Source organism: Neolamprologus multifasciatus, chromosome 17 (genome assembly GCF_963576455.1).
Source record: "Neolamprologus multifasciatus chromosome 17, fNeoMul1.2, whole genome shotgun sequence".
Taxonomy (NCBI): domain Eukaryota; kingdom Metazoa; phylum Chordata; class Actinopteri; order Cichliformes; family Cichlidae; genus Neolamprologus; species Neolamprologus multifasciatus.
In genome coordinates, this window is record NC_140455.1 from 31,542,159 (window position 1) to 31,614,247 (window position 72,089).

Here is a 72,089-nt window from a genome sequence, read left to right on the forward strand (position 1 = left end):
ACTTGTGCTTACTTTGATTGTATTTTAAAAACATGCCATGCTAAAATAATCTAAACACTAGACAAGGAACTAAGTGAAATTTCAACTGTGGTATAAAGAAATGGTACATTTTGAAGTCAGAATAAAAGAAATCTACTGGGAGGAGACCTTGGGGCAGACTGTCATGATTCACTGAGTTTAATGGATTCAAACCAGACCGAGAGGCGAGCAAAGGTTAAGGATGTTTATTGCAAACAAGTTGAGATAAAAAACAAAACAAAAAAACTTTTCTTGGTGATACTACTCAGAATGAATGTGAGAGTGTGTGGGTGTGCAGTGGAGAGTGAGCCGGCAGGTAAGTATCTGTGGGAGCCAGTCTCTGTCTCTTAGAAGGAAATCCAAAAACAGAATCCAAAATTCAAAGCACAAGTCCTATCCAAAGCATTAGAAGAGATGAGAAATCAAGGTAAGTACCCAATCAAGCACAAAGTAATAGTTCATTTCCTAAATCCAAGCCTGACAACAACGTAGCTCTATCATCTGGCAGTGAATGAGTGGAATAATCAGTCCATAAATTCACACAGCACTTGACAAGAAGCAAGGAAACAGGTGTGCAGCTGAAGGCTCAGCCCAAGGCTGATCAGGGGAACGACCTCCAGGGATTCATCTGGCTGAGAAAAATAAAAGAGAGCCAGAGTCAGAAAAAGGGTTAGGAAAAAGGAAGAAAAAAAAGGTGTAGCGGGGAAGATACTACCAGGACCATGATACTGACCTGTGACATGCTGAAGAGATGTCTTTCAACTGGCTTGGGGACACCTCAGCCTCCCCTGGAAGAGCTGGAGAAGCTGTCTGGGTAGAGAGAGGACTGGGCGTTTGTATTCAGACAGCAATTTAGGGCCAGATGTATGTGCAATCCCCAGATAGCACTCATAGATGTGATTAGTTTTACAACTAAGTTACAAAGGTTGCGCTGTGTTTTCTTAACACAGGGCATTTGGTTCATTTTAATGTCAAGCGCAAAATATAAGATATGCTTTTTGTGCTTTGTGTGTCACAAATGTTAATAAATCTGTTTGCATGGGCTGTCGCTAAAGCGCTTGCTTATTCTGGGTAATCTAATTGTTGGGTTTTTCTGTGTTTATTATTTTAGGGACTTTACCTCACGTTCTAAAGCACATTGAGGCAACTGTTGTGGATGGATGGATGGAAAAACAGAAAACTGAATATTATCAGTGATGGACTGACTTTCCCAGGACCTTGTCACGGTACTGGGTCGTGTGACCCAGTGTTTGAGTTTTATGTATTCTTTGTATTCATTTTCAATCTAGTTAAATTCTAGGTTGCTGTTCAGACCTTATTTCTTAGTTATTTCTGTCATCTCTGCCTGTACTCAGTCTCCCTGGCAGTGTTGGTCAAGTTACTTGAAAAAAGTAATCAGTAACTAATTACTGATTACTTCCCCCAAAAAGTAATCCCGTTACTTTACTGATTACTTATTTTCAAAAGTAATTAATTACTTAGTTACTTAGTTACTTTTTTAAAACACGCTTTACACCCTGAATAGATGATAAAGTGATAGATCTTTCAGCCAAATTCTACTTTTTCTACATAATCATCATACAAAATGTAATCAAATGGAAAAGTCTCTTTTTAAAACTTGTTTTGTTAGTTTTAATCTTTTAACTTTATGCATGAAGCAAAAATTTAATTATATGCAACATTCTCTGACTGGAAGAAATTTGTTTAACATTTAAACTTATTTTCTGCACATTCCAGCACATAAAATAAAATATTTTTTTTGTGTTTACACTCACTCTTTCAAATAGATGCAAGTAAAACACAGCAGAAAATAAATAAAGTCAAAGACTAGCGGTCCTGTTGCTCTATTTTCACCTGTAAAGCAGAGGTCAGGCAGGCGGAGGGTTACCCTGGTGCAGGTGTGCCGCAGCGGTCAGTGGAAGGATACGGCAGCTTCTCTGTGAATTTCCCATTACGTCATAGCTACTCGGTGCTTGCTTGGAAGTTTAGGGGGTTTTTTCGCTTTAAAACGAAGTTTTCTTCCCACGCATAGCGGACACTAATGTTTTTGTCACTTTTTATGGAATCAAACTCGAAGTAAGGTCAGTACTTCCACACTTTAAACGCTGCACGCTCATACACTCTCCCGCACTCGATATATGATCCATTGTTGATCTGCACACAGCTGTTGTCACGAACGTCGCACTCGCTTACGTCACTGTCATGAGACATTCTCGCAAAAAATCACGGTTTTAGTAACGCAGTAACGCAGCGTTCCTACGGGAAAGTAACGGTAATCTAATTACCGTTTTTGCAATAGTAATCCCTTACTTTACTCGTTACATGAAAAAAGTAATCAGATTACAGTAACGTGTTACAAGTAACGCGTTACTGCCCATCTCTGCTCCCTGGTTCCTGCGTCTACGTTTCATGTCTATGCAGTTAAGTTCATGTCATGTTTCATGTCTATGTGGTTAAGTTCATGTCATGTTTTATCTCCATGTCTATGTCTCCGTGTTTCCTGTTTTATTTTGTAAGAGTCTGGTGTTCTTTGTTCATTGTAGTTGGTGTTACTCTCCCCTGTATTGTCATTATGTTTCATTCGAGTCAGCTGTGTTCTCATGTGTCTCCACTTCCCCAGATCACCTCATGTGTGTATTTAAGTCCTCAGTCTTCCTTTGTTCGTTGTCGCGTCGTCTGTGTACTTCCCCTCTGGTCAAGTTAAGTGTTTTTCAGGATTCTGTGCAGTTCATGTTTGCCATTTGGTTTATGTTGTTTTTCATGCAGCCGCACGATGAGGTTCCGTGCAGGTCATGTTCATGTCTGTTTCGTCACGCCACTTGGTTCACAGTTTCCATGCATCTGCACAGCATTCTGTTCACAGTGATCATAGTTATTCCTTTCAGTCAGGTTAGTGTTTTTCCAGTTTAGGTTTTTGGTTAGTTGCAGTCTCTGTCCCTGTTATGTTTTGTCTACTCCCTTCTGAATCAGCCCAAATAAAGGCTCGCTTTCAGTTTAAGTTCACTCCCGTCTCCTCGCCTGTGTTCGCGCCTGGGTCCACCACACACACTCTCCACATGGTCTGCCCCCGCTGGCCGTGACAGACCTAGAGCTAAGTGTTATTGAAGCAGTCTGGCATCACCTTCACAAACAAACAAAATGCAGTAACTTTGAAAGAGCTTTGAAATGTTTTTCTAGAAACCTGGAGACCTACTCTGAAGTTTATTTAGAAATGATAAATTACATTAAAGCTTAAAGAAGAGAGTTCAAGTTTTATTGATGAATCAGCCACAGCAGTCACTCACCATTTCTTTCCTATATACCTGCGGTGCTGTGAAAAATATTTGTTCCCTTCCTCATTTCTTTCTTTTTTTTCAGATTTGTCATACATGTTTCACATCATCAAACAAATATATTAGTAGAAAAAGAGAACCTGACGCAATAAAAAAATGCAAAAAAGCAGCCCCAGACCATCACACTGCCACCACTATGTTTGACTCTTGGTATGATCTTCCTTTTATGAAATGATCTGACAAAAAAAATAGAGGCAATTACTTTTTCACACAGAGCCAGACAAATTTAAAAACTGCATTTTGCAGTTATTTGGGATATCTTTGTTTAATATTGGTCCAACTGTGACACATTTACATATATGAGAAGAGGCAGATTGCTTTTAAAAGCATTTTACGTTACTTTTCCCTGGTTGAGGGCATTGCTTTGTTCCCTTCTTCATTCAGAGCTTGTTTTTCACCTAATACTTTACTTTCATTCGCTTAACAGTGACAGATTCAAGTTAAATACGATCCAAATACAACAGAATTTCTTACAACATTTTTCTTTTTGAGTTTTTAATGTGCTTTTGGCAGTTTTCCAATATCACTCGAGAAGGAAAATAACTGCGTATTACGTGATAGCATTACTCTAAAGATGTCTTAATATTCCCTGAGATGAATTATCTCCAGCTAGTTTGGAGTAAGTGCTAAAACAAAGCAACAATGCTAGGATGAATTGATTATCCTTTCAAGCATTATACAACTGTCAGCGTAACACTGAGATGCGTGATTGCCAAACATCCACCCTCAGACTCCCTCTCAGCCTCCAATATGAATAGATAATTACACTGCGTCATTCTTCTTTTTGCAGGTCTGCGATGTGTTTCAGCTCATCCCACGTCCCTAGCAGTGCATGAGTCATTTTGGTTCAACACTATGTTATGCAGAACCAAGCTGCCCTTTCTTTCTTTTTTGGGTGTTGATTCAAGCCCTCTTACACATTTCAACATGTCGAACACTACCACAAAAGACACAGGAAAATCCATTTGTCATGTCCCTCACAGTACAACTCATTATGGATGGTGCACTGAACCACTTCAGAAGCTTTAAAGGGTCAGCTTTTCAGTGTTTTCTGAGAAAACCCATTTCAGAACATAATTAATCATCAGGGCGAGATGTTTTTGTGCTGTTTGGTAAAGGTGGAACTCCGTCTTCATTGTTGTGGAAAGTAATTGAGAATGGATGACGCTTTGCTAAACCCAAGGACTCTAAAAGCTGTCCTTTTCAGCACAGCGGTCAGAGTAAAAGCACAAGACATAACTGAGGTGATCAGTTAAACTGGAACATGACAAAGAAGAAATACTGACAGAGCGAAAATTATTGATTAAATAATGTTGAAAGAAAACATAAATATGCAACATTACAGATTTATTACAGATGTTAATGAAAGGCCGTATAAAGATTTAAAATATGTCATATGTGACCGTTTGACCTCTCCTTCGAGATTAATGGATTGATTTTAAGATATAAAGAATTTAAAACTATGTTTCTTACTGCCATTGGCAACATATAATCATTTGGAATGATACAATGAATATTTGGATTTTACTTTACTTATTACTTTTGACCTCTTTTTCAAATAAGGTCAAATAAGGTCAAACTTTCATAAAATGTCTTTTATCATCTTTTAACTATGATCAAAATTCAACTGCCTTCGCTTTTATTGGCAACATTTAGGAAATGATGCTGGTATTTAAGGATTATAATATCTATTATTCGTTACCTTCTCATACGTATTATCGAATTCCTACTGCTTTTTTTAAAGGGCACACTGCACACCATGCTGGAATATCAATTCAATTTTATTTATATAGCGCCAAATCACAACAACAGTCACCTCAAGGCGCTTTATATTGCACAGTAGATCGTACAATAATACATACAGAGAAAAAGCCAACAATCATATGACCCCTATGAGCAAGCACTTTGGCGACAGTGGGAAGGAAAAACTCCCTTTTAACAGGAAGAAACCTCCGGCAGAACCAGGCTCAGGGAAGGGCGGGGTCATCTGCTGCAACCGGTTGGGGTGAGAGAGGGAAGACAGGATGAAAGACATGCTGTGGAAGAGAGACAGAGATTAATAACAGGTATGATTCAATGCAGAGAGGTCTATTAACACATAGTGAGTGAGAAAGGTGACTAAAAAGGAAAAACTCAATGCATCATGGGAATCCCCGGCAGCCTACGTCTATTGCAGCATAACTAAGGGAGGATTCAGGGTCACCTGGTCCAGCCCTAACTATATGCTTTAGCAAAAAGGAAAGTTTTAAGCCTAATCTTGAAAGTAGAGATAGCGTCTGTCTCCCGAATCCAAATTGGAAGCTGGTTCCACAGAAGAGGGGCCTGAAAACTGAAGGCTCTCCCTCCCATTCTACTTTTAAATACTCTAGGAATATGCATGAGGGTTTTTTTTTTTTTTTTTTTTTTTTTTTTTAGCTAATAGCTCCTTGGAAATCACCTTGTAGGTGCAAAAATATAATTTTATGCCTTTTGAACTGTGCTAGCTTTGGCATTTTTAGTAGATTTGACTAAAGAAATTGGAATAAACTGTGCTTTTGTGAAAGGTTGCTAATAACAAAGTCTGTAAAGATACACACAAGCTTAGCTTGTAAAAGCAGCACTGAGCAAGAGCTGCTTATATATCAATTTTTGAAAAATTCAAACAAAATTCTAGAGGGACTAATTTCTAATATTTGTAACCTGTGTTAACTAGCTTTTCTCTCCTAAGAATAAGCTCGTGGTCAAGCAGGCATAAACTGCTTGTTGTGATTATTGTCGTGATTATGTCCACGACATTAAATATTGCTGTTTTGTCAGAGATAATTGAACTGCTGCTGTGCTGGGCTCACCTAAAACCATGGCCTTGTTTTCTTTCCTAAACGAGAACACTTGATCCAGTTTCCACTAATGCATCTAGAGTCCCGTGTCCTGCTGTCCTACAAACCTTCAGTTTTGCCATCAGTTGATCTCTGACACTTTCCTGCCTTTTTTTTCTTGCACCAGGAGTTTATATTATTTATTATTATTGTTCACATCCATCATATTTTTGAGGGTTGTCGTTTCTAAATCCTTGAACTTTCAGATAGTTTACAAGTTTCAATGAAAATAAGACAATAAAGCCTGAACACTATAAACTACAGTGAGCCTGATTTCTTGTGTTATAGCAGACGTGTCCTCAGAGCTAGAATGTCTCGCCATAAACAAAACAGACAAAGGGGTTATAAATAAGTAGCCTAAATGTTATAAATATAAAATATCAAAGTGTATTAGAAAATAAAAATTAATCAATCAATTAATGAATTGATAAAAATCAATTCTCTTCAGCTTTTTAAGCAGCATAAGCTGTTGTGACAATCCTTACTTTAAGGCTACATCCAGACGTACACGGGCATTTTTGAAAACTGAGTTTTCCAGTTTTTGTTAAAAAAAAAAAATCCTGATAACATGTCAAGTTTCGAAAAAATATCTCTGTCCACATGTAAATGCAAAAAACAAAGTCAAATGCTGTCAAGAACATGCCACATCCTAACCGTGTAGAAATGTTGGCCAATCAGAAGTCTAGAAGCCTGTTTACTTCATCCTTTTCAAATGTTAATAACGAAAGACCGTATTTTGGATTTTGAAAGCATAAACTGGGTTTTGTACACTCACAAAACCTGAAGTACTTCTCAAAGGTTTTTTGTGTTTTTTGGGAAAGGCAGCTAATTTTGTGTTACTTTTCAAGTGCCTTCATCATTTCAAGTGTCAATAACTAAAGACAGTATTTTGGATTTTGTCTCACTGGCTCCCTTGGCCAGAGTTTATTCAATTAAAAAAAAATTAATTTTACATTAGTCTGAGTGATTCATAATCATAAGTCATAACGCTGTGATGGCTGGTGTAGACTCACAACCTAGGAATGGACAAAATGCATACTGCATGCATAAATTTAATTTGAAAAAATTACATTTATTCAAAACCGATGACAACATTCGCATCGGGATTTGGGTTGTTAGTGTCTGCGCTGAACGTAGAAGTCACATCCAAAGTTCAGTCGGAAGCCTCTTTCTTTCTAAATGGAGGGACAGTAACTGTGTGTGTATACGTGAGCGTGTAAAAACTGCAGATAGTAAGATTAACAGCACATATTTTGTCTATGTCCGCCATTGTAGAAATTCCTCTCATGCAAACAGTAACATCAGCACAGCATGACCTCAAAACAGGCACACACCTTTGACATTGCGTGACTAAATCTCCTTTACCTTGTACCTCCACCTCCACACGTAAACGCAAAAATGGAGTTTTTGAAAATCTCCGTTTATTAGTGATCCAAAAAGCCGTCTTCTGTGTGGACGAAAGGCCCAAACACATAGAAAAAGCTGCGTTTTCAAAAATATATAAGTTCAATAACTAAAGTTGCAGGATTAAAATGTGTTGCAATCAGCACCACGAAAGCTGACCAGCACTGCATTGCCCAGCCTATGTTGATACAAGACACAAAATCAACAGCATTGTTATAAAAGTTTTTTCTGACTGTATTCAAAATTCATACATTCTATAGTTATTACATGCAAAGTCCCGAGATCAGTGAAGAAAGATTTACAACACAGAAATGTCCAACTTCTGGAAATCATGTTCATCATCAGTGGAGTGTGGTATGGAGGTGATTAGCTTGTAGCACAGCAGCTTTTAGCCCGTCCACATTTTTGGGTTGAGTGTTTCTTCCTCTTTACAGCAGTTTATAGATTTCCAGTGAGATTAACATCAGACAAGTTGGCTGGCCAATCAATAAGATAAGATGATGAGGTGGTAGTGTGGGTAATGTGGGAAGAAAGCCCAGCTAGAAAAGGAAATTAACATCTCCATAAAGCGTGTCAGCCAATAGCAGTACAAAGTGCTCTGCAATCTCATACAAAGAGGAGGAACACATACAAAACATATTTGGATTCAATATTTAAATTGCAAAAAAGAGCTATTAGAATAATAAATAAAGTTGGATATACGGAGTCCACCAACCAGTTTTTTGTAGGATCATCTATGTTAAAATTCATGGACATTATATATTCTAAAACTTTAGAAATGATATATCGTGTGATTAAAAAGAATGTTCCAATTTGTATTTTAAGTATGTTTCAACTAAGAGATGGAAAATATGATTTGAGGGGGTGTTATAAGTTTGAAATGCCTAAAGTGAGAACCAATGTTAAGTATAGATGTGTGTCAGTTTTGGGAGTGAAATTATGGAATGGACTTAATGATGAACTAAAGATGTGTTTTTCTTTGTCATTCTTCAGGAAGATTTTAAAAATTAGTATTATACAAGGTTATAGAAATTTGGTTTGTTAAAAATTTTTTGTGTTGATTTAATTTCTTGATTTATCATTGATTTCTTTTCAAACTGTTATACAACTTATTTATCAATGCTATTTATTTTCTTGGTTAAGGATTTGATTATTTCTATGGGGGTAAGGGATAGGATAAGTATAAGCCATAAGGCTTCAGCCTATTCCTTTTTCGGTTACTGTTTGAGTACTTTTATGTAAAAATTATAATCTGTTGTTGTTGTTGTTGACTGAAATAAAAATTTCAATTCAAATTTTAAAAAAAATTCAATCTCCTGGTAGAAAGCTGCACGAAGTCTGGACTTGATAAACCACAGTGGACAAACCGCCACCAACACCAGCAGATGACAAGGTGACCTAAATCGGCATAGACTGCAGGAACTTCACACTGGACCTCAAAACCCTTGGATTCTGTGTCTCTCCTCTCTTCCTCCAGATTTTCAAATTGCAGTGTTTACTTTTATGTCATTTACTTTCTGATGTCGTCGCTGGTTCGGGGTGGTTTGATTAGGAATGCAACAGCTGTAGCCCCTTTCCCAAAGATGCATGTCGTCCCTACTTTGTGAAGCTCCCCCAAGTTTTTGAATCAACTTTTCTCAAGGCTGCGCCAAATCCCTGATGCGTGTGCACCTTTTCCTGCCACACTTTTCCCTTCCAGTCACATTTTCATTAATATTCTTAGGTACAACACTCTGCACAAGGCCAAACTTTTCAGCAATCACATCCTGTGGCTTACACAGGATGTGATTGCTGAAAAGTTTGGCTATCGTGATCTGGACTACTGTCAAGTCAACAGATTATAACTGATTGTGGCTGTGTGCACTAAACTAGATCGAGACATCTATCTTATCCATGCTTTTTAAATATTACAATATTTAGCACCTTTCAAGATATTGATCACAAAGTGCTGTACAAAAGAAAACAAAAAAAGACTTTAGGGGCCTCCTGTTTCTGGCCAGTGCGTTGCAATGCAAACCATACAAGGGAGATTTTGTTGTAGCTCGTTAGTTGAACACTATTCCTGGATATTTTGTAACCCTCCTAGCGATCAATTATCACTGGAATCCAGGGGAAAGAACTGCGTCTACTCAACATAGATCATATGTGTTAGAGGAATGAGCAAACAAACAGCAGATTCAGATGTGAATCTGTAACTTTTAATTGCCGTGTGGTCTGCTGAAGGCAGCGGCAGAGATCAGACAGGACTCATTTAGTTTGTATGCGTGTGTGCGAAACAAGACTGCCAAACAGACAGCAGGAGCAGGTGAGAGAGCGTGCAATGTGAAAGCAAGAAGAGTGCAGGGGAACTTGTGCCCATTCATCTCTTCACTCAGATACCAGCAGGTACAGAGGTATGGCAGCCTTACAAGGTCAATATATTACTTTGGCTCCTGTGCGCTAATTAAATTACAGGCAGAGTGCCTCGGGAGAGCACACACAGACGGTTATGGACCCTGTAACCCCCCCACCCTCCTACGGTTCTTACAAGCCAAATAATTTGTAGCATGAGCTGAGATGCTGGCTCGTTTAGTCACCGCAACACGGCCGATATGAAGCAATTTCACATGTTCAGGGAGATCGGGGGAGTAGTGAGGCAAATCAAGCAGCCAGGCTGGACTTGGAGATAAGTGTGGAATATTTTTTGAAGCCCAGAGTGAAAAAGTGAAAATGGATGAGGAAAGTTTAAATTCTCTGTATGTGATTCCAGTGGGATTGTTTTGTTTTTCCCATGATCAGCATGCATGGATATCCAATGTGCTTGTGTCTTGTCTTCAGGAAGAATAACAAGCCTCAGATTGATCTAAGGTACTTTATTTCTGACAACCTGTTAGCCTAATCATCACTAATAAGGAGAACAATGTCGCAAATTCACTAATTACAGAATAACTATAAGAGTTTTAGAATTTGGGATCTGTTTGCCTCTCTGACAGAGAGAGGAAGAAAGAAAAAACGAGTTTTGGAATCATGTTTTTGTGCAACTGCATGAATCTCCGCGGGTATGAGGGAGTGGGGAGGGAACATCAGCCTAAGTTTAAGCAGCTCTGCAATTGGCTGAGCGCACCAGGAAGTCCGGCCGCTCCGAATCTGTCATCTGACTTTGACGCAGGCACTCCAGCTTCCGGAAAGTCAACTGCAACCGCGGAAAAAGCGAAACATGGCTCCCAAACTTGAACTTCCAAGCGCCGCGTTGATGGTCGGGCTATTGTTTTTCTCCCTGATCCCCCCGGCAGAGGCTTACGATGCCGGGGACGGTCTGGCCCTGCTGCTGTGCACCATCCTCACGGTGGTGGGTTTCTGTGCCTGCCTCGGCTGGTACGCGCGGAGGCGGAACGGACAGCTGTGACGCTGACGAGACGGGATTCTCCAGCTGCTACCTGCTACCAACCACCACATTATAATACGAATTTTGCGTGATCACCCGTGGACTTTTGTGGCACAGGCTTTGTGTCTTAAAGACTGATAAGAAACGTGCCTTACTGGGATTAATGCGGCAAGTTCAACGAGGACCACGCGGAGTTGAAGAAGGTGGAGCGTAACATCCAGGAAGCAAACAGGAACTGTTGCTCGTTGCACTGCTGACATGATTATTATTAATGACCAAAAACACTGTTGCCTTCACCATGAACAGACTTCTGCAGCTGTAGCAGGCTCCCTAAGATGCCCACACTATGTACATTTTCGCACACATTTCCCATCTGTCGAGGCGAGTTCCTGACGCGTTGCGCTTATAGTGACTGTCACTGTTGGAAGCGCAGTGTCACATGATTGGAGTGTGTTTTGCAGTTTTGTCACTGTTGCTAATTAAACATGTAGAATAAACGCGACACTTAACAACTTATGTTCGTGTGTGGAGACGGTGCTTCATTGCATTCAGGTTGAACAGATCCTCCACTAAATGAACCGGGTTTAGCAGATCGGAGAGTAAACATTGCAATCTGTCGTCTGCAGCCTGTATTGCTGCTCTGGCGTGCCTGTCATTCCATGCTGTAACATGTATTTGAAGTGTGTTGAAAGTTTAGTGCAGGGATGTCAAATACAAGGCCCAGGGGAGCAGAGTTGGCCCAGCAAAGGCTTCAGTCTTCATAGATTTTGGACTTATAGTTGTATTTTTAGACGTTTTACAGCTTTTCCTACTTGTAGAAAACTCACAAATGACCTTCCACGTGACACCAAGTAATTAAGAAATATATTAAATGTACTATAGAAATTTCAGTGGGTCAACAGTAACAATGGAAGTCCGAAGAGTCGTGCTGACAGATTTCTTTATCATGAAGAAAAACTGTGGCATGCTGTTGAAACTGCCCCTTAATTTTCATATATTAAGATATGTACACTATAAGTAAAATGAGGCTGATTGTTTATGTAGTATGTCACACCTTCAGAAACTTCCATCAGTCCATTTTCTACCCAGGACCTTCTTGTTGTGACAGTGCTAACCACCATGACACCTCTTATAATAATATATAGCACTTTATATATATATATATATAAATTCATTTTGGAATAAACTAGTGATGTAAACTAGCTTTACCACCCTATACAGCCAACAGTTTACATTATTAGGTTATTAAATTAGTTTATTATGCAGTGAAATAGGACCTTATAAAATGAATGCCCTTTAACAAATGTCATTAATTTCCTTTAAAGGCAAGAAGTCAACTTTGCCTGTAGCTTAATGTAAATATGTCCATGTAGTAATGGTGGATAAGTTACCACACGTGTGATGTGTGGTTTAAAGGAAATGTGACTGCTTCATAAAGGGTTAAAAACTCCCCCCACTCCACAGAGATCCCTATTGTACAGAGTGTATATCAGTTACCAATAGCAACATGCTTCCTTTATGTTATGGTAATTATTCATTCATGATTCCTACACTAAGGATTTTTGTATGTTTGAAGCATGCAAGTATGTAAGTCTCCAGCTGTGCACAATATTCAGTTGTAAGACTTCTCATGGCATCACAGGTCCCCATACATAGTTGAGAAATCAAATATCCTATGAATTTATCATGCTGCCTCAGTGAGGATGACGACCAGTGCAAAGCTGCACTGTGTCTGCAAACAGGATCAATCAATGCTGTGGTCTGAATCCAGAAAGGGGTCAAATTGGGTTGAAATTAAAATAATAAGAATTAAAAACAAACACATATAAAACAACCCTGGCGCATTTTAATTTTTTTACGTTAAAAACCCGTTTCATTCTAAAGAAGCTGATGTGAATCAATCCTTAAAAAAAGAATCTAGTTTAGTAGACATACTTGGCGATCCGTTACTCTGCGCGTTACCAGGGGAACCCGCCTGGCGGGGGAGGGGAGAGGAGGGGGGGGGGGTAGCTGTGGCTGTAACGCGTTACCGGCCAGCAGCAGCAGCAGGCACCGCTGAGCAGATGTTACCGTGAGAGAGAGACGCTGTTAACCGCCGCCGCCGCTGCTGCAACAAGAGACAAGACGCGTCTTGGATCACAAATAGGGGATGCAGGGCGCATGCGCAGTGGGTTCCGTTTACTGTAGGATATTCACGGTGGAGGCAGAAAAAAGGGGGCAGGCAACAAAGCAGGCTTTTTAAAAACGGCGAAAAGCACGATTTGTGCAATGTAAATAGCGAACAGGAGGGACACGAAATTGGATTGTCAACAGGTAGGGTTTTGGTTGATCTTATGGTCGACTGTCTCTCTCGTTCTCTCATCTTTTTTTTCTCTTTTTTTTTCTTTTGGCCTTGTCTTGTGTGGTGGATGCGATTCCAGCCAAACCATAGCGGAGACTTGGAAATTATTCTAGTATAATGGACATGCGGATCCGCTACACCGTTGTGCTTCATCCGGCCGACTGGGACGCAAAGGCGATTATTTAATTCTGCTCCGTGTTTAACTAAATTCTATCGGATTCAAACGCGCATTTAAAAAGAGAGAGACCACTCGACTCACGGAGGACACATTTAAATGCGTAAGTAGACACGAGCGCACTTATTAACGAAATGGAGCATCGCTATATGTTATGCAATTTTCCCCCCACCAAAAAAAATTATATATATATAGAATTGAGCTCGCCATAATAATTTTTTTTTTTACCAACGGGCTTTGTTAGTGCCATTTTTACCCATCCTTTTTTTCAACCCAGCCCTACTGATTATCGCATCAGCCCATTGCAAAAAGAATTACGCCGATGTGGCTCACAGAGCGGGTGTTACGCGTTATGTTCGCTTAACTCTTTGTAATTAGTAACATAAAGGATGATCTGGGGAAAAATGGAGGCTGGCTCCATAGACGCCCTAATGAGAACACCGCTTATTAACGTTAGACCCGTTAATCCAGTTAACCTTTAGTCAGACAAGAAAGAAAGGGGGGGGGGAGGGGGGGGGCGCGCTTTATCGCGTACTGTATGCACCCTTTACCAGTCGATTTACCACAACGCATAAAGGTTGGGGTGAGTTTATTCGAGGCATCCACCGATCCAGGGAGCCTTCCTCTGTTCTGTAGGGTGTGATCAAGAAGAGCTCATTTTTGGGCTGCATTTGTCTTAATGTTTCACAGTGCGCTGAAAATGTAAAAAAGAAAAAGAAAAAAAATCCAAGCCTAGATCTGTTTGCTTGTGTGTGTGTGTATGTTTGCCACTCGTTTATTTCCTACAGACGACAGAAAAAAAGAAGAAAACTCAGTCGTTTGTTAATGAAGCCTCAACTGTGCTTTCATGGCTTTGTGCTGCTTTTGTTCAGGAAGCGACGTGAAAGAATATTCTGTTAGTCTAACGCATTGATGCTTTAGTCGAGCTCGAGCTCGCTTACTGTCTGTGTGATTCTCAGTAGACAAAGTATTCAGGCTGAGGCTGAGTTCTGCACTGAGCCACTCAAAATGCTAAAAAGTAAATCATTAAATAATCGTCAGGGCAAAGGAAAATTATGTTCATGGGAGTATAGATGGTACAGGTGTAATTTAACTCTTGTATGGGACTGAATGTTGATGGGATGAACGTATTTTTCAGGGATTTTTTTTTTTAGGTGTGATGAGACAAAGGAACAAAGGATGCCTTAGAGGAGAGGTTGCCTATACGCCTGGAAACCTCTTCAAAGCACACCGCCAAATGGATCTAACGCCTCCCCCTGCCACCTCTAGATCATGATACTTGGCTGAAGCTATTCCGCTATCTTTATGATCCCTCCTCCATCTATGGCGAACTATAGCCATGCAGGGGACCACAACATCTTGCAGAATGTCTCTCCTCTCACCACGTTCCTCAAACTGACCTCTCTGGGTTTTATCATTGGAGTCGGTGTGGTCGGAAACCTCCTGATCTCCATCCTGCTGGTCAAAGACAAGAGCCTGCACCGAGCGCCCTACTATTTCCTGTTGGACCTGTGCGCCTCTGACATCCTGCGCTCCGCCATCTGCTTCCCCTTTGTCTTCACCTCAGTCAAGAATGGGTCTGCCTGGACCTACGGCACGTTGACCTGCAAAGTGATCGCCTTCCTGGGTGTGCTCTCCTGTTTCCACACGGCTTTCATGCTGTTCTGTGTCAGTGTCACCCGTTACCTGGCCATCGCGCACCACCGTTTCTACACCAAGAGGCTGACTTTCTGGACGTGTTTGGCTGTCATCTGCATGGTGTGGACGTTGTCTGTGGCTATGGCGTTCCCTCCGGTTCTAGATGTAGGGACGTACTCTTTTATCCGGGAGGAGGACCAGTGCACATTCCAGCACCGTTCCTTCAGGGCAAATGATTCGCTGGGCTTCATGCTTCTGCTGGCGCTCATCCTCCTGGCCACACAACTGGTTTACCTCAAGCTCATCTTTTTCGTCCACGACCGTCGAAAGATGAAGCCCGTCCAGTTCGTGCCTGCCGTCAGCCAGAACTGGACCTTCCACGGCCCAGGTGCCAGCGGGCAAGCGGCGGCTAATTGGCTGGCTGGATTTGGAAGAGGCCCCACCCCGCCTACTTTGCTGGGCATCCGGCAGAACAGCAATGCAGCGGGCCGCAGGCGTCTACTGGTATTGGATGAATTCAAAACCGAGAAGAGGATTAGTAGGATGTTCTACATCATGACGTTTTTCTTCCTGGCACTGTGGGGGCCCTACCTGGTTGCCTGCTACTGGCGGGTGTTTGCAAGGGGCCCCGTTGTCCCTGGAGGCTACCTGACAGCAGCCGTGTGGATGAGCTTTGCCCAGGCTGGGGTCAATCCTTTCATCTGCATCTTCTCTAACAGAGAGCTTCGGCGTTGCTTCAGCACCACACTCCTCTACTGCAGAAAATCCAGGTTACCAAGGGAACCCTACTGTGTTATATGAGGGTTTTACTGTGGGTTTTTTTCTCATCTATGTCTCTATTGCCCTGATTGATCTTGATCTGGGTTTGCTCCCATTGTACAGCGTACTCTCTCTTTCTATCTCCCTTCTCTTCATCCTCCAGTTTCCTCCTGTTCCTCCTTCTCCTGGCCCTTCTTTACAGAGGTTGAAGGTGGACTGCCAATCACGTGGCTGTGCTGGGGCGATTGAATCTAAATCGTATCACACACGGAGGCTGAAGGGAATGGGAATAACGCAGGGGGAATGGATCACCTCCTGTGTTTATGTTCTAGTAAACAGACATTGTGGAAGGCCATGCCAATGCAGAGATGCAAAAAGTTGAAAGAAAAAAAAAGAGGGAGAGCGATTTGACAAAACAGTGAAAACAAGACGTCTTGCTTGGGATATTTTGAAGACACGTTATTCTGTGAGATGTGAAATACGTAAGTATGAAAAGAAAAAGAAAAAAAATAATAACACAAAACAAAGAAATGATACCTCTCAAGGAATCACTGGAAATGTTTTACATTTTAAGAGTTGCACTAAAAAGAAGATGTAAAGATGCTTTTTTGGGGGGGTCGACAGTTGCATTGCAAGGACAACTGTTTTGTTGTTTTTTCCTTCTCCCCCCTGTCCCTCCAAACTAAACAATGAATGCTTTAATTTGCAACAGACTACACAACCGCTGTAAGTAGAGCAAAAACTGTTGGATTACACCATCACAAGAGGATAAAATGGTTTTAATGTAAGTGATATCTCTTTCATTTACCGGGCAGGGGGCTTAATGATGGGGGATTTACAATGTGTGGTTTTGAAGTTGCAACTTAAAATCTAGAAATGATTTCTTGTAGTTTTATCCATATGTCCCTAGTGTCTGGCATTGTTATTTTCCTAACACATTTTTACAAAAAACAAAAAAACAAACAAAAAAACAAACAGAGGGAAAAAAAAGATGAAGTGATGTTTGGAATTTAAAAAAAAAGTTGCTTTTGAAAACAACCTTGTGCTTAAAAAAGACATTGAAGAAGTAGTTAAATGTTTCATCATATCCATGTACCTAAACACTATCACATTGTTACAGTATTGCTGATGCCACTCCGGGTGTTCTTGCCTTAATGGTTATGATATTGTCATGTTTCTGGGGTTTATTTTTCAATCACTCCTGAAAAGTTTTCTTCTTCTTCTTCTTCTTTTTTTTCCCCCCTTTAGGTGCAAGGGGAGTTTTTTTTTCTTCTTCTTCCTATTTTTCACATTAGCGTGAAGTGCATGTTCATTTTTAAAAGCTGGTCCACTCCCATGTGCATCACAGGCCATACACTGAGCAGCCCATTTTTATTCTGCAATGGTTTGCTACACCCCACAGAGTGCTCAGAGCACAGGGAGAGTGTGTGATTCTGTGTGTGTTTCTGTGTGTGTGTGTATGTGGATCAGACAACAGTCACTTCAAGACCAGAGCCTTAGTATGAAATCTTGCACAATTTGTAAAAAATGTAAAAGAAAAAAAAAAGAGAGACATTTAAGGCACACCGTCTTGTTTCTACTTTCCCTACATTTGCTCTCTACTGATTGTTTTCAGTGACTTACTTTTTTCTCTTGTGGCCATTTTAATATTTATTATGTATTCTTTTTGTATATTATAGATAGATTGTGTGTAAGTATGTGAGTCTTTTCATTTTGAAGTCCCGAATGTGAGTACAGTTTCAGTTAGGATTGCATTTGCTGAAAGTTAACTGTGTAATCTGTTGCTTTTTGAAAATAAAAAGTTTCCATTTTGCAAAATTTGCATTTATCCCTGTCATTGGGTTGCGAAATGTTGACTGGTCAGATTTAGAGATTCTGAAGTAAAAAAATAAAAAAAAATAAAGAAAATGTACATTTCTTTCTCTAAAATGTAATTTCTCATCTTATACCATCAGGCGTCTGACTGGTTAGCATTTTAAAGCCACTGCTCATGTGCATATTTGTATTTAAGACATTATTTGTGGTTATTTCTACAAAGGTTTTTATATGTGTATATAGTCATGCTTTTTTATAAGCAAAACACATGAAAAAATATTTAAAGTATGCCTCTTCAAACCCAATCTTTTCTGTCATTTGAGTCCTTGGAACAGCTTGCCAAAAGAGAATATGCTGTATGCTAAACCTTGTCACTGAATATGAAGTGTCTTTGACATTTAATGGGGATAATCTCCATGGATGTAACTCTGGGCGCATACCCTTGCAGTTTTTTCTCACTCTGTGTTAAAGAGGAATACCACTGAATTTCATATGTAATATATGCAACTCCCATATGGAGTAATGGCAAACCACTCTGGGATAATGAATGCCCTTATACTGAGCCTTCCAGTCACAAATGACATAGCAGTTTGACCCTTTCTCTCAGTTTTAAGGTCACATTGATTTGCAGCAGCACTGAACATGGAGCAAATTAACATTTTCTTTTGAATTTATATGCATGTGCAAGAAATTTGCCACCTCTGAATAAGTATTCATAATCATTCAGTAAACAAAAAGATCAATTAGTATATTGATTGTGATAGATAGACTGGGTATTTTCCTAGAGTCAAGTGGAAACTATTAAAAAAAATTGAATTAACATTACAGTTTCAAAGCAAACCTAATAAAGACAACAAGGCCAATATATAGTTATTCTCAAATTGAGTGGTATTTCTCTTGAAAAGGTTATAATTTGTGCTGGCAATGTCTCCATCTACACTGATGAACTGAATAATACAATATTTGTTACTACCAATTTTGTGTGATTCAGACATCAATGTGGATATTTCTCCACCTAAAACTCATTCCGTTAAATAATGACCTTAGCCTTGATGCCTGGAAATGCAAAAAATGGTGCTGAAATGGCTTGTAAACACTCCAGGTAATTGCATCCTGGACTGCAGGTTCCGCTGATGAAAAACATCTATTTGGGGTCCATTTTCATTATGGGGCTGGCAATTACTGCTTAATTTTGGACATTGATCATTTCACTTAGGCCCCAGAGGGGCCAAGTCAGATATTGTGAAATTAAAGGGAATACTGGTCTAGTTTTTTTTTTTTTTTTTTTTTTCATTCAGCATATGCAAATCACAAATAGTGTCACTACTGAGCACTGGCCCAATTTCTGGCATGTGCATTTGAGTGCCCCAGTAATTCTGCTTCTCCCTATGTCTGAGGGAAGATGACAGACAGCTTCTCTCTGTGTCTGAGGGAAGATGACAGGCAGAGGTGGCTGGCTTGAAAGCGGTTCATTCTGGCAGACAAGCTCACACATTGAACTCTTTTCCCTCTGAGCTACCATCTCTCCCGAGAAACATCAAGAAACATATTGTTCATAATCAAAGCCGTTACCATGTGACTGGAATTGGTTCTGTGCACTTGTGTTTAGATCATGAAAGAGGGGGATGGGGAGGCAGATAATTTTTGTGAGGCAATTACAGTACTTTGCTGGAGATACTTTTCATTTAATGATCAGAAGACGTCTGCATTGGATTTTGGCTGCCAATGAATAATACAAACATTCCTAATTCCATGCCTCTCTCCTTGTATCTCAGTGGATTTCCACACACAGTTTCAGTTGTTTAATGGACTGCCAATGGGCACTAAAAGAAAAAAAAGAATCTCACAATAGACCTCTTTTGCTGTCTATGATTTTAATAAATACCATCTGTTGACTGGCAAAGACTTTTTTTGAATGAGGGGGAAAAAAGCTCAACTAATGTGAGCCTTTCTGCACTCTTAAGCATTTTCTGTTTGTATAATGCATAGCAAACCTTAATTAAAGTGCAGCAAGTGTCCATGCCGAGAAGCACTCAAATATGGAAAGCTGCCTCGAATGGAATGGAGTGGATGACTCAATCATCTGACGGGCTACTCAGGAAAAAAAAAGGAAGAATTGCTTTCTGTCTTGGCATCACCCTTCTTCTTATTATTTGTTTGATTGTGTGACCGCTTGAGAACGGAGCCGGCGATACAGTGGTTCAATACGCTTGGCATAATTTCTCAAGGGAATTCATTTTGTTTTGTGAAATGCCATTTACAGAGTATTGCGTGGGATGTTTGGTCAAATTATTATTATTTTGCTCAGCAGTGGTGGTCCTAGCCTGTTTGGCGCCCTGGGCGAACACTCCCTCTGGCACCCCCCCCCCCCACACACCCACACACACACACACACACACACACATAAAACATATTAAAGATTGTACATTAACATAAAACTGTTGTCGAAATTCACCAGAGAAACACACGCATACACGCATGAAGAGAGAAAATCATGAAATACATAATGGGCTTGGATTTACAACATTATGAACCCCTTTCCACGGGTTGTGTGGGAGACATTAAATCATCAAAATATAAAATACAAATTTTAAATTGTTATTGATCCCTCTCTATCATAATGTCTGGTGTTTTCGTGTTTGTTGTTTTGTTTTATTTTGCGAGTTGGTTATTAGATGCCGCTCCAGCCACCAGTGAATCCCCCGCCGCCCCGCCCTCTCCTCCCTGTGCCGCAAGCAGCAGGCGCACCTCGCATACGAAGGGCGCCCTTACTCCCAGGAAATGGGCGATAGAAAACCGATCGTTGCCTGTACCATTCCCAATATGCGCTGATGTCGGGGCAGCATGAGTACGAGCAATTTTTTTTTTTTTTGCCGATGCCCGTGATGCCGCCCCGGGCAACCGCTCGTGTCACCCGTATCAAAAACCGCTACTGTTGCTCAGTGTACATGTGCCTGTTTGTGAATGTGTGTGGTTAAATGACCTTGTGACACTGTGCTAGGTTTGTGGCTACAGATTTTCATGCATTTGCATTTGCCCTCACTCTCGGTTCAATCCACTATCAGTAGGTTTGAACTGCCTGTGAAGCCAAATGGATGTATTTTTTTGCTGAATACTATGTGGTTCACATTCTTCATAGTGGAGGGCTTCAGTAGTTTTTGTTGGCCTTGCAGCTTCATGGCTAATGTGCCATGGCCGATTGGTAATGGTCAAATGAATGATGACATGAGGATCACAACTGTGTCTCCATCTGTAGGTGTTAGCTAAAATGTAACTATTGTTGTCTGGTTTTTGTTTTATTCTTTTCTTTTGGCCGTCAGAATTGAATCTGGTTATGCTCTCCATCCTTTCAGAATCTACTTTTTCTCATATGAATTTCATTTCCCCTTTATGTATGATGTTGTTTGATGTTATGAAGCTAATGAAGACTAAGATGTTAGTTGAAAAATGAGAGAATGTTTACTACAACCGAACATAATGATGCATTCGATTCCTGGGGATGATAGTGAGGTTCTGTAAATGTTGCAAATGGTGCTGCATTTAATGTCTGACAAGCTATTACAGGCAGTGCTGGCATCTGAATACCAATGATTAAAAAAAGGAGGATTAAGATTTCACCTTGTAATATCTCACTCTTCATGTCTTCATTTCCAGCAGCCACCCTCTCTGCAGCCCATCATGCAAATGCCTTATATAAAGAATGTTTCTGCTTTAAATATTAACTGATTAAATTGGGGATGGAGCTTCAAAGGTTCTGTCCTGCATATTTAAACAGTATTTCTTTTTCTTCGCCAGTAATGTGAGACTTAGTGGCTGAATCATTTCATTGGAAATTTGCTAGGGGCAAATTTTTAGCAGATGAACTCCATTCCGTCTTAGCATCACACCTGTATTTAAAAGCACTACTGGAGTGTAGTTTGATTTTGTTTTTTGTTACTTTCTCTCAATGTAGTGTCATAGCTAGCAATTGATATTATCTTTTCACTCGATAGATTAATGGTAAATGGTAAATGACCTGTATTTGTATAGCGCTTTACTAGTCCCTAAGGATGAATGGAAACAGATGATAGAATTAAGTGACATTAATGCACTATAGCTGTTGTGTACATGTTTTATGAAGTGGGATTTGTGTTTTTGTATGTACTTTTATGAAAATGCTTGGTTTGAAGGAATAGTTAATCATTTTTTTAAAAAAAAGAAAAAAAAGAAAAAGATTAGTACATAAAAAAAATCACCTAGCTTTACTACTCCTCTAAAACTAGCTAATGTACTTAAAATACATTAGCTAGTTTTTTATTAACATATTACATTTTATTTGATCAATCCATGCAAGATAAAGCAATGTCTGTGTTTGAAGCGACTGTTTTATAAGTGGTTATGTTTATGTCATGGCTAGCAATGTCCTATACTACCACTAGCAAGTTACCTTTTATGCTAAGCTAGGTTTGCTCAAATTGCATATTTAGCCTACAGATGTGAGAGTGGTATAAATCTTCCTACTTTACTTCTCATCCAAAAAAAATGCACGGACATACTTCTACAGCAAGCACAGAGCTTCTGTAAGGATTACTGCTTCTTATACAATCACCACACTGTTACTGTTTTGCTATTCTACTTCAAATGCTCCCGTGCTAATGCAAAAACACATTCAAGATATTTTATGTTTATGTTATTCCTGCAAGTGCGGTTACCTAAGCCGCATTGAGATAGAACAAAAATGTCATTTTACACTTTGATAACTGCACATACTTTCTGTAAATTGCACAGAATAAACAAAATGGGACTGAGCTGTGCATTGGAATGTAAACATCTTAGCATAATGTTATGATGCTGTGAACTGATGGTTTTTGCTGTGGAAAACTGCTGTCGCAGTCTGTTTAGAGTGTTCAGGTCATTATGTAGGCTTACACATAGGTTCTGTTTCTTCACTGTTAAATCCTCTTGGTTGCGGTGGGAGTCAAGTGTAAACACGTCCCTTTCTCTGCTAAGTCTTAGGATGAGTGATGGAGCCATGGATAGATCGTGATTGGTGGGTTAGTGCTTAAGCACTTGTACACCAAAGTTGGAATATGCAAAGAGAGAGTACTGGTCGGGAGTAATCCCCCAACAAGGATTACCCATGTCTTTCATGCTAGATTAAAGGGTCCCATGATACCCTGCTGTGGCGTCTGAGTCCTGATGGGGAATCTGTTCGCTGCATGAGAAATTATCAGTATCATCTTTGCCATCTTTTGTTATTTTGTCTGCTTAATAGTGAGTCTGATTTTGGGTGTTCGTGTGCGCGGGCATTCTTCAATACTCCAGATCTGGTGAGGCTGACCAGTCACGAGTCATGTGATCTCTCTCTCACTGTCTGTGTCTCTCTGCAAGTGAGATAATCATCTTATTCATCAGGCGCTATGCACATGCACTCAGAGTCTGAAATCATGTGGATGATCTACCCACAGCAGTTCACAGAGAGGAAAAGAAACATTTGGGTCACAGAAAAATTGAGTAGTTTTGTTATTTGATTTCTGCACCAGTGCGCCCCCCTCCCGCCCCCCGCTTTTATTGTACTCAAGATATACAAAGCTTAAGGATAAAAACTGACAAACCTAGCAGGCATGGCAAACATTTTCCTAACAGACTAAAATATTCAAAATCTGCTATCTGGCTTATAGGGGCTTCAGAGTATTATGAGTTGCAGCAAGGAGGCTGAGACTACCATATTCACATTGCACTAGATTTGCATCGAGCAATCTGTCACAATGAACAGCCAACGTGTACATCACGGTGCCTTGTTACAACACGCAACCAACTGCTGACATCTGCTCACTGTGGGGCACATCTGCCCCCAGAGGAGCGGAGAAAATTAATTAATTTCGATCATTTAGGTCTTTTTTTTTTAAACTCTTCTTTTGGTTTTAATAAAATTGTGACAGCATCACCATTACTTTATCTTATTTTATTTTTTGCATCGTGGCAGTTGGGGAAAGTGTTTAGGGGTGTTTATACAGGCGATTTGTTCCCACTAATTCGGCATGTTTTGTGATGAATCCAAGGGCTTTCGGATAGAAGGGGGGGGGGGGGGAGGAGGTGGCAGTGAGGGTGGGGGTGGGAGTTAATCCACTCGTTTTCTTCTGTTCCAGCCTGTTCAGCACATTCTGCCTCTCCCTCTTTCTCTCCCTCCCTTCTTTATTTTTGGAAACATCTCATTCTCGTGAGTCAGGCCCAGCATGCTCACGAAGACTCGGTCTATCAAGCTCTCGCCTCCTACTTCTCTCTGCTGTTTATGATATTAAAACATAAGAGAGTCGTGCAGGGGGAAGCAGAACTGTCCACTGAATTGTTAATGCACTGTGTTGACATAGTTGACATCTAATGGATGGATGGGCCTGCATCCAGTGGTGCAATAATTGGCTGAGAGAAGACCTTGACAGGTGACAGGCAGCAATTTCTTACCTGAGATTGCAGATTTTAAGAGTCGCTGCATTTATGCTCCATTTGTGGAACGAAATCAGCGCGGTGATGGTGACGATGATGACGCGGCTGCGTTTTTCGAGTCCATCTTAATTTGTCAAAGAGCGTTGACGGCAGGGTTTGATTGATGTGTCACCTGCACTTCTGCCGCACAGTTTTGTCTGCTTCCTTCCCTTCTTCTTTTTCACTGCAGTGGAACCGTAAAAGGACGAGAGCTAATTAGCATGTTTGCAATGCAGTGTCACTTCTTTTTGAGAAGCGTTCTTGCAAATAAGGCAGATCACTTCCAGGGAAAATCTGCTAAATTAAAGTTGCCTTGGAAACACCGACTTATACAACAAATAGTTACATCATCCTGCTGGCACAGCCTCAGATCTGAATCCAAGATTAAACGGCTTGTTGAGATGGACATTTTTGCTTGTTTTATATTTAATATCATTTGCAGGCGAGTTCTTTCTGACTCAGTGTGTGTTTTTGTTACCTGTTAGTGCGTGTGGGGAAAAAATGTTTCATCTCTTAGAGCTAATTATAGTGATAACCTGCTGCAACAAAATCAAACATTGTCCACACTGCACGTCCATAACATTAAGGAAGAGCGTCTGTTGTGCTGGCTGAGGGTTAACATTATTTTCATGTGCTCATTATTTTGTGTTTTGGTAATATTTTGATCAAGAGAGGTAGGTTGGGTGCTCCTCCAGTCTATTTATGCACACTTTCTTTTATGTATATCTGCAGGCATCATTTTTCAGTGTTCCCTGGATCTGTTCTACATTTTTTAGGGTGAAAAATAATTAAAAAGTTGTGTTTGTATGTTTTTTTCCTCATTGTACTCAAAAACCTCTAACGTATTGTGTTGGAACAAATTGTCCCTATAGCTTTGCTGGGAAATGTTTATTTCTACTGTACAACATGGCCACTGTGGTGAAAACTAATTTTCTTCTGTCTTCTGTGTTCAAAGAATTCAATTTTCCTCTTGAGGAATTATATTTGCTACATAGATATAATAGCTTTCCACTCACGGTCTGATTACACTGTTGTTCTTTTGTGCAATCAATTTTTATGGCCACTATACTCCGCTTCGCATCTGTATAAGTCAGTGTTTTGCAGCGTATGTTATTATTTACCGTTGATGTCATACGTTGCCTAATTGTGACGGAGTTTACTTACCCACCTTACGCCGAATGGTTTGTGATGCATTTTGCATTTGTGCGTGGTGTTGGGAGAGCAGTGAGATAGACTGGAGAATAGAAAGTACAAAAAGTAAGCCTTGAGTAAAAGAGTAAAGCGCTATTGCTCATCAACCACAGTACATGGTCCCTCAAAAGTCAGTGCTGTGAATTTTTTTTTCTGAATCACTGCAGCCATTCCTCCAGACACTCTGTGAGACAAAATGGTCTCAGACACTACATATAAGTCAACAGACTCACCTGCAACCCAAATAAATCATGGTAGTTTTACCTACCGTTTGTGGATAGAAATTCATGGTAGTATCGTTCATGTATAGCTTATGCATGCATGGAACTAAATACACTGTTCTTTGTATATGACATGCATCCATATGAAATCTGCTTGGGGGTTGTTTTTGCTATTTTTTTAGTCACTTAAATCTTTAGTCGTACATTTTACGCATAAAAACACTAAATTTGACCTATTATTAACTATCAACTCGCCTCTGTCAGTGCGCCCCAGGGTGGCTGTGGCTACAATGTAGCTTGCCAATACCAGTGTGTGAATGTGTGTGTGAATGGGTGGATGACTGGTTGTGTAAAGCGCTTTGGGGTCCTTAGGGACTAGTAAAAGCGCTATACAAATACAGGCCATTTACCATAAATCTATATTTTTATTCTTCCAATCCCTTTAAGCCAGCATTCCTCTGATTGGCTGCTGCTTTTAAACAAAAGGCTTCAATGTCAGGTAGACGGGGCTTCCCCCTGCCTGAGATGACCATATTAGGAATATCCACTTTCGCTGACATTATTAACATCAGAGTGTTAGAAAACACACACACACACAAAAGGGAAATTGGAAACAAAGTTTACAAAACAGCCAGAATTATAATAAGTACAGGCCCTAAGCTCTATGTTGAAATTTTAAAGTCTCAGATGTAAGATCTCATGGCTCATCCAGTTAGCAACACGACTCTGAAGGTTTAAGCACAGAAAACTGCAATTTGCCTCCCCTGTGTTTCTTTTTTTTAATAGCAAAACAATCATCCACTTGACGTTAAATTGCTTTCTCTCTCAATCTTGAGCTTTCACTAAAAAAACACAAAAGGAGGCCATTTGCTTGTCTCTTGGTGTAGGACGAAAAACTTTATATGCTTTTATTTTTTTCCCATTAGAAATCGTTTTTTTGGTTTGTTTGTTTGAAGGCACTGAGCTATGAACTATGAACCTCCTGGGACACCACCTGAAGAAAGGACTCCTTTATTTCTCCCTCATTGCTTCTTGAGTCTAAAATTAGTTGTGAGAAGATTTTACGATTTTGCCCCAAGCTCATTAGAAAAGCGAAAACAGCAAATGTTCAACTCTAGCTAAATCCTCTGCAGCCACTAAGCCGACTCTTTCTCCACAGTCTTTCTGTGATGTTTTAGCAATAACTCCTAAAAGGGTTTTCTTGCCATGACTCCATCCTCCTGCAACATGAACAGCTTACCCCTCACAGTTTCCTGCACCTCATTTAGCTTAGCGACCACTTAGCACAGACGAAATGCATCTTTAAACAATCAGATTGCTGCTCTGTAATTATGCACACTTTAAACCATGTTGCAGATCTATGCACGCGTGGCTGAGCTGAACATAAACAAAAGCACAGTACTCTGGTACGTGACACAGCTTACTGTGACAGACTGCATCCCTGTGACATCAAATAACACATTTGAATAGAAAGCAGATGGGCGAATATAGCCCGACAGACATTTTTCTTCTTTATCTGTTACCACCAGGAGAAACAAAAACAATACATGCACTTGTTTCTGAAAGACCAGGTCACATCAGATTTCTCAACTCCTGTACTGTCTGATTTTGTTTTTCATTCAGTGACACATTGCATTGGCTTTGAATATGTAAGGCCTTGTTTTATCAAGTATTTTATTCCCTAAGAGGACATGCAAAAGCAATTTATCTGGCATGGGGCCATTCAGGATTTCTGAAAAAAAAAATCAGCTGGAAATTATAATTTTTGTTGTCTTTTACTTATGTTTATTCTAATACAATGTAACATTTCACTGTTTCCACACATCGTTGATGTATTAGTGCACAATTTTTTTAACTTTTATTTTGAAGATCACTGTGACCAGCTAGCGCAAGTTGCTATTATGGTGGACCTTGATATCATTTATCTTCCTCCCACAGAGGATCTCGTACCACTGCCGAAGGGATTCCAATTCCATCATCTTGGACGGCAGCAGTCTGATGGTGGTCCTTCTGCTTTGGACATCCCCTGCGAAAAGAAGGACCGCTCTAACCAGACCCTGCAAGGCTGGGGAGTAGAGCAAGGTCAGCCTTCACCAGCTGCAGTCCAAGATGGTGGAGTTGGCATTCAGGATGAGAGACTCAGCTCAATATTGCTCAGTTTTTTACTTGTGACAGAGGGTTTGGGATTAATATAGATTAATGCCAAGTACTGTACAAGTTCCTTAATATGACCTTTTATATACGTTTTGAACACTCAATAGCAGTGACAGCTGGAGATGCACATAAATATATTCTCTATGCAATATGTACCTTACCTGTTGTCTATAGCAAATTGTGTTTTTGACTGTGAGTGGGCTTCATTTCATTTCATCCAGGCAAGACTGCTAGCTGAGGTTGAAGTCTCGAATATGAAAACTGTCAACCTCTCAAATTATGCATTAACAACGGGATTACAATTTTTTTTTTTTTAAATTGCATTATGGATCATAAGAAAATGTTGCCACTCTCAGACAGCAGGAGCTTTCTGATGGGATCAAAGCAGGCCCATGACTACAATGTCTGGGGAAATTACTCAAATGTGTATAAATGATCCTCATCATGTTTCTTTCAGGTCTGCTTTTTCTTTGCTTTCCGTTTTTTGTGCACTGAAAATTTCAGGGGTTTTTTTGAAAACCCGGAAAGTAAATTAAACAAAATCTTCCTTTGTCATCGTTGAACTGTCACAACGCCACAGCTATGTAGAAATCAAGCTCAGTTTCATTTCCTCTCCTTTATTGGCTTTCCCTCTTGGCAGTTAACTGAGCCATCTCAGTGGCTGTAAAGCAGCATCGCAGCCTCACTGCATCTCCTGGGTCAAGAGCTCTCCCTGGCTAAATTAGATCAGAAATTCTGATCGCTCAGTCCAATTTATTTTAATTAACACTGGGTCACACCAGTGCTCGCAATGAGCAAAAAGACTATGTGACATTCATTTAAGGAACTAGGAGCACAGCGACAGCTGAGGAGCACTCAGCTTGAAAGGTGGAATTTGTCAGGATTTAGGTTGTTGTGGCATAGGTGGATTATTTATACACACAAATGTAAGCATGATTGCACGACAAAGTGCTAAAATGTTGTTATACAGATGAGTTTTTAAATGGTTCTCTTCTTTTCTTTTATCGTCTAAATTTACTCACAGGTTGTAATGAACGTAGGGGCTTTTAGGAGGCTCTAGTGAGGGTATGGACTGTTATTTTTTATTTAAAGCTGCTTTTCTGTTCTGTGTTGTGTGCATACATGCTTTCAAACTGACGTTTGTCGTTGCATGCAGCTTTTACTGAGTTCCCAAATGCTAAACAAAACAGCCAAAAATGTGCGTGTGGATCTCTGGATGCTTGTCACCCCTTGGGTGTGCAATTTATTTTCCCATGGTAAAACTGGTTTCCAAAGAGAGCACATGATTAAATGGGACTGTTAGGGAGGGCCCCACTAATAAGTGACTACAGACAAACAGTTATTAAATATACTATAGCTTGGTATTTCTGTGCATTGAGTTGCTGTCTTAAATGTAGAAGTTTTCACCAGTTTTCCTTGTTTTTAATAGGGACCATAATTTGCAAAATGAACTTTATATTTTAGTCAATTAGATTTAAAACCAAAGACCAATGATTGAGATCATAAATCTATCAGGAAACCATCAGGAAAGTGTTTTTCTGAAGCGCTAGATTAATAGATTTGTGGGGCTCAAACCTTTAACTTTTCATTTTGTTTCCATTGCAGATTTGGTTTCTACTGGATGCACGTGGGCTGAGTTGCATTGTATAGGTGGTTTCCAAGGGGCCACGTGATAAAGTGGGACTGTTGTGGAGGGCCCCATTAAAAGGTTTATATAGAGATAAAACTAGTATTAAGCAGAACTGAGTTAGGTTTATGGATGTGGCCCTCCACAACAGTCCCAGTTTCTCTTCTGACTCCTCAGGAAAATGGATTTCCCACCCGTGTTATAGCAGAAGAAGGTGACCAACCAACAATTACTAGGTGTGCCCTACTTTGGCATTTATGTGTGTCAAATTGCTATCTTACGTGTACAAGAAAGATGAGAGGTTCGATTAGATAGAGACATTTTCAAAATGTGGCTGCTAGTATGACATGACAATTATGGTCAAAAGCTACAGTCAGCAGGTTATGTTTAGGTTTTTCATCGCCATTTTTCCACTCTATTGGGGACCATAGTTTACAAAATTAACTTTATATTGTATTTAATTAGATATGAAATGAGTGATTGAGGATGTAAACCCATCAGGAAAGCATTTACTGAAGTGTGTACAGAAAGGGAACCAAAGGCCATTTTCCCAGATGTCTTTTTGACACCAGATGAGCAGCATCGGCTTCACTTTTTTGTCTCGGAGCCAAAGTTCATCTTCTAAATGCAGTCTACGCTACAACAGCTGTACCCGACACATACCAAGTTGTGTTTGTTATTGAGGAAGTACAGCTACTTGACTCTCTCCATCTGTGTTAACGACAGCAAGCGGAGGAAACAATTTGGGATGGCAAGTTAAAATTTGACAAAGACAGAAGACACTGAAACTCATAAAGTACTGTAGTGATAATATAATCAGCTCCATCAGCAGCTTGCTCGGCAGCTGAGGGCTAAGGCGTGTCACTGATCTGATTACATACTCATACAGAGCTCTGATCTCATTGTTCTCTGACATGGAGGATAATACATGCATAATGTTGCAGCAGTGTCCTGCTGATAAAGCTTTGTTGGCTGTATTGGAAAGATGTTGCATCTGAGATCATTTTTAAATGACCAAAAAGCTTTGAAATATTGGCCAAGTAGACACTGTCCTCAAAAGATGATGTTAATAAAACAGTTTATAACGAAACTGTTGCTAGTTTAAATCCCAAATGGCAATTCCCTGGCTTGACATGAAAGAGGTGTATTTAATCCCTTGACAGCTAAAAGTTTCCCGAGTTACCACATAATGACTTGCTGTCCACCAGGGGCCCTGTTTTTAAGATAACAGTTCCAGAAAGAGGAAGTGCTGGTCTTGGCTTTTGTTGTTGCTAGGCAACAATTGAAAATCCATTTGATTGCGGCATTCTTTGCCAAAATTTGAAATATATATTTTTTTATCTTCAAAGGCAGCACGCACTGTTGGGAACACACAACAGCATGTCGCTTCCATCGCAAACATCAAATAAAGGGGTCAGTGTGGTAACAACGGCGTCCTCATTTATGTGCAACCTTATTGTCCCAGCAGTGTTGCAGGGTGCCTAATAGGAAATGACTACAGCTCAACTGGGAAGCTTCCAGATATGAGTATGCATTAGCATGGCCCTATGGCATTGCTGAAATTAAGCAGATCGCCCTCAATGGTCCTTGTGTAACCCTTGTTGATCTAACAGGCTTAATTTGGCAAATCTTGTCCATTATTCCAGAAAATGAGATATGAATGCACAGATTGACTATGACCTAAATCTCTACTTTGAATCCCTGCTTTGGTAACTTTGAATCTTTTGGCTAAAAAGGAGTCCACAAGTTAAAAAAAAAAAAAAAAAGAACACCCTGCTTGTCTTACTAAGAGGTAAAAGACGCAACAACATTGACAGGCTGTTCAAAGCTAAATTAGTTTACTTTGCTATTGTCACTGAAGTGAAACCTTTTCTGGGAAAAATAACAAAAAATAACATTAAATGAGTGCTGTTGAGTAGTGAGCCATTAATAGATTTGTGGGGGAGTAACTTTTAACTGTCCGTTTTCTTTCCATCATCACTTGCAGGTTTGGTTTCTGCTGGATCCATATTGGCTGTGATGCATAGTAAAGCTGGTTTCCAGTGGTGTTTGTAAGACTTATCTAGTGATTAAGAGTATGAAAGTGAGCTTATTTGCTTCTGATTGATATCTGTCTGGAAACACTGGAGTGGTTTAATGAGGCATCAGTGCTGTCAGTAGTTCACATGCTTTCTGATTCTAACAGCCTGTCCTTACTCGAACCCATGGAGCAAACACTGAAAATAAAGCCTCATGCATAATTGAGTCATCCGGACCAAAATAACACTACCAATTCTCCAAAACATTCTCCAAGGTACTGTGAATAATGCAATCACGGAGCATGAACAAAGGGAGATGTCATGTTGGCTCAAGAAGTGATAACTCTGGCTTCCAGAACACGGTGTGGAGCAGAACTAAATTATGTTTGTGGCAGTTTGGTCACGGGACAGAGTAATCAAAGAAAAGGAGAGCGGTGTTTAAAGTAAATGTGTGATTCCTAAAAGTCTCTGGGAGGGGTTTATTAGAAGGGCAAGGTTGATCCTCAAACAGGCAGCGGCTGATAGTGCACATTGGCATATTGGGACACGTTGGTTTGAAAATGATTCTGTCAGGCTGAGGTAGTGTGCTGATCACTGGAAGCATTTCTGAATGGTCTCATCTGGTTTCTTTCAACATCTGTCTTTTTCTCTGTCACCCTGCTCAAGCCCACCACTCCTAAGGCAGACATATTCACATCTGCAGTCTCACCGCATTGTACTGTGCAATCTATAAGCTGTGGCAGGCTGAGCAGCCTGACTTTTTTCTTTTGACTCGGTCTTTCTTCATTCTTGTTTGGTGCTCTAACGCCATAGGCTCAGAGCCCTACACAGAAAGACGATGGGTGATTTGGGATGGGAAGGCTATTGTTAGAATTTTACTGATGAAAACTGATGCTGATCATCAAAGCTTACAGGTTATGGCTGTTTCTTTCTCCTCTGGTGATCATGTTAAGATTTTGGATTGAGCAGTCAATAAAGCTAGCGGGTCACTACTGGGTAATTAAATACACAGTAAAGGCACAACTTGGAAATTCAACTTAAGATTTCAAATGCACTGAAACAACAGCAAAGAAAAGGCACACAAAACATTGGATGATTCATGTAATACTCTAGATACATGTTGGCCAGTAGCCGTTTACCGTTAGCTTCTCACTTCGGCAGCTGTTCTGTCACTTTAATGTCTCCCCAGAATCACTTCCAGCGTGTTTTGTGAGGTTTTTAATTTGATTAAAAGAAATATGAGCTTTTGCTGCATTTTTTTTCTATTTCTGATGTGTTTTATTGAACTTGCATTGCGTTTTGTGTGCTTTTGCACAAGTTTTCAATTTGTAATTTTTGCAGCATGTTTGACCTCTCAGGGACTCGATATTAATAAGACTTCTTTTGACACAAAGTTCCCAGGCCTTTAGCTTTTCTTTCTTTTTCTTTTTTTTTTAAAAAAAAAAATCAGATTGGTTGTTAATATTAATGAGGCTCTACTTTCTCTTTTAAATAAGAGCTTCAGACCACATATAAGTGCTCTGAAGCATTGCCAAGTTGACTGCCAAGTGTCAAGACATGCTTTTAGAATGACTTTCCTTGAATCTACTCAAAACCACTAAAAGATCAATCTTTTCACATTAAACTTAGCAAACCTATATAATTTATTTATTTTATTTCCTTAACTAGAAAAATACAATCCACATTGGTGTTTGGAGGCTCCACTGAGACCTCCAATTTAATGGAAGGCTCTTAGCAATACGAGTCATGTTCTGCACTGTCAGATGCACTGGAGAGCACAAAATGTAATCACACATAGTCAAAATTGGCACTGGCAGTTGTGTCATTGTTAAAAGTCTGTTATGGGTTTAACAACATGTGTTTTATTAGATAATAACATGACATGAATATTGGAAGTAGCACCCATTGCCCAAACACTAATCAGTCAGTACTTGTTTCTGAAATCAGGAACAATTTAAGCCTGTTTCTCTCCTGGGTGATTTGTGCAATTTTAGCTTGTTGTGTTTTACTTTATGGTTTAGTAGTCACGTGTAAGTGGAAATATCTAAGCAGTTCTTTATTTTTTTGTCATTTGGTTGGTTTAATTTTTTTTAAAAACGCACCACTCTTCTTTTTATATTGTCTTTGAAACATTGGGTATTTTTACATAAGCATACATAGTTATTTAAGTATTAACAACTTACTTCATTCTGCTTACAGTTAAACTGGTATCCGTATCTGTGATGCCGTTAAAACCCTGGCGAGAGTATAACTGTGTTGTGGTAGACTATGCCACCACAAAACCCTTCTTGTGGCCTTTCCAAACCAGCTCTGCCTTTAAGAGAGACTTGTAAGTTTGCCTTCAGAGCTGTGTGATCCTAATCCAATCCATTGAGTGCAAAGAGGAAGCTGTTAGACTGTGGAGCTGGCTCCATCCATTCCCACCCTGACCGCAGACACGCAGGTTACGGCGTCCCTGTCTGCCTTATCTCCAGGAGCACTGGCTCGGCTTCAGACCTACGGCTCAGGCCCAGCCCCTGCTCGAGATAAAACCCGAAATAGACCGCACTCACTGACAGCAAGGCAGCACTAGATAAGACTGTTGTGTCCACAGCTTTGAGCTGGTGGCGAGGAGGAGCAAGAGAGAGAGACCGTAAGGAAAGTACAGATATGGTGAAAGCAAGGTGTTAATACCGATTGTGCCTAGTGATAGCCCTTTGGCCCTCTTATTCAGCCACAGGTAAGAGAAGTCATAGTTGTAGAGATGCACACATATCCCCACGCCCCTCACTTTTCTCACTGCTGAGCCCATTGATTGTGCCTATTGACCCATGCAGCTGCAACCCCAGCCAATTTGGTTGTCATGGCTTACAGCGATAAGAAAATTACCTTGGACTCCAACAGCTTCTACTCATACGTGTGCATGTCTATGAAGGTGTACGCACGGCCTCGTTTAGCAATGTTATGCACCCTCTGCCTGATGGCAAACTGCAAAAGTGCATCTAAGAAGGTTTTTCTCTCTTGGCATGCAGAAGCCAATCAATACCGGTGTGTCTTAGTAAATTAGATCATGTAGACAAGAGGCAGTAGTCAGCAGAGTCATCCCAAAGTAACCCCTCGCCTGGTTAGTTCATTCTCCATTAGACAATGGCCTGGAGTAATTGAATTGGCCTGTACAAGCTCAGGGCTTGGCCTTGGCTTTTTCGCCTTTGACAGCACATATTCAGGTCTGATAACTTTATTCGCCAGCCAAAAACCAATTTAGAAGTCTTTTGTATGTGTCTGGAGTTTGCAGTATTTAATATCCTTACACGTGGAACTGCATCACATCCACGTTGGTCTGCACACAAACAATTACCAGAGACAGTTACTAGAGACATCTTTAGTACTTCATGTAATCTAGTATAAACCCTTTATTCATATATGTACCACTTTTGTGTTAAATTGTTAAAGACATAAATAAAAGCCCTCAAGCGCTCCGGGCTGTCGAACTTAATAAGACATTTCTGTTTTGTCTTGTTATTTCAGGGTAAATAAGTCAGTGTGGCAATGATGAGATGTAAGCTAATTACGTGCTCCAAGCCAATCAATGACAAAGCCGAGCGTCATTATGGGGAGAGCTTTTTAGATGGAGTAAAAAAAAGGGTAAGAAAGGGAAGGAAGCTCTCTCTCCTATATAAAAAAAATGCACATCAAGAATTTTTTAAGGACTGCTGATGAAGAGTTTTGGGGATTCTCGGTTCATATAGTTATACACTAATATGAAACATTCAACGCATAAGGCTAATTAGGACACTATTAATATACCCCTGTCTGCTACCCCCTTCCAGCCTCATTATTCTATTAACTTCAGTTTCTTTTGCTGGCAGGCCAAAAATGCCATTTATCTTCTTCTTCTTTTTCTTTTTTTTAATCCATTACTGTGGTTACTCTACTGAAGTACTTACATTTACATAATTACAGATATACATTACCAGCACAAGCTTGAAAACCACAAGCTTGTCCCAAAATCAAATGCTACTAGTGTTGTTTTGTGTTGTAGTATATTTGCATGGGAATGCTAGATTGTGTCTTTATTACACTGTCAAATAGATTTAAAACTGACAACGCCGTCACTGTATAAGGAGGAGCCCCGTTAAAGAAATTTGTCTTGGGAGTTTTGGGAAGAAGTGTTTGAAGACAGATTTTTTGTATAAAACACATTTCTTTGAGAAAAAAACAGAGAGCAAGGGGCCTCAGCTCAGACTCAAAACTATTCTTTTTACCAACTTTCTCCAACCTTCCACAGATTCTTCAAAGTGCCAACCTGCCAATTAAGGTAGCTTGATGTGGTTGTAGTGTTATTTCAAATCGAAAATGAGAGAATTTTTCATACAGTGCAGTATTTAAGCTTTTTTAAAAAATTTTTAAAGACAACAACAAAAAAATGTTTACAGTCTAGAACGCAAGTTGCATTGCAACTTTGGCTACATCCACACGTGCACGGGTATTTTTGAAAACTGAGGTTTTCTGTTTTCGTTTTAAAAAATAATCCCGTCCACACGTAAATGCAGAAATGAAGGAATATATTCCTAACCGTGTAGAAATGTTGGCCAATCAGATGTCTAGAAGCCTCGGTGGGAAATATTAAACAAAGATGGGGCATAGAAGCAGAACCGAGTCGTATGTGTGGAGGGACAGTAACTGTGTGTGTATATGTAAGCATTTAAACACTGCAGAGAGTACAATTAACAGTAACAGTATTGTAGAAATTCATTTCACCGAAACAATAACGTGGCGCACACTGTGACGTCAAAAAAGGCGCACACCTTTGACGCTGCGTTTTCTCTGTTTTTTCGAGTTTTCGAAAATATCCACCCTGGCAGGCATTTTTAGAAATCTCTGTTTTCAGTGACCGAAAATGCCGTTTACGTGTGGATGAAAGGTGCAAACGCATAGAAAAATCTGTGTTTTCAAAAATACCCGGGTACGTGTGGACGTAGCCTTTATCTTTCTATGTCTAGGTCTAAAGCTAATTCTTTCTATGGAAGAACTCCAGCGGTACATTAATTCTAGCAGTTACAGTATTTAGCTGTTTTACTTACTCAAGCACTCCTTTGCATTATTTATTGCAGTACTAGAGCCTGTTGAACCCACAACACATGGATTTTGTGCTCTATTTCTTGCTGTTATAATCATGTCTCGCAATGTAATTGCTCATGGGTAATCCATAATCACGCTCTATGACAAAAAAAAATGCAGACGAAACATTCAAATCTGTTAAAGTACGAGTATTTTTCTTCAGCAACTCCAAGTGTCTTTCTGCGCCAAAAACATCCAGTGGTGAATGTGTCCATAATCCCATGCGACGTGAGCAGTCAAGAGGAAGGGATTGGAGGGCTCGGAGAAAAAGACAGAGGATGAACGACTATAAGAGTGGCAGAGAGAGAGAGAAAGGGAGAGAGAAGACTTCCCCTGCTCCTGCCGTGCAGAAAGAAAGTGTTGGATTCAAGCCAGCGTGCCCATTTATATCATACTTTAAAAAGTCCCTGAAAAGATGGGCAGGTGACCCTGTGCGACCAAGTCAAGTGGGGATATGACGCTCCTAGGTCTGGTAGCTACTTTTCAAAATCCAGGTAATTTATTCCCGTTGCGTGATCCACTTTGCTCAGCAGAAGTTTTAGAGACAGTTGGCCAAACACAGAGTAAAGTGGAGCATCGCAAGGGAACAGATAATACGAGAGCTTCTCCCTGTCAGTGCAGCTGCGTGGGAGTTTGCTTTATCATGTCTGGGAAAGTGGTTCACTGTGTTCAATGAGCAAAGCGCAATGATGAAACCACAGCAGCTTGTGGTCAGGATAAGCATACAAAGAATTGTCTCTAATGATTTTCAGTACTGTAATACGGTGCACAAGATGTACAGTGACAATGTGGTTAAACTGTTCAGTGTGTTATTTATAATTCATGATTCTTTGTATTTCTTGTCAGTAAAAATTTAAATGTGTACACTTTTGACAAAAAGAAAGAAGAACATAACGTCTTATCTTAAACAAAATTTTGAGCTTGTATTTTTTTTCCATTCTCCACTATAATTCCAATTTCCCCTTATTTCCAGCATCTATTAATTTATGATTACATCACTCTCATTCCATAGATTGTCCTCCTTGCATTATTCACAGCACCTCCAAGAACAATAAAAAGTCTATTTCCATCTCTTACAGTCTACCAAAATGCACCCCTTTGGGATAATTATTGGATCTCTATGAAGGTTTCAACTTTGAGATTGTTCAAACAAGAGAGAAAAGTGTGAAAACGTTCATGCCTGTCTGACAAAAGTGTATAAAGTGTGTAGTGAGGGGTTTTACAGCCTTAAAACACCTATAATAATTGTAAAAAAAAAATAAAGCTGGCTACTTTGCAGATTTCACCTATCGCTGGCTGTTTTTAGAACGTAACTCCCACGATAAACGATGGACCACTGTAAATGCAATGATATGCTAAAACGTGCAGAAATACATGGAAATACAGTATATAGGCAAAGACAGAGTTTGTACAATTTTAACAGGGTTGAAAGCCAGTATTTGGGATTTGACCACCTTTACTCTTCAACACAGTCTGAACTCTCTTTAAATTGGATTCTCTTCTTGTAATTTCTTTAAGTAGTCCTCAGGAAGAGTTCTCCAGACTTCTTGAGGGACATTCAAAGCTCTTCTTTGGATATTTGCTGCATTCTGTTCTATACTCTGACAAGATGATCCCACACTGCTTTAGCTTTGAGTTGGGTCCCGTTTTCATCCTGGAAAGATTCATAGGTCAGCGATAAGTAGTGTAACAAACAACAGGTTTTTTCTCTGAAAATGGTCAGGTACAAGAACTGGACTAACATTGAGTGAAAAAGCAGCAAATGTCCAAAGAAAAACTTTGAAAGACCTCAAGAAAGCCTGGAGAAATATTGCCCAAGGCTCCTTGGCAATAATATATAAAAAATTACAGTCTGGCTTATTAAGAGCAAACTATAACTGGCCTGTGCTGGTGCAGATGACAGCCTGGATAGCCTTCAGCAACCTTAGTACTCCCTGTGGCCGGTAGGTTTAGAAATGCTATAGAAAGCTTTTGTGTCACCAACACTTTAACGGTATGATGGTATCTTCAGCTTTACCATGAAAAGAACAATAAGATACCTTATTTTCTGAGAGGATAAAGCTTTCCCACGGTTTCTCCTGCTGTTATCACTTATACCCAAGCCGCACTTTTGTTTATCCCTCCATCTCTCCTTGTTCCTCTCTTCCACCATTTCTCTTTGATAATGGTGGCCTCAGCAAGGGAATCTGCCACCATCCATTCCACGCAGCAGGTAATGGATTGAGCTGGGACCTGATCTGGCTATGGATGAGCCAGTCCGTAGGTGTCTGAGTGGGCGTTCAAATGGATTTGGAGGAGCATGCCTGGAATAACACTCTTTGTCACTAGCAGATTTGTTTTTCTAGGTCTTCTGTGTTCACAATTGGCGTCATACGCCCCCCATCACGCACACACTTGCACACACACACACACACACAAATACAAATATACACATACCACCAGCCATCTTCATTACTCAAACTACTGAAAAATTTCTGACATATAATTTTAAGTGCCCTTAGATGACTTCTTTTTTGAATTGTCACTATGCAAAACATTGAATTGAATTAAATTCAAAGTGTAAGAAAATGTGTAAAACATTACTGTAGCATGCCATTTTCATATTGTCAGGATGCTTCTCCTCAGAACTCCATAATCCCGGCAATGTGGCAAAAGCGCGCAGCTCCACATTTCACTTTGATCTCTGTTTTCCACAAAAGGACAAACAGATCAAGAGGATTGTAGAAACGCCCCCGATGTCACGCTACTGATGCTGAAAATCATAAATTGCTCAAACAAGTCAGTTCTTGGTGGTGAGTCTGGCAGCTTACACATAATATGCTCCAAGCCAGTTGTGCGCCATCACTGAGAAACAGAGTAAATGGCTCAAAAAACAAAAAAACACAGGGATGTTGCGGTCTCCACAGAATCCTTGCAGATACCTGGAAACTAGTATAAAACAACATCTGGTAATGAATAATGGATGGAGATGTACTCAGCCTGTCTCTTATTTACAGTCTCATAAAAATATGCTTGACAGCATGTCTGGTTGAACTTGCTACATGACATGTGGTATTGTATGCTGTGACACACATTTATATATTAGTCTGAAGCCAAAAGAGACATAAATTCAGACTGCATGCTCTGGGGGATTATTCCCAGTCAAATCTTAGCATAATCATAGCTGAATATATAACGTTCTTTGACAATAACTGCGTACACTTATTTCCCATGCAACAGGAGCTCAGGTAATTAAAATGTGTTTATCTGTTGGAATGACCTTTGTTGCCAGAAAAATCTGGCCCAGTGCCAAATGGATAAATATATAGTTTTGTAGATATGTCATGCACGCGTGCACTGCATATGTGCGCACCGCGAGCGTGCACGCTGGCAGTCATCTCAATTTGGGTGCAAATGCATGTGCTGGAACATGTGTTTGTGCTCGTGTGAGAGAGATGATGGAAGTGCTGTGACTCTGCCTGCAGGCAGCGGCCGCCACATTGTGCGAGGAGGGGGTGCACATAAAGCCAGACACCTGTTTTGCCCAAAATGAATTATGAATTGAAGCCAAGCTCGTGTTATTTTCTACACAACTGACAACGGAGGCCAAAGACCTGAGGAGAGACAGAATGGGGCTGGCATCACTAGGAGCGCTAAACAATAAGCCATCCAGCCTAAGAAAGCATGAAGGTTATGAGTCCTTGTTAACTTTAATAGACTCTCTCATAACGTGGAATTGAATTCTAATAGATTTTTCCTATTGCATGCTTTGCTTTGAGTCTGATGCAACTCAATTAAAACGGAGGCGAGAGAGCCATTTAAATCTTATGAAATATTCACTCTTTATGCGCACTCGACACAACACTTGTAGGTGGTGCTATCTTTTCCATATAGAATGAGTCTTTTAGGCTTTGCACTACTTTAGCTGCTTTAGCAAACTTCAACATGAATACACGTACTGCAAGCAAAACAAATTAACGAGCGTCATTGGTGATGTTTCTTTTGTTTAAAAAAGCAAATTCGTTCTAAAAACATTAATGTCTGTAAATAATCTTCAACTGACTGCCTGCTGCTATTTACTCACTTTTACATGAGAGGCAAATACATTTATTTGGCTTTATTTATTCACACCTGCACCCTTTTCTATTTAGGCCCTGTTCAGATCTAATATAGGAATTACTGCCTCCTTTAACATGTAGCCTGAGGCCGTTTCAACTTGTCAGGTTGCAGCTCCTTATGTAAAAATGCATCACCACTCTTAAAACAAGCAGGGAAGAAAGAGAGTGCGAGAGAAAGACCATTTGGGTTTTACTGTAGTGTGTGTGGGGAGGCGTCGACTGCACCTTTACACTAGCCTGTGCCCACTCATGTCAAACATGCCACCCAAACATTGTCTCAGACTCCAGGATGTTAGCTACAAAGTAGCTCTGAAAATGCTATTTAAATTTGTTGTCCAGCGTCAGGACTCTGCATAATCTATAAACCATGGCTTGGTGGTATGGTAGAATTTGAGTAAAAACTTGTTTATGGATGATATGGTGTGCTGTTTCTAGTATTTTTTTATCATCAAAAATGAATGCAACTATCTATCTTTCGGATAATTTCATACTTGTATCCACTGACAGCCTTGGTGGAGATGCCAGTTTCCTTTTCCAGCAGAACTTGGCACCATCCCTCAGTGCCAAAACCACTACCAAAGCATTTGCTGTATACGGTATATTTATTACAGTGATTAATTGTCCATCCAACTCGCCTGACCTAAACCCCACAAAGAATCTGTGGGGTATTGCCAAGAGGAAGCTGAGAAACAACCATCCAAAAAATCCAGACAGGCTGAAGGCGGCCATCAAAGAAACTTGGGCTTCAAAAATACCTCAACAGTGCCACAAACTGATGCCACACAGCAATGATGCAGTAATTTTGTTGTAAAGAAGCCCAAATCAAGTATCGAGTGTATAAATGTACATAGATTTCAGAAGTTGGACATTTATTTCGTGAAAAGTCTATTAAGTCACCGGATTCCTGATTTTCATGAGCTATAAGCCACAATCATCCAAATTTAACCAAAGCCTTTTCACTTTATGCATAATGAATATAGTATATACGAAAGTTTACTTTTGAAGTCATTTTAAGAAAAACATAACCTTTTTAGTCTTTTATTTAGTCAGTAAAAAAAATCAATTGGCTGGAATATAAAGTTGTGTAATAAAATATATGTAATCATAAGGTCATCTAGTTGAAACAAAAGCTATATTACAATTTAATGTGCATTGTATTATCTGATAAGTTTTCAGTAATATAAAGTAAAAGAGCTTTGTCACGTTTCTCTTTCTAAGGTCTATATGTGAATAATGTTTCTCCAAAACTCAAAATCTAAACACAGCTGTCATGTCATGTCATCTCCACATTAACAGTCTCAGCAGCCTTCTGTTCTGGCACTGTAGAAGCACTTTGCACTTGAAAAAAATCGAGCATGCACGACCGAATCACAATCAGAATGCTTATAAAAAAGTACAGACAACTCAATATAAGTAAGTAAACTTGAAGATTTAGCATAAATTCAGAGCATTATATTTTGCATTTACTGTGTGCAGTCCAAGAAATACCATTTGCTCAAAAAAGGGGGAGAAATTGACCAAAAAAGGCCAATAAGTTCACCATACTCAGGAAACATGACAAAGCAGTTTTGCTCATTTGTATACTATATCTAATTAGCCCTATTGTTACAGTACAGTGTTGTTTGACAAAAAGAAAAGAAAAGTTGTACATTTAAACACAACACCCTTTGAATGCTTACTATAGAAATAAAAACCTCTACTTCTAAAATATACTGAAAGCATCTCTATCCATAGTCCGGAGTCAATGTTCTGCAGTATGGAATATGAAATGAAGAAAATGAGAAAAAAACAAAAGCTGAAGTGCTTTTTCACCTTTATGTTGTTATTGCAATGTAGTGTGTCATAGAAAGAGGTTTCCAAACATTATGATGAGCATCTTATCATGAATCCCAGAGGATGTGAGGGTGTAATTACGTTCAGGCTTTGATGTATGGAAAGGGTTAGCAAGTTTGTTAAGCTGCATTGTCAGGAGAATACCCGTCGGTTATGTATATTCAGATCAGGAGTGGCTGTGGTAACAGTATGAGATCTATATCCCTCGCTGGACTGACTTAAATCGCCCGTGCTGAATGTTTTTAAGAAGAGAGACACTTGTCAAGAGTAATGAACTACTCCAGCGACCCAAGTGAAGGTGAAATTTATCTGTGATCAGAATTACATCATCTTAAAAATGAATTTCCTTGGTCAGTTTATGCCTAGGAAGTCTAATAGTGCTGGAGTGCCACAAGTTCAAGAAAAGCTTCCAGCAAATTCTTCTCTATCCAGGTTATAAACATATTATTCTCTGAGGGGAGACTGTCCTTCTAAATATCATTCTTCACACATGGAGGTCACAGGTTCTGCACTGTCTACTCCGAGCACGTCAAAAGGAGCGACGGCAGCTCAAAAATACCATTAGTATTTCATCATCGGGTCTATTATATACACAGAAATGTCAATTTGCATAACGTGTCATACCCAGCCGGAGGGTGGCAGGGCTGTCTGTCTGCCTTTCTGCGTATTTGTCTAAAGACAGGAAGTGGTTGACATACTCGGGAGGTGTGAATTCCCTACTTGTGATTAATTCAGCCCTTCCTGCGGTGGCAGCCTGCTACAAACATTTACCGGGTTCAATTTAACTCTGATCAACACGTTCGCAGTGAATGCCATCTGACAAATTACCTCCGTGTTGAGTTTGATAATACCTCGAAACTGGCGTGTTTATTTTCCTTTGGCGGTTTATCATTACGTAAGTGGGGCGAAAATATTGACTCGACTCTCAGCCCGGGTTGATGGTAAAGTGAAACTAGACAAGGGTGGCAAATAAGTTCTCCTTCACCTTCTGGAGGGATTTGGGTTTTGGCTTTGTTTTGCTGATGGTGCCAAAACTACAGCTGACTTCATCGCAGGATTTCCGACACCGCACATGTGAGGTTGGAATGAAAAAGGTGTAATGAGGAGAGATGGAAACACGTGTGGGCGTGGCTTTGATGGGCTCATATAAGCGTGCAAAATGCATGCACAGAGATGCAGCTGGCCATTGTTTGCTTTCCACGCAAGCTTGGAAATATGTTATGCACAGTTGTCTCCAGACTGTAGCAACCTCATTGAAGATAATCACCAATGGAGAAAGCAGACACTGTGAGCATCTCTCACACATACCCACGGGGCTTAAATTGCAATATATTCTACTGTTAGTGATGATTTTTTTTTTTCTCAAAGCAAAGCTGTGTGTTTATGCATGAGTGTTGCTATTGCGCTAATTTTTCCACTGGACCACACTAGTCAGGCTGTGCACAGCTGGCTTCCTGCCAGCTTCCAAGCTCAAACCTATGTTTAATTTCCATTCTCCTGCCGCATTGGCTGCCATGTAAATTATTAATGTCCATCAGCGGCAGCGGTAGTTCATTTTCGAAGGGCCGTATTTGTGTCGGATGGGGAATAAAAAAAAGAAACAAACTGAGATAAGAATAATATAAAAAGAGACCGAGAGAGCGGAAGAGGAATGAAATGTGAAGTAATAAAATGAAAAAGAGGTGTTGTGCTGTTTGTCATGCGAGATAAACTAACATGCTTCTGGTTATCTTGGCTTGATACAAGGGTGCAAGCATGGGGGACGGTGTGACAAAGCAAGGATGAAAGGTGCAACGGTGCGATGGATGGAAACCCAAGAGGAGCTCAAAAACAGGAGAGCAGAACCTGACCTACGTGTTATTAATGCCACACTCGGCTTCTGGTGGATTCTTGCAGGTCGAGGGTCATTGCACAGTGAGAGAACACTCCCCGAGCATGTACTCTTTTTTTTTTTTCCCATTCTCCTTCTCTCCCATGGCCTCTCTGAAGGCTCGCTCACTCTGAAGGGGAAACGTTCTTTTTAGCTGAGGCCGGTATTTTGTTTGTTCACTGGAAGCAACACTGCCCTTGGAAAGCAGCCAGAAGAACACTGCAGCACGGTCCCCTCTGCCTCCCTCTCTCTCTTTTGCTGTCCCTCCATGCCCCCCCCCCCACACACACACACACTCTTCATCCCTCCACTCTGTCACCCCAACCCCCTCCTCCTCATCATCTCTGTCTGCTTTTTCTGTTGTCGAGCACATCGCATAGCACGGCACAAACAAGTCCAGCGCCAAAGCCAGAGTAGCCTGCAAAACAACCTCCTCCTGCAGCACGCAGCAGGGTTGAGGGCTGAGATTTATAGTGTCACTACTTCGAAATGTTGCCAAAAACTAAAATGCATGTCATATCTCATTCCCCAAAGCACTTAGAGATGGAGAAGAAGAAAGGTGAAACTAGAAGGTTGTTTATTTTATTTCGTTTTACAACATTATGTCTTTCTTGCACTTTCCACTACAAATGCGATCAAAAGTCATTTCTTTCCTTTTTTATCTATTGAGATGAAAATGATTCACTAGTGGTTTCCCCCCTCCTTTAAAAAAAATACATCTTTTTTTCTGATTCATCACCTTGGCAACAAAGTGATCATGATGGGAGAGTGGGAGTCATAATTTGGAGCACTTGGTTAAAAAGCTCAACATTATCAAAGACTGTAAATTTGTTACTGACCTATATTCACAGCCCGCATATAGAAAACCATCCTATGAACCAGATCTCTCCTGTATCAGCCCATCCATCTGCTGTAGGTCCTTCTCCCCAGAGCCCGGTGGGAGGTAATGCTTCGCTGTTCCTGCGCTGTGACAGGTGGAGCCAGATTGTAATGTTATTCACGGATAAATTGTCACAAAGTAATTCCTTGTCCCCGCCCACATCTCCCTCAGGTGTCGTATATATGTGTTTGTTTGTGCCACTGCGTGAGTCTTTGTGAGCGCTCGTGTGTCTGACACATAAATCATCAACATAATTATATCCAGAACAATGCTTCTGAACATTGTCAGTCCCATTTACCATAACTGCTGTGATTCACCATAAGATGCAGTTAAAAAGCACACTGCAAACAGGTAAGAAAAGTTCAAAGTAGGTCAGGAGTAACTTTAAATTTTCAGCTGCATAACCTCAAAGATTCTTTACAAGACCTTAAGGCAGTGGTTTGTTTTTCCCAAAAAAATATCACTCTTTCTTGAAGTAGGATCCTACAAACCAGCAGAGGCAAACACGAAGAAGTACTGAAGTGCGAACTATGAGAATAACTGAAACGGCTGTGCCATTTGAACCCCAACTGAGGGGTTCAAGTGCAAGTCTAGGTGCTGGGGGCCTTTATATAATTCATTTTAAGCACCTTTGAACATTTTAGGGGATGCATCCAAGACTCGATCATCAGTTTCAGTTTGTAACATAAAATGGATAAAATACAAAACAATGTGTCCATAAAATCGATTTTTAATGTCTCCGTGGAAACAAATTGTGATGATTTGTGTTCATTTTACTTAATTCATTCAGCCTTATATTATGTTCATGCTATCTAATTTAGTGTTTGGAATGGGGCTAATATGTTTTGCCCAAAGCATTCAGCAGTGAGTGATGCATTTGAATTCCCACCACATCCATTTTCATTTGACACATAAGCTGCATTAGTAGCTCTGGAACACCAGACTATATGGCTATAGCAATGTTCTTAACAACTGTGCCAATGTTGTCCACACTTGTTGCCATTTATTGTTTCTTTTTGTAATATATTTACATAGCATGCCAGCTAGATTTGTGCAACAGTGACATCCCTATTGACAGTCTTCTTTGCTAATATCATAGCCAGGACTATGAATGCCAAAAAACAGACTTATGCAGACAATGGATCTAATGTTAAAGCGCTGACAAAACCAAAGCCTAAATTTCAAAATGATGGAACTTGTAGATATACACTGTGTTTAATTCAGTTTCACAAAACCTCCATAATACTATCTAAAAGTCCTGAGCAATAGTTCTCCAGGTTTACTTAAAGTCATTTTAAAGTTTTTTCTTTTCTTTTTCTTTTTACTAATTTTCAATACTTCCCTTGTAACTTTACATATTTTCGCACCAACAAAGTGACACCAATTAACCTAAACTTTGGCTTTTGGTGTGCGGTGGGTCCTTAAAAAAAAGTGCTAGTCTACAGCAGACGAAAAGTATTTAAAAGTCATGGAAAAAGTAAAAAGACCTGACACAGTAGAGATACATCGGGCTCTTTAGTTAATTCTTGAAATGGCCTCATTGGAAGGGTGGCTGGCATTCTTAACTAAGGACAACGAGGAGAAAAGGCTGAGGTGTGTGAAATTACATAAGAATTGAACTAAATAGCAACAGTTCATATCAAGTGATTAATCCATATTTTTAGTTCAAATGTCAGTGTGCACAGTAATGAACAGGAAAGAGGTACAACAGTGAGTGTCTACAACCACTGGTAAAACACAGTGGTCATGGTTTGGTGCTGCATTACAGCAAATGTTGTTTGGGATCATGTAAAAACAGATGAATAAACAAAAAAACTAAAGAAAACTAAAAAAAAAAAAAAACAAATTACGAAAAAAACATCCTAAACACGGATAATGAAGTAAAATTATACCTTGGAGTACTATCAGTCATGGATTGGATTCCACATAGCTCAACCTCAACATTACCGAAGCAGTGTGGGATCACCTTGACAGAGAACAGAACAAAAGGAAGCCAGCATCTAGGGCTGGGCCATATCATACCGTTCACTGTAATACCGAATATAATATAATATAATATAATATATATAATATAATATATAATATAATAATAATATAATAATATAATATTATAATAATATAATATAATATATAATATAATATAATAACGCGATATAATGTTTGGCAACGATAGGAAAATGAAATATCGCGATAGAATATGGGTAAAATGCGCATGCGCAGTGCCTTTGTTTTCATACGCATATGGCGGAAAAAGCATGGCAGCGAAAGCAGATCGTTGAATAAAACAGATGAACCAGAATTGGTTTGTAAAAGTGCTGCAACTTCAGTGGTGTGAAACTGGTTTAGCTTTCGTCCGTCAGATACACAACAAAGCACTACTTTTGGTAGAGCATGCTAGCGGGCCGTCGTTATCACACTTAAAATCAATCCTTTGATTTTTCTGAAAATCGACAGTGCCCCTTATAATCCCGTGTGCCTTATGTAAGAATTCTGGTTGTGTTTATGTCAGGGTTCCTGGGTCGTTGACCCAGTATTTTCAGTTCATGGTCACTGTTTATCCTCTGTACGTTCCACTTCCTGTTTTGTGTTAGCGTTACTCTGTGTGCATTATGTGCTAGTTCTTATTCCATGCATCGTTAGTTCAATTGTGTTCAGCTGCTCACTCACCTGTCACCTATCAGTCATTGTTCAGCCAGTGTATTTAAGTCCTCAGTTCTCTCCTGGTCGGCGTCGTGTCATTGACGTTGTCACTGCTATCTTATGCCCCATGTTTGCCTTCCAAGTTCAGATCAGTCAGCCATCTCCTGTTTTCGTCATTCGTCCCTCACAATAAACACCCTGAATCTTCACCGTGAGTCCTGCGTTTGAGTCCTCTTCTCCACATCCACTCAGCAACCCCTGACAGTTTACTGACCTCGAAACAGTTTTATGTGGTACATGGCGCTCAAAGATTTGTCAAATGTTTTAGTACGACTTTGCTAAGCTACGAACCCACACAGCTTGATGGATTGTCGGAGCATTACGGCTATCATAGGCAGGAGCCTCGCAGAGTTATACGTACTGTGCTTCAACATAATATTACCGTATTGTGTGTGTAAGTTTTGTGGATGTTATACATGGTTATGCTGAGGATATGTTGGCCAATTTCCACTGGAAATGCCTTTTGGTTAAACTGTCAGCAAGGTTTTGCATTTGAACTGTTACATTTTTATATAACTTTAATGCACATAAAAAAAGCTGCTTGTTTAAGTGAAAATACATTGATGTTTTTTGTTTTTTTTGGGGGGGGGGGGGTGCACTAATAAAGTTGTAGAGTTGTAAAGTATTTTGTCTAGTGTCATTTATATCGTCAGTTATATCGTTATCGCAAATTTTCAAATGTATATTGTGATAAATATTTTTGGTCATATCGGCCTGCTCTACCAGCATCCAAAAGAGAGCTTTGAATGTCCTTCACAAAGCTTACCTAGGAGAGTTCAATCAAATATTGACTTTCAAATTTTTTTGAATTCTACAAACTCTGTGCCTTATATGCACGTATGTTTGCACGTCTCTCAATTAATCGCTGCACTTATGTTTCCTGACAAAATATAAAGAAACAAAGGGTGGATCAAACTTTCCATAGCACAGTACATTTTTGCAGTACAACTTCATTTGTATTCAATGCTACTCATGAATAGAAAACAGACTGTCCTCAGGCTCATCTGATCAATCTACCACCGCTGTTCCCTAATGAGAATGATTCACAATGGGGAATGAAGTTCACAACAGCAAGATATATCGCTTGCAGACAAAAATGACATGACATTAAAGGACCTGCACATGTCTACACATACAAATACAAAAGAATAGCATCAGACGAATTCTCTATGGTGCAAGAATTCTTTTGTGAGTTGGTGAAGGCCTCTGCTTAGGGAACAAATCAAACAGGTGGCAGGCGACTGTAAATGAAATGAACATATTTTATTGCTACCATCAGATCAAGCAATTTACTTTGCACATGCACAATGAGCTTGTTTATATTATCAAAGTAGACTTTTAGAAATGGCCACACCCACATATTAGACATAGAATGAAAGACGAGAATGCTTAAAAAACAAAAGAAAAACATGCTGTATGCTATTATTACTGATACAAAACATCCTCAGAACATTTGGTAATTGAGTTTGGTGGGCTCATGGCTTCCAGTGCTTTCTCAAAAGATGCTGTCCAAACCCATTATTCAGATCTTCTAGCAATGAACCATCTATGAACTGCATTGCCAAGGGATAGGAAAAAAAATGGATTCAAAGCTTTTAAGGAAATTCTTCCCTCCCTCTCTTTCCTCTCTTCCTCATTTGGTTTCTTTTCAGAAAAAAAAGGGGCTGGCTTCAACCTGCGAGCTGCAAGCTTTGTAGTTAGGTGGTGGTGTAATGCTGCAGAGCCAACAGAATTTCACCGTGTCACTTTAACCCAAATGGTTTTTGTTCTGCTGAACTCTGCCTGAGTGCACTGAGTTATTTCCTCTCCCTCAACCCCAGGGCAGCGGCCGGCACTAAAGCAAATAGAAAATCTAAAACCAGAAGTGAGTGAGATGGCATAACACTGCAGGCACGGACAAAGAGTACTACACACACAGATTCAAAGGAGAACTTCAACACTTGGTGAGATCAGTTTTCTTGCTAAAAATGAAAACCCTGCCATTACTCTTAAATATATTCTATAAGCCTAGAGAAGGCAGCAGGTTAGCCGAGATTACCATGAAGTCAGAAACAAAACTATTCATATATGCACTTCAATAAGGAGAGATCAATTGGAAGAACTGAATATGATTTACTGAGACACAGAATTAATTGAAGCTGTTTGGTGATGAAGATGAAGGCTTGGATGATGCTTCGAGTGACCAGAGTGAGACAGAGATGGGGAGGAGGCAGGGTGAATGAGAGTCTGAAAGACAGAATGACGCACAAGCTTCATTGCATTTCAAAAAAAGAGGTGGCTGTGGTTTAGGTGGTGGAGCGGGATCATCTACCAATCAGAAGGTCACTGGCTCGATCCCTGAGTTCTCAAGTGTGCTTGCCAAAGGATCTTTGGGGAAGATACTGAACCCTGAGTTGCCCCAATGTATCCATTGGAGTGTGAGTGTGTGAATGTTAGAAAGCACTTAGACACAGATAAAAGAATTGTATAAATGTGTGTGTGATTGGGTGAATGAGACTTATTGTCAAAAGCACTTTACGTGCTCAGCTTGAGTAAAAAAGCTATATAAGCATGAGTCCATCACATGTCTAGACTAATCCTCTGCATCTTTTATTCAAATGTAAAACAACACAACATGTAACGGCGAAGGAAAACAGCTGTGTTCTTTATATCAAGGCTCGATTCTGCTGCCTCTGAGGTCTTCCACCTAAACATGCTTATCGCAGTCAACAGACAGAAAAGACTGTGACACGTGCTTTTGTCTCAGCCCACGTCCACCACTCCTACTACTCTCTCTCTTCCCATTCCCCCCCTCTACTTTTGAGCACACTGCTATTGTCAGGGACGTTTCCAGAACAAACAAACTGGTATCCACCAATTAGTGCTGTCAGCCTGTGCCCTCTGTGAACTTTTCTGTTTGCTACAAAATATATGAGCTTCAACAATGTGACAAGAAAGGCCAGCAATACTGGAGCTCTGCTCACTACAAATGCTCGGAATGTCGGCATGATACTGTAGCCTGGGAAAACTTCCAGCAATACGGTCCGTGTTGCTCCCAGAGCTAAACACCCTAGCTATGATGGTAGTATTTTGGGCTTTCAGAGTTAAGTTGTGGTTTGCACATTCGGAGAGAATTTGTTAGCTTGCCTACTACAGTCTGGTCTAGCAAAGTACTTGCCCCAAGCTCAACTTAATGCAGCCTTCTGCAGTGTGTGGCACGTAGCAGAACCTCACAGGCATCATTTCCTCCCTCTTGCCCTTTTCAGCTCATTGCACGCATGCAGCGTTTAGGGTAATAAAGGCAACTTAATGTAAATCAGCCACAAAGTGAGTTGTGTAAATCTAAGAATTAGGGGATGTAAACTGTGACAAGGATTTTTCCAACTTTTGCTGAGTATACATTAAGAAACAGTAATGCAGAGCAGCGGGAGCCTACAGTCAAACTTAAAGCTCTCCATCTACTTAACAAAGGCTGGTGAGCTATGCAAATGAAGAAGTCACACTGTTCATAACCTATGTGAATGAACACATGTTGAAAACCCTCTTCTGTGTTTTTCCTGTGACATACTAATCAGCTGAGCCACTTTGGTGCTTCTAGTGATTCAGTAAGGAAAACTGCTCTTTAAGCAGGAATGTATAAAACACTATCTGTGTCAGGGTCCTGGGTCTGAGCGACCCAGGATCCCTGGGCAGTCATGGACTGGTGATATTATATGTATTTTTGGTGTTGCTGCTGCTCTTTTCCATGCTTGTAGATGTGAGTGTGTGTGTGTGTGTATGGGTGCAGGTGTGTATGTACACTGGTTTACAGGCGCCTTCAGGCCTGGTGGGTGTGGACCTGCTAGGGGACTGGCCACACCCGAAGCTACAAACCTGCCGCTGATCAGGGCTCGTCGGGGGAGCTACTTAGGAGAGTCTTGGAGCTCCCACCGACGCGGGATCATTCCATGAGACTCCACGTTAGTTTTCTGCTTAGTTAAGTCTGTGAGTGTATGCCTACTGGAATTAAGTGTCTTGACGGCTGCCTCTGTTATTTTCCCCTCAGGAGAAGCGTGGAACATCGGAGGGCTGCAGGCACTGGGTGTGTGTGGACACACGAGAGTGGGGAACACGGAGCACGGACTCTTTGGGAAGACACGACACGGGAGAGCACGGGGATTTACTGTTATTGTTTTATTCAATGTAAATAAACGCACTGTTTATACACAGAGCACCGCGCCTGGGTCCTCCTTCCCCACATCCCCGCGGTCTGCCATGCCAAACCGTGACAATCTGACTTTTTTGTGCCTCACATCGAGACTTTACTCAGAAGAGGAGCACTTTGGTTTACTAATCAATAATTTACAGTACTGTGTAAAAATCTCAAGCCACTGTTATTTGTGTTATGGAAAGTAAGTGCAGGGATTTTTTTGAAAAATGTGCAAACATACTTGGAAATACTGTATGAAGAGTACAAAAAAGAGCTTGAAGATCAACATTTGGTAGGACCACCTTTTTTTTTCAACACAGCCAGAACCCTCTTAGACAAGCTTCCTTCTCATTTCTGAATAGTTCTCCAGCCTTCTTAAAAAACATTAAAAATGCTTCTTTGGATTTCGGCTGCCTTTTATTCCATTCTGTCAAAGATGATCCCACACGGCTTCAATAACATTGAAGTCCTGGTTTTGGGGAGGCCAATCTATGACTGAAAATGTTTCATTCTGTTTCTCTATCCAGGTCTGTGTTTTCTGCATTGGCGGTGTGCTTGGGATCACTGCCATGCTGAAAAATGAAGCTGTTGTCAATCAGATTTCCCAGATGACATTGTATTGTGTTGTGGCTCAAAATAAGATGCTGATGAGTTCATAATTCTGTCAATTTTGACAAGATCCCCAACCCTACAGGCTGAAACGCAGCCCCAAACCATGACCGAGCCTCTACCTACAATTTTGTGTCTGTCAAACTGTGTTATTGTCAGAATAGATTCATTTCTATGCAGGGGCGGATCTAGAAGGGTGGCATGAGGTGGCAAGTGCCACATTTTGAAAAACACCATGGGAATTTCGGATTTTACACAGGTGGTTGGATGTTACACTCTGGAAATGGAAGGAAGGTAAGTGTTATTAACCCACTGTGGTCCACAGACATGCTGTACCTCCAAATCACATGACTGATTTAAGCTGACATAGCAACAAGCTACAGCCGCTGAGTCTCTATTTCAGCCTGTAGTGAAAGTGTGTGTGTGAAAACGCGAAAACAGTAAAGAAAGAAAAAAAAGTCACCGCTTTCCTATCGATGGAAAAATGTACCATGTCAACCAATTTACAAAAAATGTCAACATGTGGGATTTGGTTGTTGGGGAAGAGGGGAAAGTTTTGGGAGTGACGGTAATGCCAGCGAGACAGAGCGAGCGAGTGTGAAAGAGACAGAGAGAGTTTTTAGATATAGGAGATTTGTGACATTTAGTGTGGAGTGTATAGTTAGTGTGTTGTATTGTCTTGTGTAGTTGTTCTGTTGTGTAGTCGTTGTTTTGTTTTGTGTGTCAGTGAGGGCACTAATGAATGTCACAAAGGCACATTTGCAATGTAAACACTGTCACTAAGTAGAAAACCAGCGGAGAGATACACCTCCTGTTGTCAGGCCTGCAGGTTTATCCCTGTGCTCTTCTCCTCTGTCAAACTTTTTTTTTTACTGGCACACATTATTTGTGGGGCATCTTATTGCAACACCTGATTGTTCTCTCCTTTTAGTTTTAGTAATATTTTTTAATGGTTGTACAAAATGAAGAAAAAAAAACAGCAGGTGTATTGGCTGCATTTTTAGATAACTAGTTGTATATGTTTACAAAATGTACAATTTATATTTGCATTTCAAGTTATAAAAATTTACTCAACATGTCTGTGGCTTTTTTACAGTAAAAAAATATTACTAGGATTTTAAGTTCTTTTTGTGATTTCAGATCAGTAATACTAATGCAGTATGTCAGCGAAAGAAAAAAAAAAACTAAATTCAGTTGCGCTGAAAAGAATGATACCAAACAAGGCAAGGGGGAAAAAAATAAAATGAAACTATTTGAGGGTGAAATACAAACGTAAACTCAAAAGGAGTCAAAAATGGCCGGTTGTATTTCGGACCTCAGTGGGTCAACAAATCGTGAAAAATTAGGTTTAAATTTTTGTTCATGACAGTGCAGATTTCTGACATTTTGTGTAATTTAAGCATGTAACAATGTGATTGTTTTCGAACAAAAAACAGTGTGAAACTTAAGTTTGACTTGTGTTTGTAAATGAACCGCCCATTGTTGTGTAATCTTCTGGATTCTATACTTATTGGGCTACATATTTATTTATTATACAGGCTATACAGTACATAAAATCAAAACTCACGTGTTTTATGTAACTAAAGTGTTTAATTATGTGGGCTACAGACAATAATGAAGTTATAGACTATATTTATATGAAAAACGTCTATACTTACTGCATTTGAATCATTATAACCCTATGTAACCACCTGCATATGTGTTTGAAAAAAAAAAGGCTTTGATTTTGCCACAACATTTGATTTCTTTGCCACCCTCATGCTACCCCAAGAAAATTTCTCTAGATCTGCCCCTGTTTCTATGTGTTCTTTGTGACAACCTGCTGGTAACAAAGTGCCTATAGTTCCTATTCTTGAACGTTATATGGTCATAGGTCAGTGTAAAGAAGCTTCATAAAAGAAATTCTCTGAAAATGATCAAGTACAAGGACTGGACAGAAAATGGGTAAAGAAGCATAAAAAATAGAAAAACCTTCAGCATGAACTATTGATTGAGGTCACTTAAAGATAATTACATGGAAGTCTGGATCCTTAGAAGAAAAATATATAGAAATGAGTGGTGACTCAAGACTTTTGCACAGTACTATAGGTTAATTTGGCATTATTGATTTCTAAAACAAGTGTAAGGTGGTCATTTAATTTACACATGCTGGGACTTTACTATCTTACATACAGCAGTATAGCACTGTGGGTTGTTTGTTACCGCCAGCTGGTCTCTCTGCTTCGGGGTAACTATTTATCACAGTTTGCATACATACAGAACATATAGGAAGTGGTTAATCATAACAAACAAGACTATAAAAGCTAAGTCTGGATACTTATTAAAGAAAAACATGCTATATATAAATCTTGAATGCGGTGGCAACAGCAGCAGCCTGGCACTGTGATAGCTTGATGGCTTGGGGGGGTCCAGGGGATAGCATAAATTTTTTGCTATATTTTGCTAAACTCCCGTAGTGTGAGCCCAACCACAGGCAAGTAAACATTGTGAGGCATTTCGAGGTAATTATAATACTATTAGTACCATAAGAGTCTGGTGTGAATCTGTGCAGCAGCTACACCACAAGTGGCGGAGAGCAGACGACCATTAGCATTTGTCTGCTCGGCATATGCAGAAGACATATTTCAAGAATGTCATGTGGCTTCCTGTCCTCATCTTCTTCTTGCTATCGGGTACATTAATAATGTTCACTGGTAAAGTTAAATGTGTATCCATGTTCTTAAAAATAGACCCATGCTAATAGTAACATATCAATATTGAAGGGTTATTGCAATTTAGAAAGTCAAACACAGAGACCATACAAAGGAAAAAAGACATAAATGATCATATTCCCACAACATACGGAAGGCTTTCTGTTGTAATTAATGCTAATTCAGAGCAGCATGATTTCTTTGCACAACATTTAATCCTATCAGAAGCTCCAAATTTGAAATGCTGAGTGATAGTTTCCAGGAACTAGGCACCAGGCTCCACAGAGTTAGAATCTTGCTATAACGGCACAAGAAAGCACACAGTTTGACAGCCTTGGATAGTTTCTTACGGGTATCTGGGGCACCGCAGGGGGAGAAAAAGTGTATTTTTCCGAGCTGTCTGTGGGTGAGTCATGACCGGAGTGTATGACGGATTGATATGTTATTAGCAAACACCGGACTTCTGACTGTGAAAAAGAAGAGTATGGACAGATGGGTTTTCCTGGGAGGGGAAGTACAAACAATGAAAAATGATAGAGCAGATCAGGACAGAGGGAAAGATGAAACAACACAAAAGGGAAATAGATCGTGCTAATACTATTTCCAAAGACTTCTGGATGATGTGCAAAGTGTAAGTAAAACAGTAACAATAAGTATGCTTACTTATTGTGATGCCACAAACACATTTCAAAAAAGATGCACTAAGGATAGTTTCCACGTCTGTTTCATTGCTACCTTTTTTAACAACACTCTATGAACATTTAGGAAGGCAGGAGATCAACTACTGTAGTTGAATAAATACAATTTCAAAATACTTTTTGTCCTATTTTTTCTTTCATAACTTGCCATTTGTTGTGACCGAGTTACAGCTCTAGACTACAGGCCAGTTTAACACTTACACTTCCTGACTCCAAGGAGCTGTGTGTTTTGTGATTTTTTTTTAGGTTGTTTTGAGGTCTTTGAAAGAGTCATCTCAGGACATTGGCTGCTTTTTTGACCATTTTCACCAACAAGGTTATTCCCAAACAAAACTTGGCATGTTCTCAGCATGCTCTGCAATGTGTTGCTTTGAAAAAAACTGCACTGGACAAGTGGAGAACAAAAGTGGAAGTGGCAGTCCTGAAACACTATCTAGAGCAGATGAGTAGGTTCTGAAAATCATGTCCTTAAGAAGTTAGAAAAAAAAACCCTCTTATGTAGGGAGAAAAAAGAAAGGTTAGAGGTACTGTACATCAATCTAAACAAGAACTAGATTGAAAATAAGTGGTCTAATATGAAATGTTTTGCTCAAACAATTCTCAATATCTATAGAGAAAGTTATCAGAGAGGTAAAACAGTGATTGTCTGCAGCCATATCTAAAACATGGTGGAGGTTTTGTCATGGATTTGGGTTTCAGGAAGTAGTATTGGCGGCCTTTTCAAAATCAATGGAATCATCATTGATCATCAGAATTTTATCTACCATGCAGTACCATCTGTAAAGCATATGACTGACAGTGGTTTCACTTTTCAGCATGACAATGATCCCAAACACGTTACCAGTGCAGGAAAAATGTATCTGGATAGAAGAACATATAAAGGAACACTATTGGTCATGGATTGGCCATAGGTCAACCTCAACATTATTGAAGCAGGGTGAGATCACCTTGACAAAAGAACAAAAGGCAGCCAACATCCAAAAAAGAGCTTTAAATGTCCTTCAAGAAGCGTGGAGAACTATTCCCGAAGACTACTTAAAGAAGTTACAAGAAAGCTTGTTTAACAGATTATGGATGATTTTTTTTCTCATACACTCTATTTTCATGTATAGTTGTTTCAATAAATAGCTGCAGCTATTTTCCAATTTCCTACGAAATTCTGAAGAAATCGGGTACAGTCAAGAGTTTTGCAACATACTGTATTAATTCTAACATTTACATTGAGAAATTTCTTAAATGGTTGAACAATAAGATGGATCAGTCTATCCTTCTGATAATTCTGATAATTGCATTAGTCGTAATTTGGGAAATAGTTCCATAACTCAGTAAATTTTCAGCCCAAAACACAGTTAAACCTGGTCTTGATTGATAAAATGTTGGGTCAACAAAGGAAGTCACTGAATTTGAGTTCCATAAACAATCCATAAACGAGAGATATGATTTATCTCATGATCATCTCGACTTCTATTTTCTGGTCTGGGCCCACAAACTACAATTTATCCTTCTCCACTCTCTACACTTTGCTCAAAAATCCTAAAGCCACTTCTAAGCAGGGCTTCCAGCAGTCATGCTGTTCAAGTTTACTTTGAAAGAGAAAACTTTTCTTTTGAATGAGTGTCTTATACACAGTAAATTCCTTAGTTTGAGCTCTAAAGTGCATGAGCTAGAAATATATTTCTGAAAGTTCTGAGGTGGTTCTCCCTCATTAACATCTTCAATAGCAGCTTGAAGGTGTTGGGTGTCTATACCTAGTTTCAGGATAATTCTGAAATTGAACCCAATCCTGTCTTACCATTCCTAAAAGGTTTCCAGTTTTAATTTCATGCTGTTTTATCTTTAGTAGAATGTGTAGCTCACGATGCAGCCCTTAACTTATAATATGGCTCCCTATGGTCCACATTATTTAGAAGGTCCATCTGTGTTTTTCTCTATGATTAAAATGTCTTAACATCATCTTTGTTCAATAGAAATGCAACCTGGTCTGCAGTTTTGAGGTATTAACATGTACTGACTGCTAAGTTTTCAGTTACTGTGACAATTGATCTTACTGTTGTTTTCCCTTTACAATATGGAAGATCAATTATTTTTGCATTGTATTAGCAAAGTCTTGAAAGTGATCCCATGCTAAAGTTTGCTATTACATAAGGCAGTTTTCCCAGAGCTTTAAAATAACATTTAATGTCCCCCAATTTCAAATTTGCTGGGACAACTGTGTAAAATGTTACTAACAACCAAATGCAATGATTTGCAAACCCTTACCATCAGAGATGCAGACTCAGACCTGAGCACTGATAAGCTGAGCAGATGGCCCCGCTCCTCTTCAGTCTGGAGGAGACAGCATCCATGTTTTTCAAAAAGAATTTCAAATTCCACTTTAACTTTAACTTTTAACATTTACTTTAACCTTCATTTGTGGATGACACACTGAACTGAGTTCACAGACAGTGATTTCTGGAAGTGTTCCTGAGCTTGTGCAGTGATTTCCATAACAGACTCATGACTGTTTCTAAGCAGTGCTGCCTGAGGCCCAGGGGCATCCGGTACTGATTGAATTCTCCAAAGAGAAAAGAGATTTCTCCAAACTCTCAGAATTTTTTTGATGAGATATTCAAAATCTTTTACAACTTCACACTGATGAATATTATTCTGAACTTGTTTCACAATTTGCAGATGTTTAAATTTTTTTGAACCAAAAGCCTCATCATGTTACTGACCTATTGACAGGTAACCTAGCTAGTTGCAAAATGTTCCTCCAGCTGTCCTCCGCGTACTTTCCTAGCCTTTTCTTGGCCAAAGAAAAGCCCCCCCCCCCCAAGTATGTCCTATGTTGGTAATAATGTGAGCACAGTTTACTTGCTATTTCTTCATGCTTAAATCAGATTATTATGTATTTCAAAATCTCAACTTTGATAGCAATTAACTAGGCATATAATTTTTTTCCCTTTCTCTCTTTTTTGCCATATTTCCAAGTAACCTATATTTGACAATAGCATAATAAAATTGAAAATTCTGTTTTTGGGGTGCTATCGCAATATTTTTAGTGGCCCGATATGACCATATGAAAAATGGAATGCCCCTAGTTTTATTATGAACACAGTATGGGTATATAAAATTTCCAAACCATTTTATACAATGTGCCAATTGTTTTGGAATCATGATTTCAAATTAGCAAAAATGTAACTAGTTTTTAGGATATCTGAATAAGGAAAAAATGTTACAGACAAAAAGTCATTAAAAAAAAGTACATTGAACTCATTGTCATATTTAAGAAACCAGTTTGAGATGATTTGATCATTCTGACATGGTGAAGATGGGTATACTGTGGTCATAAGGGAAAAAACATGGTCAAGAGCAATACTCAGGTAGGCTGTGGCATTTAACTGATGCTCACTTGATACAGAGGAGCCCAAAATATGCCTCATAATATTCTCCAAGCCATTACATGAACAGTAGGTTGAGCTGTTGATACAAGGCATGAAGGATCTGTACTTTCATGTTGTTTTTACCAATTTCTGACCCAACTACACAATTATGGCCAAACAACTATTTTTTAACAACATTGTGATCGTGAGCATTTGTCATGATTATACATTGAATTTAGTGACAAAGACAGTGAAATTTGTCATTTCATTAATTTCATTGCATCTTTGTGAAGTGGATGGATAAACAGACACGCTGCACATTCTCACTTTCACGGACATCTGAGTTGATGGTGGACAATTCAGGTTAGCAAGCATTGCATTGTTTTTCTTGGCCTTCATGCATTAATTATGCTGCAGTTAGTGGTGTGTTTTCAGATGAATGAAGAAGTCAGTTGTGGTCCTTTGTGGTGCAGACAGAGCTCTACAGCAGTCACTGCATAGGATTTGTTCTTGATGATGATGGTTTTAATACAGCGATAGTCCAGGAAACTTCAAGCTGTGTAATGCAGGGAACATCTGTGATTGGCACGCGCAGGCATTCAGTCAGACACCGATTAGGGAGCGCTTGATTTGCTTTTGCTTTGTGCTCTGTTGTCAGAGCATTCATTTATCACTTGAACATGTTCATTTAATTGTGTGAAGTCAAAATCAGATTTAGATTAATTGTGCAGGTCTAGACTCTGACATTCAAATGTCAAAGCAGAAATTGAGACCCATCAAACCAGGCAATGCTTCTCCAATCTTTTATTATCCAAATTTAGGGAGCCTATGCAAATTATAGCCTCAGACTCGTATTCCTAGCTTACAAAAGAGGCATCTGGTGTGATCGTGTACTGCTGTAGGCCACCTGCTTGAAGACTGTATGTGTTGTGCATTTACAGATGCTCTTCTGCATGGTTATTTGAGTTACTGTTGCCTCCAGCTCAAATCAGTATAGGCATTCTCCTCTGACCTCTGACATCAACAAGGCATTTTCACCCAGAGGACTGCCACTCACTAGATTTTTTTTTCTTTTTTGAATTGTCTGTAAACCCTAGAGATGGTTACATGGCAAAATCCCAATAGATCTGCCTTGTTGTCACTTAAATCACCTTTCTTCCTGTTACGAACTTGCATGTTCATGTGTTTGTTTTGTGCAGGTGTTGTATCTTTTTATGTTAATTTAGCTGTGCCAGGGCCCTGCTCCGATTGGTGCGTGGATACACTGCCCCAACGTGACTGGTTCCAGCTGGAGGACCCGCCCATTAAAAGGAGGCTGGAGTGCTACAGCGGGAGAGGTCCTCGCGTTTCTCCTCATGACCCAGCAGTATTCCTGTGGCAGCCGCTGGCTGCAGTGTGCTTAAAAGTTGTGGAAGTGGAGTGGGTAGTGGTGAGCTGCCGTTTCTTTTGATCACCCGTTTTCTCCTGTTTTGAGTTAGTTAAGGAGGTTAGACTCTGTCTTTATTTTTGACTTTGTTTTGGTAAGGTCAGGGGTGCGGGATTTGTGTAGATTTGTTTTGTTTATTGTTTTGGCCTTGGCTCACCCTGAAGTGTTGACACTCCCGTTTTGGTTCCTTTTTTTCACATTGTAAATGAATCACCTTGTAACTAACGGATTTGTTTCCTGTGGCTGCTTGGGTCTTGGGGGGAAACGAGTGCCTCACTCATGTTATTGCCTGGCCCTAGACGGGTCGTAACATTCCCCATTCTCAAGTTCAGTTTGGCCTTGAGCAGATCGTCTTAACTGTGTCAACATGCCTAAATGCACTGAGTTGCTGTCACGTGATTGGCTGATTAGGAAATTTGCATCAACAAGCGATTGAACAGGTGCTGCTAATGAAGTGGCCAACAAGCATGTCTTCCATTTCTAGTAGTTGTGGGAGGCCGCAAGCTTTTGTATTCTTATTCTTGTGCTTCTTATGGCTGGTTCATTACACTGAATGGTACCTCTCCATAAAATCTGAGAACCCGGCAGCAGGTGAATCATTTCAGTAACACCTCTGCTGAAACAGTAAGTCAAAGATAAAGAAGGAAATAAAAGCAGAGAGAGACGATGCTGTGTAATGGTGAGACTTGATTTAACTGTTTCTTCTTCTAACCTTTGTAGAAAAGACTTTTCATAATGGGCTGTTAACACCATCTCTCTCTCGCTCACACACTCTCTTAAAGCCTCCACAGCAGTTTTTATGCAGACACATATTTGCTTTGTGCCTTTTCCTGAATGCTCTGACTCAGCAATACAGTAGAATGTAATATTCAAAGTACTTTGAGTATATGAGGTAATACAGCAAGGATTCTATTTTAACTGCAGTTTCTTATTTGCTCACCAAGGTTGGACTCTGTAATAAATCCTCATGGCTGCAGGGCTTGTCATATATTTTTCTTTCATTTCTTTGCTTTATGTTTTATTTTAGACGCCCCCGTCTCTCTCACTCTCTTTCTCTCACTCTATCGCCCTCTGGCAAAATCTGGGTTTTCTTTCCACTGTTCTCTGTAATCTAGTCTGAGAGACGTGATCTCTAAGTTGACACGCACACGCACAAAATGTTTCTTCTTCTCTCAGTCTCCAGTCTTTGTCCGCCTCTGATCATCATCCGCCTCCTCCTCCTTTTTTTTTTTATTCCCTCCACCTCTTGTTATTAGGCTGAGAGATCAGCATGACTAAAACACATGCTTAATCACACGAGATCACAACAGCTGTTCCAGTAAGGTTTTCTCGAGAGAAGGTTGCTGTGGCGACAGCTCGGCATGCCCGTCTTTCTCTCTGGTGTCTCTCTTTCTCCTTGGTGATTGGCATCCCTTTTCTAATGCCACTCAACGCATCAAAAAGAGAATGACTCAGGACTATTTTGTGTGTCACTTTAAATGGCCCTGACAGCACATCTAAGCGTTTTATGATGCACTGGTGACTCAGGGAAGTTTCGGAGAGGGAAGTTGTGCAAAGGTCGAAATGTAGGCCCGCCGTCTTTCAAATGTACAATTAGTGTCTGCAAGAATGTACACAGCTCATAGAAATGAAAACTGATGATGGCAGTGACACTGGCAGCTTAATTAAAGCAAGAGTGCAATTTTAATACACAGAGCACTGGGGCGATGTGAGGCAGTGAAAAAGTGTTTGTTTGCACACTAGTGATGTCTTTCTCCAAATGACGGCATATGAGACTCATCATGTTTTAATTTGGCTATTTTAAAACATCCTGTCATAAAATGATTACACTCTGTATAGCCCTTTGCCAAGCCTAATTACCTTATTTAGCATACCCTCTGAATTATCATGATGTAAGAGCAGCCTACATAGAGCAGTAAGCATTTCAGTGTTGATGTTTCAAATGAGTTTCCATAAAAAGTGGAAAATTATGCAGCATATGCATGTGCTGGGATATTTAGAATCAGCAAAGAGGACTAAACTCCCTTGATATAAGTCAACTCACATTAATCTTGTTTTTAAAAGTAAGTGCTTTCTGGCATGTCGGCTGCAAGGTTGAAGCAAAGCATATGAAATTCTGAGTCCTTTAAAAGCTAATTATCTGCAATACTTCAACATCAGAGGAATTCTGATGGAAAAGCTGATGGGACGTAGTAGCTGTTGAGTGAGAACCGATGATTTGCCATATTTTTTAACTATTATCTTGTCATCCTTTTTTCTTTTTTAAATCCCAAAATCCAGAAGTGATTGGACTCAGAGGTTTAGTAATTTAGTAATTATACATTTTTATACCATCTTCAGATGACACCTGTTCACTTCACCTGTTCACTGCTTTCAGTAGCTGTTCCTCAATGTGAGGTCCATAGAGATGTTGAGGCAAGTGAAGGTGACATGGCCCTAAAAATCAAACTAAACCTAAAATGCAAAAGAGATCACAAAACCAAAAAAAGAAAACCACTAGGAGGGGCCGAATGAACAATCTTTTGTTCTTAAAAAGAAAGAATGCAGTACACCTCATCAAAAGGCATGAAACCCCACACCGGATGATGACAGAATTATTTCCATGGTTAAGAAAACCAACTAGGTGACATCTAACTAAGTCGAGAACACTCGACTTGAAATGCTTTGGACAGATGAAACCCTGATCAACTTTTACCAGAATGGTGGCAAGAGAAAAGTATGGAGAAGGAAACCAAAAGCACAACTTAATATCTGTCAAATACTGTGGAAGTAATGTTATGTCATGTGCATGAATACCTCCAAGTGGGACAAGGTCACTAGTGTTTGTTGATGACTGCAGATAGAAGTGACAGGATGAATTGTGATTTGTACAAGCCTATACCCTCTGCTCAGATTCAGTCAAATGCTGCAGAACTGATCAGACAGCGCTTCACAGAGCAAATGGATAGTAATTCAAATCATATTGCAAAATCAACCCAAAAATTTCTCAAGGCAAAGAAATGCCAAATGACTCACCTGAACTTAATCCAATCACGCATGCTGTTCAGTTATTGAATACAAAACTGAATGTAGACTCCAAAAAAATGGGTGGTGAAGGCTGTAAATACCTGGCAGAGCATCTGAAGTGAGGAAACACAGCATTTGGTGTCCATACGTTCTGGACTTCAGGCACTCACTGACTGCAAAAGATTCAACTGAAGTATTAAAAGCAATCTTTATATTCAAAATTGCTCGCTTATCCAATTATTTTTGAGCCTCCGAAAATAGGGAGCTATGTACAAAAATGTCTGTAATTCTTAAAACATTCAATGCAATAATTTTGTTTAACCCCTTAAATGAAAGCTGAAAGGCTGCATGTCCACCATATCTTGATCATCTGACTGTATATGTTGTATACACATATATATTTACATGTAAACTGCATTAATGAATAAAGGTGTAAAAACAACCTAACCTTACACACTAAGCAGTGTAGCCGTGTGACAACAACAAAAAAGAGCATTTCAGATGGATGACACAAACTGATACGGTGCCTCTGGTCTCATATACTTTCTTCTATTTACATCATAGAGCTTTAAAATAGTGCTTCCAGTGTTTAAAATAACTTCAAACATAAATCGGCGCATGTTATCCTTCGCTTCGATTGCGCTTGACTTCTATTTTGACATGTACAGAATAAACGTCGCTGGGGCTCTAGTTAAAAGACATGTTTAGTTTTTGCACATGTCCAAACAGACACCTCCACTCACATATATGCTATTTCTCATCATCTCAAAGTGGATTACTTGCTTACACATGAATTATTTACACATATGAGTTTTGTTTTAGGAGTCATTTTCACACCAATCAGCCATCTATTTCTTCGTGTGTGTGCTGTTGTAGCTGCTCTAATGATGCATAGAAGTGATTAACTCCCTCACCCTGACATTGCACGTATTTGTGAGCAGCATTAAAGACAAAGAGAGAGAGAGAAAGAGAGCGAGCAAATTATTTGAAACGCATGATGAAAGTAAGAGGACACAGAAACAGCACAAGTGGTACGATGAAGGTGAGAGGATGATATAAAAACGCAGAGGGACACTTGTGTACGGCAAGTATCTTCTGTAAAGCTGCGCTGTGAGAAGTGAATCATCGGCAAGTGCACAGAAGGTGCTCTAGCTCTAATGATCTCACTATGTGGGTGACAATTTTACTGCAACATGTTAAAGATCAGCAATGTGTATCTCGGTCTTGAGCGTTAAATATCCTTTTTTTTGTAATATGTTGACATATTATGTGTTTCAGTGGTCTGCAAAGGCTACAGCAATGATGTTGATCAACAGTCGTGAAACCACCCTCTTCACACCATGATAAATCATCATGTGTTTTCTGTCTCTGGACTCATTACTTGGTTAGTCACACTTCAGATGATGAGGATGAACAGCATTTTCTGTGATGGTTTGCGTAACACTGGAGGGTGAAACTGCAACGACTCGATAGAGCTAAACTACTGCAATGGTTGACCCTCCATTACAACATATTTCTTTTCAGTAACACCTGAACAAGAGTTTGGGAGAGACACGCACATCATTGAGCTAAATGCCGCCGTCAAATTCTTATATTTTAGTTTGACTTTTTGCTGTTTTTAAAGGTTCTTAATGCTAGTGAGTTTAAACAATTAGTCATAAATGAACAAAAAATGCTGAAACTGAAAATGACCTGAAATATATTTAATAAGTCATTATATTCAATTTTCCTTTGTTTTTTCCTTTTTTCTGTCTTTATTTTCAGTTGCCTCTTGTTTTATTTTTAAGTTACTTAAAACTTTGATTTAGCTAGCTTTAGCTTTAGCTTCATGAGCTAACAGTAAAACTGCAAACTAAATCTTCTTCCATTTGCTTTTCCTGTCTTTTTGATTTTCAATCTCAGTATCATATGTTTTACCTGCAAATCTGTCTTAACGTAGACAATGTGTCCTGATGTAGCCACTGTGACTTCGCTAATTTGGTTTCTTGGTTAATATTGTCATGGTCCCCGTGTCTCCCCGGCTGGACCAGTTTGGCTGTGTGTTTTTGTTTTCATTTCTCTCTCCCTCTCGCTCGCTATACGTTGCCTGGGCAGAGCTCATTGCGGGCTCCCACCCCTGGCCCTCGTACCTGTAATTCATCACGCACCAGTGGTTCATTACCTCGCCAGCGCCCACTACTTAAGGCAGTGGCTGGGAACATCTCACCGCTGGACTATTGAGTAACCTCGTTAGCAGATCCCTCGTTCGCATGTTTCTAGTTTTCTCTTTGTGTTTCACTGGATTAACCTCTCGTTCCTGCACATAGGTTTGGAGCCCTGGTCGAGCAGAGTGACTTGTATGTAGCGTTTGTTTTCTGTGAGTGGAGCTGTGTGAAGAATCACCTGTGTGTGAAGAGCAGCTGTTTCTGGACCTCCCCTGTGCCCCCCTCTGGATTCCCCTCTCTCACCTGTATATACAAGCATCCGGTGTTTTAATAAAAGGAACTGAATTGTGCTTTTCAGTCTGCGCTCGAGTCCATCCTGCCTCGTTTTCCCTAATATCAACATATTTGGACAATAAGGTAACGCTAACGCATAGCTCACAAATCAACAAACAATCCACAGTTTTCAGTCACGTCCCCTGCCCGGCAAAACAGTGCTCCACTGTGACCACAAATAGTGGACTGTCAGCAGTACTTCAGGACAAAGCACCTCTCTCAAGCCAAGACAACGTGGATCATCTTTCCATTGAGGAAAAATAAAGAAATGGGCACTTTCAAAGTGCGGACAGCTAACATGTATTTTACGTCTGCATGGGTAAATAATGTCGCCATGTTAGAGGTAAAGACCAAGAAATTGTTCATTGTTAAAGCACAAGTAAGTGTTACATAGCTACTTTAAATGAACTACCACACTTAAATTTACACTTTTACAGTGCAAGGCCAGAAAATTTCCAGTAGCATTAATTCTCGTGTCATAACAATAACGTTACACAAATATTTTTTGCTGTCAGTAAATCATTCCTTAGATTTCTTCTGGTCATAATGCAATGAGTGATATAGAGGCCTAAGCCTGTTTTACTCTCTGCAACCTACATTTTGGCATCATGATGATGCCTCTCCGTTTCCTGACTCTCAGCCCCCTCTTTCCCTCTCTGTTTTCTAGGTTGGAGTCAGTGGGTGTTTGGCTGGCAGAGTGGCCAACAGATGCTGATTTGTTAAACCTGAGAAAGCACAGCAAGACTCCTGAACGCTGCCCCATTCCCTGACACATTTTCTTCCACAAACCCACTTCACGCTGTAACAGAGTGGAGCAAAACAAAGTGACCAAATTTTGTTGTCTCTGATCCATCTGTCGCGGGGGATGGTGAGCACAACTGGACCGTGTTTGCACCTGGAAAAGCGCTGACTAATCCAGGCCAATTACAAGACGGGCACATTAAAGCTCGGCAACAGAGATAGAAGTCAAATCCCTCATTTGTGAAACCATGTGTGTTTAATGAACATCGCCATTACCATCAGAGCAGCCGATCGCAGAATGGAAATCCTTTCTGTGAAGGTGCACAGTCGGCTTTAAGAGAGCGTACAGCGTTTCTCACAACGGCCCAAACAGATTCATTATTTGAATCGTAATTTTCCTCCCCTTGGCACAATTAATGAATCAGACTTTTCATCGTCACAGCTCAGTGGGACCGAACAGGTCGGGTTATTAAAAAGTCATTGGCGCTTCACTTGGTGATCTCAGGCAAAGGGCTAAATTAGATTGGTAATGTATGATTGCCCTCAACTGGTAGTTATAGTCACAGTTTATGTTCATGAAGAAGCAGTCGCTGTACTTTCCAGATAAAGGCTAATATCACGCAGAGAAATGTCAATAGAGAGCTGCTGCTTCTTCTTTATTCTCTTTTTCTTTCATAACAAACATTCTCTTATGAAATCTCTTATTATAGAAACATTTTTCACATTTTAAAGTGTGTTCCGCCTGAACGGTTTCCTCATCTACTGCAACTATAACTGTGGAATGAAGGACGTCTTCTCTGTGTGCCTCATCTTCAGCGCTGGCCTCGTGTCTGCGATGCTGACAGGGGATAAAGCAGCGTAATAGCTGTTTGAATTGATCCCAGCCAAATGACAAGTCTTGACAGATAAGGCATTGTCCTTGTCCCGTGAAGACGGTTTGCCTTTTTGAGCAGGAAGCGACTGCGAGTGGAGAATTTCACTTCCTTCCAGCATTAATCAGCTGAAGGGGATTTATTTTTTACATCCTTTGTTCGTCTTGTCCCGTGGGCACCTTCTGTCTTACCTCAGTTAAAAAAAAAAGCCACATTATTGCTAAAGGGAAAGGACAATTACTGTAATAACCTAAGATTTTACCAGCATGTTCCCCTTTTTGTTATTTGCTCTTCATAATACTTCGCTATATAGTATGTCTTTATTTTTTTAGTCAGCTTAAAATGACTTTTCCATCTCCGGAAGAAATGAACCTGAACAAGCCTCTGACCTTACCTGCTGATGCATATTTCTCTATTCTCCCCATCTCTCCCTCATCAACCTCTCTAACCATTCCTTTCCCCCCCTCACTGAACTCACTGGCCTTTTTTTTCTGAAATTCATTTCAGCCTTGATAGATGTACTAAGCACCAACGGCTTTTGATTTAGGCTTCTGATGCAGTCTGCCTCTCCTAACATCCACTTTGGGTGCAACGCTCCATCACATTGATTTCTGTGAAGATGAAACTCTGATTGAAAAGACTTCTCCTGGCAGCCGGAGGGGGCCGTGCGCGCGTCTTGCACCGTTACAGCATATGAAGCAGGACCCTTCGATCACATAACTGCCAACTGAAGTGATGCCGGTGCCTATTTTAACTTATTTATGTAAAAATTTGTTCTACCTCACTTCCTCTAACATTTATTCTGAACTGTCAAGATAAAGGACACAAAGAGGCAATCTGTAATTAAATGTTCACATCTCGGACATTTGCACAGCAGTGCTTCCAGAGCGTGATGGGAAAGGTAGAAATAGTTTTTTTTATTTTATTTCCTTCTCAAGTTTAATGCTTTTCACATCACAGCTACTGTTTTCATCCAGCAGTCTTTGTACTTGGATGATGATTCTGCAGCATGCTGTTTCTTTTTCAATGCCAGTGTTCAGCAGAAAGCAGTGTGCCAAGGTTGAAATCTTCATGCCAGAGTTGAGAATTCACATCCCATCTCGGAACAAGTGGTAATGTTCTTTATTTTATTTTTTTCAAGTTGCTTGGCATATGGCAGGAGGAGCAAAGAGCTTCTGGATCCTGACTTGTCATTACCATTGTAAATTAATATTTATATGGCTCAGGCTGGCTTTGGTGTCTATGTGTGGGTCGCTGCATGACTGTGGCTGGTGCAGGTGGAAGTGTGTCTGACATAAGAATGAAGGTAGCCTTTGCATAATTCAGAAGAACCTGTCTCCTTTAGTGTCCTATATCCCTTTCTACCCTCTCTCCTCTGCTTTTCTCTCAGTTCCACGTCTCCACCTACATTTAACCCTCCCCGTTTTAAATATAACCTTCTCTACCGCCCCGACTGTCTGCATGTGTATCTGTTTTTTGTTTTTCTTTTAATATTTTGCAGCGCTTTAACCCCAGAGAGATGATAACATATGTGCACTATTCATGAGCAAGTGCTTTTCAGAGCCGCCTTTCCTTTTAGAAGGGGATCATTATACCCGGCCGGCACACGCATGACAGTTTGGGGAAATCATTTGATCACCAGATTATTTAAATAAGAATGAATGCAAGGCTCTGAATTAAATAAATATGGCGACTCCTTCATTTTATTTACCTATCTTGTTCTTCACATGAAATAAATGGCTTCTGGTTGAATTAGCAGGGGCGCTAATGACCTCTTGGTCGTCATCAACAGAAGACTTCTTTGGGTAGCTGGCTTATCTTTGCGAGGAATGAAGAACAACTCAGAGAACGTGTACATAACTTTAGTTTTTACAACTATTAGTGCAAGTTCCAATCTTCGATGTGCTTTTACCAGACTAGCAGGTTGTTGCAACCTTTGTGCCAGAGAGAGACTACATTTCCAGGTTATCAAAAGCCAGGGCACCACATTGTTGTAAAAAGCACTGGCATCAGTCAGCTTCTTTTGTTCCCTTTCACAGCAATGCAAGTGAACAGAAAAGCCTATGTCAACCCTTTGTAATGTTGTCCAGGAGGTTCATAACTAGAACAAAGACACTCTGCTGTGAATAATGTTGCCAGTATTAACAGGGCAGGTCACATCCCGACATCTACAGTCATGGAAGAGAGAAAGTAACCCTTGTTAAATTCTAAAATTGTATTTATCAGGGCCTCTTTGCTTAGGCTGCTGCCCCCGCGACCCGGCCTCGGATAAAGTGGAGGAAGATGGATGGATGGATGGATGGATGGTATTTATCAGAACATAATATAAACTAATGTAGCTGTTAAAATAATATCAAATCAACCTTAGTTAGTCTGGAGCATTCAGGTCTGTGTTACCACAATGCCAAGAAGAAAAGACATCAGCAATGATCTTAAAGAACCAAATGTTGCTGGCCAACAGTTTGGCAAAACGTTATAAGGCCAAGGAATTTGAACTCCATCCACAGTAAGAGAAATTATTCATAAGTGGAAAACAGCTGTCAATCTTCCATGGAGTGGACATCCCAGGAAATACACCCAAAGGTCAAACTGCGCAATGCTCGGAAAAAGTACAAAAAAAATCCAAGAGTGACATCTGAGATTCTGCAGACCTCAGTTAGCATGTTACATGTCAAAGTTGATAAAAGTACAATTAGAAACAAACCAACCAAGCATAGATCATTTGGAAAGATTGCCGGGAGAAAAACCTCTTGTTAAAACTGGGTTACTATAATTGTTTTTAATTCAGTTTAGTTTTCCTTGGTTTCCGGAGTGGATTTGCTCATTTCAGTTTGCGTGAAAATGTTTCGTTTTAGTTTAATTATTATAGTAGGGATGTGCAAGACCTGAGGCAAGATTTAGGAAAATCTGTTAAAATGTTAGAATAAAACCCTTTGAAAGCAGTTGACTCACAGTCTTGTAGATATCCAAAGTCCCAATAAACATGTTCATCAAAGCCTCATCAGGTAAGCTGAAAAACCAAATTTTGCCAAACTAGCTAATACTAAAACTAATATTTCCTCTCCATTATTTTTATTTTATTTTAGTTTGGTGGTCAGTTAGTTCTACTTAATTTTTTAACATTCAATTTTCTATTTTCTTTTCTTTTTTTTTTGTTTCATATCTAGTTTTTGTTTTTAGTTTAGTTTTAGTTAGCTATAAAGAACATGACTGCATGACTTAGGTAATCAAAGTTACATCTGAACAAACCACAAGACTTCTGGAACAATCTCCTTTGGAAAGATGAGACCAAATTGGAGGTTTTTGACCCTAATGCACAGCAACACATTCAAAGAAAACCAAACACGGCATATTTGCACAATAACTCATAAGCACGGTGGTAGAGGGCTGATGATTTAGGATTGTTTTGCAGCTATAGGACCTGAGCACCTTGCTGTCATTGATTTGTCCATGAACTCCTCCATATATCGGAGAATTCAAACCTCAATAAAGTGAAGCAAGGGAGAGCAGCACTGTAAAGGAGAGCTTCACAGTGATGTGTGAATGTGATGAAGGAATACGGAAAACAATTACTGGAAGTTATTGCTGCTAAAGGTTGTTCTATAAGCAAGGATCATGGAGTGTTTTTAATTTTTCCACACACTGCTTCTGGATTTGACTTAGTATATGTGAAGTAAATAATTACATGTTTTATGTCATGTTTTGTAGCTCATCTGAGACTATATTTACCTAATTTTAGAATTTGCTAAGGATCAGGTTGATTTGATCATGTGCTGATATGTAAAACCTCAGAGCTGACATAGGATTGTCAATTTAACAATGACTACAGATTCTTCATTTTAGGATGATGATAATTTCGAGTTCACTAGTTTTCAGGTCAAAGAAATTTCAAATTAAAGAAAATAAAGAACATTAAATCACTATTTAAAGGTTGTTATCAGCCATAAACATTATATCATACTAGGGCTGTGTGCATAAGTCAAGGGGGCTAAATCACTGTGTGTTCCCAGTTGTGCCTTCTGTAAACATCTGATCAAAGCAGCACTCTCTCTCACATACATCAACCATACATCATCACTGCCATCTTGTCGCAAATGTACCTGTATAATATTTGCATCAGAAAACAGACCAAGAAAAAATATAACAAACATGATATAACGAACATGGTGCCAGCTACTGTACAGTA

General features: G+C 39.9%; 2 protein-coding genes across 5 annotated transcripts; both read left to right on the forward strand.

Annotated features, from left to right (window-relative positions):
* Nucleotides 1–10,699: 10,699 nt before the first annotated feature.
* On the forward strand, nucleotides 10,700–13,993 carry LOC146499658 (small integral membrane protein 30). Its single transcript, XM_085137778.1, has one exon. It carries the CDS (start codon nucleotides 10,806–10,808, stop codon nucleotides 10,992–10,994), a length of 189 nt encoding a protein of 62 aa, XP_084993904.1. The 5' UTR covers nucleotides 10,700–10,805; the 3' UTR covers nucleotides 10,995–13,993.
* gpr85 (G protein-coupled receptor 85) lies at nucleotides 13,159–17,704 on the forward strand. Of its 4 annotated transcripts, none has more exons than XM_085137777.1 (2): nucleotides 13,159–13,286; nucleotides 14,644–17,704. In XM_085137777.1, the coding sequence occupies exon 2, from the start codon at nucleotides 14,795–14,797 to the stop codon at nucleotides 15,926–15,928; it is 1,134 nt and encodes a 377-aa protein (XP_084993903.1). In that variant the 5' UTR covers nucleotides 13,159–13,286; nucleotides 14,644–14,794; the 3' UTR covers nucleotides 15,929–17,704. The 4 variants fall into 4 exon arrangements, with proteins under 4 accessions (XP_084993903.1, XP_084993902.1, XP_084993900.1 ...); XM_085137776.1 differs by having other exon boundaries at nucleotides 13,173–13,286; nucleotides 14,628–17,704; XM_085137774.1 differs by lacking the exon at nucleotides 13,159–13,286 and adding an exon at nucleotides 13,473–13,592.
* Nucleotides 17,705–72,089: the final 54,385 nt, after the last annotated feature.

Bases quoted from the DNA above. Each gene is read 5' to 3' on its own strand.
- gpr85 (XM_085137777.1), top strand. From the start codon at position 14,795: ATGATCCCTCCTCCATCTATGGCGAACTATAGCCATGCAGGGGACCAC.
- LOC146499658 (XM_085137778.1), top strand. From the start codon at position 10,806: ATGGCTCCCAAACTTGAACTTCCAAGCGCCGCGTTGATGGTCGGGCTA.